At 26.4% G+C, this 64,543-nt stretch overlaps 6 protein-coding genes, 1 non-coding gene and 1 pseudogene across 7 annotated transcripts; 5 read left to right on the forward strand and 3 right to left on the reverse strand.

Moving 5' to 3' along the window:
- Window positions 1-1,828: 1,828 nt before the first annotated feature.
- On the reverse strand, window positions 1,829-1,912 carry TRNAL-CAA. The gene has a single exon. It is a non-coding gene; the product is annotated as a tRNA-Leu (tRNA).
- Window positions 1,913-9,578: 7,666 nt separating this feature from the next.
- Window positions 9,579-10,742, forward strand: LOC124924158 (mannan endo-1,4-beta-mannosidase 7-like). Its single transcript, XM_047464234.1, has 4 exons — window positions 9,579-9,914; window positions 10,018-10,212; window positions 10,402-10,524; window positions 10,602-10,742. Exons 1-4 carry the CDS (start codon window positions 9,579-9,581, stop codon window positions 10,740-10,742), a joined length of 795 nt encoding a protein of 264 aa, XP_047320190.1.
- Window positions 10,743-20,946: 10,204 nt separating this feature from the next.
- On the forward strand, window positions 20,947-22,837 carry LOC124924159 (mannan endo-1,4-beta-mannosidase 7-like). Its single transcript, XM_047464235.1, has 5 exons — window positions 20,947-21,222; window positions 21,306-21,500; window positions 21,621-21,743; window positions 22,141-22,343; window positions 22,445-22,837. The coding sequence occupies exons 1-5, from the start codon at window positions 20,947-20,949 to the stop codon at window positions 22,812-22,814; spliced, it is 1,167 nt and encodes a 388-aa protein (XP_047320191.1). The 3' UTR covers window positions 22,815-22,837.
- Window positions 22,838-35,468: 12,631 nt separating this feature from the next.
- On the forward strand, window positions 35,469-37,571 carry LOC124924160 (mannan endo-1,4-beta-mannosidase 7-like). Its single transcript, XM_047464236.1, has 5 exons — window positions 35,469-35,805; window positions 35,878-36,072; window positions 36,264-36,386; window positions 36,896-37,098; window positions 37,199-37,571. The coding sequence occupies exons 1-5, from the start codon at window positions 35,470-35,472 to the stop codon at window positions 37,569-37,571; spliced, it is 1,230 nt and encodes a 409-aa protein (XP_047320192.1). The 5' UTR covers window position 35,469.
- Window positions 37,572-38,536: 965 nt separating this feature from the next.
- On the forward strand, window positions 38,537-39,715 carry LOC124924162 (protein FAR1-RELATED SEQUENCE 5-like). Its single transcript, XM_047464237.1, has one exon. The coding sequence runs from the start codon at window positions 38,537-38,539 to the stop codon at window positions 39,713-39,715; it is 1,179 nt and encodes a 392-aa protein (XP_047320193.1).
- Window positions 39,716-47,678: 7,963 nt separating this feature from the next.
- LOC124924163 (cysteine proteinase inhibitor 1-like) lies at window positions 47,679-48,047 on the reverse strand. Its single transcript, XM_047464238.1, has one exon. It carries the CDS (start codon window positions 48,045-48,047, stop codon window positions 47,679-47,681), a length of 369 nt encoding a protein of 122 aa, XP_047320194.1.
- An 11,714-nt stretch (window positions 48,048-59,761) lies between these two features.
- On the forward strand, window positions 59,762-62,552 carry LOC124924164 (mannan endo-1,4-beta-mannosidase 7-like). The gene is made up of 5 exons (XM_047464239.1): window positions 59,762-60,094; window positions 60,183-60,377; window positions 60,458-60,580; window positions 61,885-62,087; window positions 62,174-62,552. Exons 1-5 carry the CDS (start codon window positions 59,762-59,764, stop codon window positions 62,550-62,552), a joined length of 1,233 nt encoding a protein of 410 aa, XP_047320195.1.
- Window positions 62,553-64,184: 1,632 nt separating this feature from the next.
- Window positions 64,185-64,543, reverse strand: part of LOC124924165 — a 1,682-nt pseudogene continuing 1,323 nt past the window's right edge.

Here is a 64,543-nt window from a genome sequence, read left to right on the forward strand (position 1 = left end):
CGTGGTTCGTGAGAGTAGATATATATATATATATATGTCATGTGCATCAGTCATTCTTGCAAGGTGGGGGATCGAATTGGACTGCTGCCAGAGCGATTTAGAGACTGTGTCGAAAGGAAAGCTTCTCTAGGGTCTGATTCATTGTTTTGCTTGATGGGTTTATATCTCACTTAAAATTGATTAGTGTTTTGTTTCACTAGAACTTAAATTATAAAAAAGTTAAAAATCATAATTGTCAAGAATGGGGTTTAAACCCACGTCCACGTTGGTGGACTAGAACTTGAGGTTGACGTCTTATACCACTTGACCATCCTAACATGTTTGGTGTTGTATAGTCAATTGTTTTTCTAGTACGGGATCCCAAATAATAGTCGACTTTCATTCTCCTTTAAAACCTCCACGGTGATAGAAACATCCATTGTTGTTGTCAATATTTTGCTACTTGACTTAAGCTTTATTAGTGTTTGTTCTGTTTTTGTGTACTTTTGTTTGACAATAATTTAGGGTTTAATCAAGTTTTATAGTCGATTATTTTTCTAACAAGGGATCCCCACAATAGACGTTTTCTACTTCCAATAAATAAAAACGCAAGCCACAATGGTAACAATGGTAGAACCATCCATGTACATTTATGCTTTTATTTATAACGTTGTTTTATTATTGTATATGTTTTTGTCAATTACGTAGATCAATTCATTGTTTTGCTTGGTTTGTGCTTTTCTCACTTAAATTTTTATTAGTGTTTGTTTTGTTTTTTCGTATATTATTTTTTACTTGAACTTAAATTAAAAAAATGTTAAAAGTTAAAAATTATAATTGTCATAAGTGGGGTTTCAATCAACTCTCACGATTAGTGGACCAGAACTTGAGTTTGGCACTTTAGACCACTCGGCCATCCTGACATATTTGGTGTTGAATAGTCGATTGTTTTTCTAGTACGGGATTCCAAACAATAGTCATCTTTCATTCTCATTCAAAACCTCCACGGTGATTGAACCATATATTGTTGTCGTCATTGTTTTGCTATTTGACTTAAGTTTATTAGTGTTTGTTCTGTTTTTGTATACTTTTGTTTGACAATAGTTTAGGTTTTAATCAACTTTTATAATCGATTATTTTTTAACATGGGATCCTCACAATAGACGTTTTCCACTTCCAATCAATATTATTGTTGTATATGTTTTTGTCAGTAGATCAATTCATTGTTTTACTTGGTGTGTATCTCTCACTTAAATTTTTGTTATTAGTGTTTATTTTGTATTTTCGTGTATTTTGTTTGAGTAGAACTTAAATTAAAAATGTTAAAAGATAAAAATATAATTGTCAGAAGTGGGGATTAAACCCACACCCACGTTAGTGGACCAGAACTTGAGTCTAACGCCTTAGACCACTCGACCATCCTAACATGTTTGGTGCTGAATAGTCGATTGTTTTCTAGTACGGAATCCCAAACAATAGTCGTCTTTCATTCTCATTCAAAACCTTCACGTGATAGAACCATATATTGTTGTCGTCATTGTTTTGCTATTTGACTCAAGTTTTTTTAGTCTTTGTTCTGTTTTTGTGTACTTTTGTTTGACAATAATTTAGGTTTTAATCAAGTTTTATAGTCGATTATTTTTTAATAGGGGATCTCCACAATAGACGTTTTCCACCTCCAATCAATATTATTGTATATGTTTTTGTCAATGACGCTAGATCAATTCATTGTTTTACTTGGTGTGTATCTCTCACTTAAATTTTTGTTATTAGTGTTTGTTTTGTATTTCTGTGTATTTTGTTTGAGTAGAACTTAAATTAAAAAATGTTAAAAGTTTAAAATTATAATTGTCAAAAGTGGGGTTTGAACCCACGCCCACGTTAGTGGACCAGAACTTGAGTCTGGCGCCTTAGACCACTCGGCCATCCTGACATGTTAGTTGTTGAATAGTCGAATGTTTTCTAGTACGGGATCCCAAACAATAGTCGTCTTTCATTCTCATTCAAAACCTTCACGGTGATAGAACCATATATTGTTGTCGTCATTGTTTTTCTATTTGACTCAAGTTTTTTTTTAGTGTTTGTTCTGTTTTTGTGTACTTTTGTTTGACAATAATTTAGGTTTTAATCAAGTTTTATAATTGATTATTTTTCTAACAAAGGATCCCCACAATAGACGTTTTCTACTTCCGCTAAATAAAAACGCAAATCACAATGGTAGAACCATCCATGTACATTTATGCTCTTATTTATAACATTGTTTTATTATTGTGTATGTTTTTGTGTAGATCAATTCATTGTTTTGCTTGGGTTGTGTTTCTCTCACTTAATTTTTTTATTAGTGTTTGTTTTGTTTTTCGTGTATTCATTCAATACGACTAACTCCTTCAAGGAGCACATTTCTTCAGGGGGATCGGAGATCAGAGATTAATGTTGTCTGATAAATCGAAAGCATTCAAGGAGACAAGCTGTCCATAGCAAAAAATTTAACGTCGTTCAAGATTTCGGAGAAATCGAATAAATTTGACATTTGTTTTGGTCAAGTTTTATACATAAAGTTTGTATACATTGATAGAATCTCATGACTTAATGAATAAATTTGATATCTTCATTCTTGTGCATAAAATTTACGTTTTCCCCATTTTTGTTTTCTTATAACTTAACTTCAATGAATAATGTTTAACATTCAATTATGAGGCCACTTAAATGATTATATGTGAAAACTATTAGGGTTAGATTTGAATATGATACCACTTAAGTTTTTAATAAGGATGAAAAAAATTCAAGAAATTGGAGTTGAACCCGCTATATTCTGGTTAATTTTTATATTATTTTTTAATCAAATACTAAAATCTCATAATTCGGTTGGAACGTGATCCATTGAGGCATCCTCACGATATATATGCAAAGATTATGTTATGAAATATTTCCAATGTTGATTGGTTTATGTCGGATATACACCGGGACGGATCTTGTAGGGGCTTGAGTGGACTGAAGCTCATCCCATAATTTTTTTTTAAGTTAAAAACGTAACATTATCCCTAATTTTTAAAAAAAATTCAATAGAATTTACTATTTTGTTTATTTAATTATTAAAAAATAGTAAAACTTAAATTTATGTAACCGTTGTATCCAAAATTTTCTCGTTTTTTATTTTAGCCCACCCTAAATTTTTTTGAAGCCCACCTCATCGCCAAATCCTGGGTCCGTCCTTAGATATACAGTATACTTAGCGGTTTGTTGGGACGTCTAAATCGAGTTGACGACTATGGCCGATTTGGATAAACAATGGGCCTTCAATTTCGTTGTGTTTTTATGGATAATTTGGTTCGTTGAGCTTTTATGGATAATTCGTTGAAGACATAGTACCTTTTTATAGTGTTGTTTTCTTGACTTAGACGAGATTAATTAAGGTTCTTCAATAGATTATGATTACTTTTTGAGTACCTTAGAGTTATTTTATAGAGTTGTTTTACATTTATAACTGTGTATAAAATAATTAATTCAATATCAAATTACTTAATTAACTAATTAATTAATATATTAAAATATTTTGTATGAAATAACTGCCAATAAAAAGTACTTAATTAATTATGAAATTATTTAATTAATATATTTACTTTTTTTATTACAAATTTAAATATATTTCAGTGATTTAATTTAAATAATTCATAAAAATTAATTTATAACCTTCAAAAAAATTATAAAAACTAAGTGAAAAAACCAGACTTGTTTTATTTTTATTGAAATAGATAAGTGTTAAACTTAATCATTAATAATAATAAAAGTTTAAAATACTTAACAAAATATGCAAATAACTAATGAAATTCATAACAAATAATAATTTAAAATTAAATTTAATAATAATAATATATTAAATTTTAAAGGTTACATATTATGACTAAACGTTTATCCTAGTTGTACACCAAAACTGATTTATAGAAATAAGGACTATCAATGTATAATTAATCAACATATTATTATATTATTTAAATAACTTACTTTAATATTAAGTTAAAATAATATTTATTATTTCAAATTTAAGCATTTTTATTTTATTTTTAATAATATGTAAAATTTAAAAATTATCATATTAAGTTGATTGAATAAATAATAGTATTATAATAACTAAAAAAATGTTAGTAATATATAAATCATATCAAATGACTTATTTACATTTATAAAATTTGTGTATGAATTGATTACTAGTTATTTATATTCATATTTATACATATCGTTATATATATATAAAATAATTAGTTAAAAATTAAAGTCTTATTAGCCTATAGTTAAAGAGTTGTACTTGTTTTTTTTTTTTATTTTTTAAGTTTTAATATATACGTATAACATTTTTAATTTTATTTTTAACAGTTTTAAGTTTATGTGCGGGTCAAACCATAATTCGACCCATATATATAGTGGCGGACTCAAATTTTTTTTTTGGGGGGCCAAATACATATTATCGTAGAATTTTTTTGGCGATCAAATAAATTCATTTTCTAATTAAAATTTTACTTGGTAATTACATAAAAATACTAACAAACACAATTACAAAATACTAATAAACACAATTACTAAATTATTTTTGTCCATGAGTCGGTACAAAAGAAGACAAATTTATTCTACGAGATTCCATTTGTTGAAAATATTGCAATATTGGCTCATTTTCAATTGTTGAGAAAATATATTTCTCAACATATACAACTAAACTATCATTCATCCATTCATCTCCCATTCAATTACGCAAATCAGTCTCCATTGCAGAAAAAACTCTTTCAACGGATGTAGTTGCAACTGGTAAAACTAAAGCCAACTCTATTAATCGATAAACCAATGGAAAAACTATATGTTTTTTCTGTTGCAACCAATTTCTGAACAAAAATTCCCAAGTATTCAATTGAAGAAAATTGAGAATCATCCCGCAAATTAAATAAGTAAGCCTGAAGTTGTTGTTCCAAAAATAAATAATCACTGCCTGTGAAATCTTCGGAATAAAGTTTGGCAAAACAAATTAGTTTACGAATATCAAATTTGGAGAATGAATTTCTAGGATGAAGACATGATATGCAACCAAGTAATTCTGTATTAACTTCTGAAAAACGATTATTCATTTCTTGCATAATCAAGTCAACAACCTAGCATTAAATAATAAATAATAACTATTAATAGATAATAGATAATAAATAATAAATAATAACTATTAATAGATAATAAATAATATTTATTATACCTGCAAAAGATTTCCATACGATAATGATGAAGATTAGTAATGAGTTCCCCTTTTTCTCTTCGCATACTATTGCTATCAATTATCATATGCTCATTCATATCAAGTATTGAGATCGAGTGTAATTGACAAAAACTGTTAACTTGGTCCAAAATATCATGCCATCCATCTTCTCTAAATTTTTGTAATTGATTTTCCGAACTCGCAATCAATGACATGGCTTGAACTATATTTTAATCTCCTCTTTGTAGGCAAAGTGATAACTCACTTGTAATTCCCAATAATTTTTTCATCAAATGCAACACAAAAACAAATTTATAAAAAACTAACTATATAAAAAAAAAATGAAAATCTAATTTAATAGATTTCAGCATAGTTTTATGAGAATATAAAAAAAAATAAAAGATATAAATAAGAACAAAAATACAAAAACGTGATAAACATATATTATCAAGTGAAAAGACACTCGAGATTACGATTATAGAATATTAATGCCTATAAAAATAATATATCAAATTATTTATTTAAATACCGAACAAAAACAAATTTAACTATTTTAATTTGTTTATTAGTATTAATTTATATTTTCTTATAAATTTTTGAAATAGTTCTTTGTAGACAAAGTGATAACTCACTTGTAATTCCCAATATTTTTTTCATCAAATGCAACACAAAAACAAATTCATAAAAAACTAACTATATAAAAAAAGAGAAATGATATTCTCAACGAAATTCCCACGAAAGCTAAGCCACGAATCCTATGTGGCCTGCCACGTGGGTAGAAGAGAGAGTAAAAAAATAATTAAATTGAAAATTTCCATTTCCCTCCAAAACCAAAACTCTATTCTTTCTCTCTCTTTTGTTTCATTCGCTCTCTTTCTCTTTTGTTTCATTTTTCTTAAACCCACCGGCGATTCTCTTCTTTTATTTTCATCGACTTCTTTTCCGATCAATCGAAATGGTAAGACTTTTTTCGTTTATGAAACGTTTCATTTTTCTCCAAAACCAAAACCCTCACGACATCTCTCTCTTTATCTTTCGTTTTATTTTTCCAAAACCCAACACACTATCGCTCTTACTGAAACGTTTCATCGACTTCTTCTCTTTCGATCGATCGAAATGGTAAGTCTTTTTTCTTTCCTTCGTTTATCTTCCGTTCGAAATGATTGTCATATCAATATTTATGTTTAACGTTTATGCTTTAGCTGCTGAATCAATTTAGATTAGGGTTGTAAAAGATTTGGATATCAATATTCTATTTTAGCTACTGAATCGATTTGGATTAGGGTTGTAAAAAAGAGTCCCGGAACTACTATTTTTGGTCCCCGAAACCAGCATTTCTGGTCCCGAAACTACTATTTTTAATCCTGAAACCAGCATTTCGGGGTGATTTCTAGTTCCAAATTTTATGGGGTGATTTCGGGCCCCGAAATGGTTTCTATAAGAACTTTTATGACTGTTTCATTTCTTTGTAGTTAACTGTCATTTCCCCGGCGTAAACAGTGAAGAACAACAATGATCTATTGGAAAGTTCTGAAAAATATATTACATTTGAGTTGTGTTGTTGATTTATTGTAAAGAACAAGCGCATATATATATATATATATATATAATTTTTGCTCAAAGAATTTCAGTAAACTTAATTGTCTATTCATTGCTTTTTTTTTCTACACAAAATCTATAATACAAATGAATTAATAATGAATCATATGGATAAAAATGTCGTTGCTCGTTATAGAGATCATAAGAAGTCCATTAATGGAGAGTAAAGAAAAAAACAATCTTTATGAAAAAGAATGTGATATGAAGAAGCGTCAACGCGTACTCCCCTGAAAACACGTTAATTTAGCTTCAATACACATTAATTGAAAACTCATCAGTTTTTTTTATAAAGACTTGTTTGCTGTAGGATTATTTAGAATTGTTTAAAAAAAATATATTTGTTTGATTTATGCTATGTAGAAACACATTTTTTAATATTTTTTAATCTGAAACATTATAATGAATACTAGAAAATCAAAAATAATTGAAACAATGTTGTTATACTAGAACATTTAAAATACAATCTATTTACAATGTTACAATTTATCCTTTATAGCATATTTAAAATACAATCTATTATACATTTCGAGAGATCTCAAATAATCTCATTTCTTCATTAACTTAATCAATAAGAAGATCTAGATTTTCATACATGACCTACAAATCAAATTAACATTACAATAAGATTATTGGTTTTAAAAAGAAATAAAATAGCCATAAAAGATCGTATAGAAACCATTTCGAGGTCTGAAATAACTATTTTGGGGTCCGAAATAACCATTTTGGGCTCAAAATCACCACAAAATGGTAATTTCAGAACAAAAAATGACCCTAAAATGCCGGTTTTGGGACCAGAAATGCCTGTTTCGGGACCAGAAATGGCTATTTCAGGACCAGAAATGCTAGTTTCGGGACAAGAAATGCTGATTTCAGGACTAGAAAAGCTAATTTCGGGACTAAAAATGCATGTTTCTGGACCATAAATGCATGTTTCGGGACCATAAATGCCTATTTCGGGACCAAAAATGCCTGTTTCGGGACCAGAAATGCCTGTTTCGGGACCAGAAATGCCTGTTTCGGAACTAGAAAAGCTGGTTTCATGACCAAAATGACTATTTTTTACAACACAATTGAAATTGTTTCTGCAACTAAACCCAAAATACAGTTAAACCATAATCGCTAAATTCTAAACCATAAACCAATCATCTAAACCCTAATCATCTTAACCCTAATCCCATGCACTAAACCATCAATGCTAAATAGATTCAATTATAAAAAGATGAATACATGGTGTTTTACCTTGGAGTTGATGTTGTTTTGCCAGATGATGAACCTGCACCTGCACCAGCCTGAAGACAAGAAGAAGTATGAAACATAAGATAAACGGAAGATAACGAACAATAGATAAACAGAAGAAGACTTACCATTTTGATCGATCGAAAGTGAAGTCGATAAAAATTAAAGAAGAGAATCGCTGGTGGGTTTAGGGGAAATGAAACGAAAGAGAAAAAGAGAGAAAGAGAGTTTTGGTTTTGGGGGAAATGAAACGTTTCAATTTATTTTATTTTTTGTCTCTCTCCTACCCACGTGGCAAAGCCACGTAGGATTCGTGGTTTTGCTTTCGCTAATATTTCGTTGAGTTTATCATTCCTCATAAAAAAATATGAAAATTTAATTTAAGATTTCAGCCTAGTTTTATGAGAATATAAAAAAACAAAAGATATAAATAAGAACAAAATACAAAAACGTGATAAACATATATTATCAAGTGAATAAACACTCGAGATTACGATTATAGAATATATGCTTATAAAAATAATATATCAAATTCTTTATTTAAATACCGAACAAAACCAATTTAACTATTTTAATTTGTTTATTAATATTAATTAATATTTTCTTATAAATTTTTGAAATAGTTTAAAATTAAGAAATATAAAACACTATTATTATTTTAATTTTTATATTTTATCCTTAATTTGTATTATTAATTATATTGTAATGTATAATTATTATATAAATATAATTTTAAAATAAATAATATTATTATATGATTTACATTATTTTATATATAATTTTTTATACTTTATTTATATATTAATTAAAATTTATGTATTATTATAAATATTTGTATATTACAAAATATTGTTAATATAAAATAAAATATTAATAATAATTATTTTAATAAAATTATATTTAAAATAATATAATTATGAATTAATTTATAGATAAATTATATTTTAAAATATAATAAATAAATTAAAGGTGAGACCAAGGTTTGATCACCTTTTCAGTTTAGACCTACCAGGTTTGTTTGTAAATAAATAAAGTAGATTGCAAAAAAGAAAATATGAGTTTCTAAACATAAGATTTTTATATGAGAAGAGAGTGGGTTGCCCGGGATTCGAACGTTTAGTTACAAAACCAACTGGACTAAGAGTTATTTGTCAAATATATATATATATAAAAACAAATAATTTTAAGGTTGGGGAGACCCGACCCCCTTGTAGGTCCGCCACTATATATATAAAAATTAACCAAAATTTTCGATCCGATAATTTAAACATTTTAAAATTAAACATCATTTATATATATATATATATATATATATATATATATATATATATATATATATATATTTAGTAATCTGATGAAGTGAAATTTAAATTGATTAAAAAAATTAATTTCAATCATATCCTAAATTAATAACTAATCAAATACTTTGACAATTAATACAGCCTCATCTCTTAATTTAATCTAACAAAAATCTAGTATTTAGAGTCACATTCCTTCTTCCCCTTTTAAACCTGTCACTTGAGAAAGAAATATGATGAATTGGAACCCATTATTACTACTGTTTTCCATAATTCTGATAATAAATCAAAAGAATCAGATTAGGGCAGAAATTAAAGAGACTAATTCTAATCAATTCATTAGAACAAAAGGAGTACAATTTAATGGAAAACCATTTTATGCAAATGGGTTCAATGCCTATTGGTTAATGTACACCGGCACCGACCCATCTGAAAGATATAAAGTCACCGCCGCCTATGCCGACGCCGGAAAACATGGCCTCTCCATTGTCAGAACTTGGGCTTTCAACGACGGCGCCGGTTACAGAACCCTTCAGAAATCTCCCGGTATTTATGATGAATCCGTTTTTCAGGTAATCATAACTATTATAATGGAGAACTAGCCGCTCTCAATCAAAGCGCTCCGAGTGGAATCGAACACATTTATAATAATTGATAATGATTCTTTTTTGTAAGGGGTTGGATTTTGCTGTATCTGAAGCTAGAAAGTATGGGATGAAGGTTATACTGTGTTTTGGTAACAATTTTAAAGATTTTGGAGGAAAAAAACAATATGTTGAATGGGGCAGGAGTAAAGGGCAGAAGATTGAATCTGAAGAAGGTTTCTATACCAATGTTGTTGTAAAGGAGATGTATAAGAATCATGTCAAGGTGAATTAATCATTATTCTTTTCTTAATATTCGATTCTCACTAAGAAGTTGTGTTACTCACCTCGGTATTAAGCCCGAGTCACACAAAATAATGAAGTTACAGGATAAATTCACAATAATCTTGACCAAGAGATTAAAGACACGATGAGTTTCAATTTGTATTAAATAAGTTGTATTGTTTTTGTGCAGAAAGTGATGAATAGAAAAAATACGATCACTGGAGTTATTTACAAAAATGATCTTACCATAATGGCGTGGGAACTTATTAATGAACCTAGATTTTATTCTGATAAAACTGGAGCTACTATTCAGGTTAATCACTTTTTAAGAAACTATATTTTTAGTTTGTAAAATTTTTGAACAACCAAATTAATAAATATTTTATACAGTCATGGATTAAAGAAATGGCTGCATATGTGAAATCCATGGACAACAACCATATGGTAGCTGCTGGAATGGAAGGTTTCTATGGATCCTCACATGCTGGAAGGCAACAAAATAACCCTAATTACTTATGTCTTCATATTTAAGAATCGAACATGAAGGATACAATTTTATTTTTTCAATGAATAGTTTAGAAATCGAGTCCATAGTGACTTTTTCATTGCATTATGTTTATTTCTTCTATTATAAGATCCAAAAGTTTGTTTTAAAATACCTTACTCTATTTTGATTTTTATTCTTCGTCGTTACTCATAAAATACCTATATTAAAATAATTGATTTTTTTTATAACAGATAATAAATAACAATTTAACAAAAATGTTATGAGTTATATAATTATTTTTATATAACATAATTCTAAATTCTAATTTCTAAAATCTAATAACTATCATATTAATTACTAAATTTATTAGCCTAATAAGTTAACATAATTGTTTTGTTTTTTTTTTTTACAAAAGTGAGGTAACATACTCAATTTGTAAATGACAACAATGAGAAATTAGTCATGTTATGACATTATTTATATTTAACATAAATACATAATTCCTAAATCCTAATTTCCAAACTCAAAATTTAACATAAATATAAACTAACATTATTTACCAAGTTTACTACTCTAACATGCTAACATAATTGATTTTGTAAAACTAAACATAGTTTCTTTATTATTTTAAGAATTAGATATTATCTACAATTGAGATAATTATCAAATACAAATATTTCACATTAAGTATTTTAAAAATAAATTCCCAATTTTCTTATATTGATGCTAAGTAGTTACAAAACTACCATATTATTATACTAACATTAATTATTAACAATAACATATTAACTACTATTTTACTAACATAGTAATATTTAACCTAAATACTTAATTTTCAAAAAATCAAAATCATATAACTATAATAAAAGATTAAAGTATATTTTAAATTAGAAAATTCTTTAATAAAATTGAAAACTAATTCAGAAATTAAAAATAAAATTAATAAAATTAAAATATACTCTATTCAATTTATAAGTAAATATAAGGAATTTATAGAATTTATAAGATGTCTATTAAATTAGGAAATTATGAAAAATAATATAAAAGAAAAAGATTTATGCTGATGCGTGCAAATATATAAATTAGATAGTATTAAAATTATAGAGAGAGAAAAGATAAATGTAAAAGAAAAAGAAAAGATAAAAAAAAAACTCGTTACAGGCTAAGGAAATGTATAAAACAGTTACAGTCTAATTTTTTTTAGAATCATTGGCTGCCCAGGGGACGGGTCTGCCCTAGCCCATCGGCTTGCTGAGCTTATCCCTAGGCCGGCCCTGGTGTGTAGTGTGGATTAACATGTAGTGTGATCTTTAAATTGTCTAATACCAACTGATCCTTCTTTATTCTTTATAGAGATCAATCTAAATAACTTTATAATCTTAATTTTTTAAAAACTAAATCTTTAATTTCTTTAAAAACTGATTCTTTAATGTGCACATAAATTCCAAATTATATCTATACAAGCATCACAATACAAACTCTCACTAAAACTATATATCATCTAAATATGTAATATCCATATGAACAATATGTTCATGAAAGACCTCGGATAGCAAATATTTAGAGAACTGATCCGTAATTTTAGAGTTTGTCCAAATATGCTCAACAGATAAGTAACATTCTGAATCTTTATTTTTCAAATAGTTTGACTTAGTCGAACTCATATTACTCTTAAATTAAAAGAACTGTCAATTATTGTCACGTAATATCTTTAGTGGTCTTTCTATATCATTCATAATTTGCAATCCCGTGATAAAACTTTGCAGTCAGATTTTTTAATTGGATGCCACAAAACACCTATTAAATTATGCCATCATGTCGAAATAATTTTAGTGCATGCTTAACACTCTTACAAGAATTAATTCTTTAAACTAATAATTAAACTAAAAGTATGTGGCACGAATTTCCGACTGTTTTGGTATCCAACAAAATTCGAATCAAAATACCAAATGATCTCTATCCGATTCGATTTCACTATATGAGTAAGTAATGTTTTGTTATTAAAATATCACATTAGTTGTTTGGTTGCTTTCTTAATGATCCAAACCAGGATTTTTCAAGTATTTGTCCAACATCATAAATGTACTTAATTTCTTGATTCATATAATCTAGAACATACATTAGACTCTTGTTTAAGGAGTTTTATGTATATATTTATTTTCAAGGCTAATCTTGAAGTACTTATGAGACTAAATTTGTCTCTAGATCTTTCAAAATATCCAATAATTAACATCTAGAAATTCTTTAGTCTAGTTTATTTTCTTTAGACTTATAAGGCCTGACCTTAACTGGACAACCCTAAAAGAATTCACTAGTTGTTTTAGTTGAATCTTTATTCCATATATAAGTTGTAATTCTTAACTCTTCCTTCAAATGAATCAATTACATGAAGATATTCCATAAATGTTTGTTACCAAATAAAAGTATCTAAAGTAGTTCTTTATTTCTTCATCTTTAATATGAATTGTCAATGCCCACACCGATGTTTCTTTCACCATCAATTGACTTTTAACAACTAACTCAACCGTACATCAACACATTTACTTTAGATAGTAATAATGAAGTTTACCATCAAATGTGTATGAATACTAAAGTTAAATTACTTTTAGAACAAACAAACAAAAACTAAAAAAAAAACTATAATATGTATTCTTTTATGCACCACTTTTTTAGTAATTTCTTTTAGGTGCAACATCTGCAATTCTTACAATTTCGTTTCTTTATTATCTTTTAAGTTATTTTCTAATTTAAAATTATTTATGTTAATTTTGTTTCAATCTTTTATTTTCTTACACACAATATGATGTGAGTTCATATAGAGACTAAGTTTCATTTTAAGAAACTGCAATTCACATCAATTAACTTAAGTGTAAATAATAAAATCCAAATTAAATGCATGAGAAACTTTAATGCATTTAATTTTGAAACAAAATAAAACATATGGTGTATTTCTTATGAAATCTTTATTCTAATAATAACCTTAGCAATTTTAACCCTTTTAGATATAATTCTTAAAAAAAAATAACAAATTCTAGATACGCCTTAAAAAAAAACTTCATCATATAAAATGAACTTAAGATGTTGATAAGAAAAAAATCTGTATAAGCAGAAGTGTTAACTTAATTAGATAACAAAACAAATGAACAACCAACCATACTCACAAAATTTTAATAATCACATAAATTCAAAATAATGGTACATCTCATCATAAGGTACCAAACGCAACATTAATATTTAGTCTTTGGACATTAAATATCAACTTACAAATGGTACTCTTTTGTAGTAATCAAATATTAATAATAAGTCCTGTCAAACAATTGGTTATCTTTGGATAGTCCAATTATTCACATGGCACACTAAATAATTGTTACATATTTATTACCACATGTGCATAATGTTATTCTGACCAATTATTTATCTTCCTTTGGGCCGATTAAATAACCGCATGAATTACATACACACTACCTTCTTAATTTATAAAACATATTAACCTACACAAGAGAGCCTACTTTGATAGGATGTTGTTTCAATTAATTGATTTAATAAATTAATAACTTATGTACATACTTTAAGTGTGTAACTCAACCAATTATTAAACTTTCTTTTGTTCGATTAATAAGCGCATAGTTACAAACACAACCGTCTTAATCTTATAAAACAAATATGTTTTAAAAATTAATAATTTGTATTTAAATTTGTAATCCGACCAATTATTAATCTTCCTTTGGGCCGATTAACAACCACATATTTATAAATTTAAGTGGGCCTAAAAGTGTACCAAATTTTGAATATGTTATTAATACTAAAAATTCGAATATTGTTTTATGTATCAAAATCGCATAAATTCCATATGCGTGTAACACAAAACAAATAATTGTGATTTTACTCATCAACCAAATACTTTCGAAATATACCGAATATGTAATATAACATGATTGATTATTCATACAAATATAATAATAAAAATATAATGAAATAATCAATTACATATAGATAATAATTACGCTAAAATTCTAAATTTATCAATTATTAGGTTAATTAATTTTCTTAATTCTTAATAAATAACTTAATACTTGTAAATAAGTTATTGATAATTTTTATTTATTAAACTAATATTAATAATAAAATAATAATATTACTTTATTTTCTTTCTCTCTTTATTCTTGACTTTTTTTTCTTAATTTCCGAATATATTCATATAAACCTTAGTACATTAATTAAGTCATAAATAAATATTTGTATTTATCTATTTTTTTTTAAATTAATTCATTAAATATATTCTAATATTTAATTTTTAATATGCTAATCAATACTTATAAAATATTATAAATAAGTTAAGTAAATATAAAAATATATTTTTCTTTACTTAATTCTCAAATCATAACCTATATATATATATATATATATATATATTAAAATTCTAGAATTTCATACTATATTTTACTTTATTCTTAATTGTATATAAATGTATTAATACATTAACAATTATTTCCGGAATAAATATCACTTCAATCTTTAACTAATTAAAATAATAATATTATTATTATAATTCCTTAAATTCCTTAAATTAATTATAATAATTAACTATTATTCTAAATAAAATTGAATTCCTTAATTCCTTACATAATTATATAATTAGAATAATAATAAATTATTATTCTAAAATTCAAATTTCCTTAATTAATTTAATCCATATCCATGTTAATGTTATTGAGTAATATAAAAAAAAAGTATACATTTATATCACCTATAATTAATTAGGTAAGTATATCCTTAGTATTTGACTCTTCTATGCACATAATTATATATATATATATATATATATATATATAACTAAAATCTTTGAATTGTAAAATATATACATTAATTATATATATATATAATGTGTTCATGTATATCTTTAACTTGCTTCTAAACTCGCTTTAACAAATATTCTTTAACAAATTCTTTTCAATATTTGATATCTTTCTTTATAACATATGCATCGATTCTTTATTTTAACTTCTTTATCTTTCTAATTAATTAGATATTCATTTATTATATATAATTAGAGAATGTGAACCATTCTTTAATCATAATTCTTTAAACAAAATATGTTCATTAAAATGAATATCTAAAATTATTTAGATACTTGATGTCTTTTCTTTATTTTAATTTAATCCAAAAATTTAGATCAATATATACATCAAATAATCAAATATTGTTATTACTATTTATTAATTCATTCTATCATTAACTGTTCTAGCTAAATTAGATCAAGAATATATATATATATATATATATAAATATATATATATATATATATATAAATAAATAAATATATATATATATATAAATATATATATATATATATATATATATAAATGTCTGCTCATATTCTAAAAAAATTCTTATAAACTTAAATCTCAATAGATCGACATAGAGAAGCTTTGATACCACTTGTTAGAATCTTTAATCTAAATCTTTATTCTTTAGTTCTATATTCTTTAGTACTCTATGTCGATAAATTGAGATAAACTGTAATTGCGGAAACGTACTTGAATCTGGATTGAAGAACGGTTCATTAAGTCATTCTTCATTATTCTCTTCTTCTTGATCTTTTATTGATCTCCGATCTTCTTGTTCTGGATCTGAATCGGAATGTGGATCTTCTTGTTCTGGATCTGGACCTGGATCAGAATGACTGATTTGGGTGGGGTTTAAGTCTTTCAACCCTATATTGATAGCCCTCATGAGTATTCTTGAGAGATGAACATAAACATTTTTGTTGATGAGAGAAACAAAATAGGTAGGTTATCTATATGGGTTGGGGACCTAGCCCTAATATACTCATTTATTATTCGGTCTATCAACGAAATAATAAATGGTATTTTTGCTTCTACACAAATATGTCCCCATATTTATTATAGATGTCTAAATAAGCCCATAACTTTTATACTTTAATAGATCACTTTAATTGAGTTTTAATATTTATTATGATAACAACTAATATACAATTATTAAATAATATATGTACCCAAATATTGGAAATAATTCCAACACTTCAAACTTAAGGATTCTTGATTTTCTTTTCCAATAATTCCATTTTCAAATAACTCACTTTTCAAATAATCCGATTTTCTCATTTTAGAAGACCAGTCTACTCTTTTCCACTTCTTCTTGACACGTGCTTGATCCCTCTTTGCCCTAGATTGACTCGTCGGTTGGCTGGTTGACTCGGGTTGACCCGTTCTCTTGTTTTCCCTCTTTTCGAGTAATTTCTGCACAAATTTGCAAATAGTAATATTACACTCAAAATTCAAGATTTTTCAAAATGTACAACATGAACGTGTCACGAGTTGGAAAAACAGAGTCGTTATAAAATTCGACATTTGGATCGTTATCTTTTAAGCTTTTTTGGGTCGGTTTTCCACGAGGTGTTTCTATTTTTATTTTCCCGGTTCAATAAAGAAATATGAGTATTATTTCGGGTCGGGTTTTTTTATTAAGTATCTAGGGTGTAAAAATGTGGTGTCTACAATATATATATATATATATATATATATATATATATATATATATATATATATATATATATATATATATATATATATATATATATATATATATATATATATATATATAATGATGCTTAATTTTCAAAATGTTCGGATCGAGAGTTGTGGTTTATTTGAATATATATATATGAGAGTAAATGAATACTTTGATCGGATTATGGCTTGACCCGCCTATAAACTTAAAACGGTTAAAAATAAAATAAAAAACTTTATTCGAATTTTTTTTTCCACGATTTTTATATCATTAATCGTGCAAACGCCCGGGCTACATACTGGTTAAAATAAAATAAAATGATACTTGTATTATAATTCTAAAGTAATATTTCATAATTAGTAATATTATATGTCTAACTAGCTTAGAGTGCTTAGTAATTAGAGAAGATCCATACTTAATCTTCCACGTGTGTCACACATATAAGGCATCAACTTTTCAATGTCAAATTAGCCTATCATGTTTTTATTTCGAAATGAATTTAAAATTAAAGTTATAAACAGTAAATTTTTTTAGAGCAAATCCTCAAATTTTCAAAATCTCTAATCATTAGTTGATGGTTAAAGAGTATGAATTATACCAAAATTAATCCAATTCTACGATGGTAGAAGATGCTCTTATTTATATGGTTGTTTTTATTATTGTTTTACTTGTTGTATATCTTTGACTAAAGTTTTTTATTTTGTTTGAGTAGAACTTAAATTAAAAAATGTTAAAAGTTAAAAATAATAATTGTTAGAAATTTGTTTAGTGTGATTAAAACTTAAATTAAAAAGAAATATTAAATTGTCAAAAGTGGGGTTTGAACCCAAACCACATTAGTGGACTAGACCTTAAGTCTAACACATTAGACCACTCGGCCATCCTAACATTTATATATTATATAGCTTGGCATCATAGCGATAGAATCATTCATTGATGTGTCATTGTTTAGGTATTTGACTTGAGCTTTATTAGTATTTGTTTTATTTTCTAGTCTATCATTTCAATCAAAACTCAAACTAAGATAGTAGAACCATCCATGTACATTTATGCTCTTGTTTGTTTATAATGTTGATTTTTTAACCATTCCATTGTTTTACTTTGGGTGTATCTTTGGATTAAAATTTGTTTGTTTTGTTTTTTTTAATATTTCATTTCAATCAAAACTCAAACTACGATAGTAGAACCATCCAGGTACATTACTCTAGCTTGTTTATATTGCGGCTTAAAAATTTGTTAGTGTTTTTAATTTTTATTTAATTTTTTATATTTTTAGTATTTTGTTTGATTGGAACTTACTTAAAAAAACAAAAGTTAAAAATTGTTTTATTTTTTTAAAAGTGTGTTTGAATCCACGCCCACGCCCACACCCACGCCCACACCCACACCCACACCCACACCCACACCCACACCCACACCCACACCCACACCCACACCCACACCCACACCCACACCCACACCCACACCCACACCCACACCCACACCCACACCCATATATTTTGTTGATATTTAGTCTTGCTATGCTATATCTATTTTCTACTCTCATTATAAATATATTTATATATATTTATATTATTTATATTTATATTTATATCAATAATATTATTAAAAATATTCTTTCATCTGATTTATTTCTCAATGTATATATAATTTAAATTTATATTATTATTTTTAATTTTTAATAAATATGAGAGAATAAATTATTTGCACAAAAAATATATATTTTTTACTTTATATATATATATATATTAAATATAAAAAATTAATATCTTCTTTTAACATTAAAAATATAAATAACAAACTTAATATATGTAATAATAATTTTATATGTAACATACATATATATATATATATAATTTAAACAAATATTAATATATTAATAATTTAAAAATATTATTTATAATAATTAAAAAAAAAGTAAAGAGAGATAAATTATCAAATAATTTTATCATAATAAAAAATGAATTAAAATAAATAATGATGACATATATGTACTATATAAAATTGAAGGAGGAAAAATATCATATTCTCAAAGCATTATATACGATGTTTACTCATTTTATGCAAATTTTTAGTTCCTATCATTACTCATATATAATATTTTTTATATTTAATTATTTATATATATATATAATAACATTTTAAAAATATATAAAAATAATAATTATATATATATATATAAGTTTATATAATAATTTTAATTAATTTTGTACTCATATATATATATATATATATAATTTTTTATATTTTTATAAATTACTTCCATGTAACCAATTTAGATGAAATATAATATATATAAAATAGTTTCTCATTATTATTTATTATATTATTATATAATAATAATATATTATTATTATATAATAATAATATTACAAAATATATATAAAAAAATTCATATATATATTCTATTCTTAATTGTTTATATATATATATATATATATATATATATATATATATTATATTATGAATTTTTTCAATTATATATTTATAATAATAATTTGAAAATTTTATGTTTTTATATATAATGTATTGAATTTATAAATGTTCTCTCCTTCTCATTACTAATATATCTATAAATTCATTTATTTATAATAAAGAATGATGTATTCAATTCTCCCCTATCATATTTCCATTCAACTCAAATAAGACATCATTAATTACTTACTAAAATATTTTTTTATTTATATTTTTTTTATATAATATATACATATTTATATATAATCTCTATATATTAATTTTTAAATTTATATTAAATATATTTTATCTGTCATTAATTATATATATTTACTTTATATATATAATAATAATAATTTTATATATACAAAATAACACCATAGAATCAACCCTTTATGCATATGTTTATTATATTTCTTTTTGACTTGTTTCTATCTATACATACAAATATTATATATATATATATATATATATATATATATATATAATAATAATAATAATAATTTTTAATATTGTTTTTATTAATCACCTTACATGCATGTTTAATTTTTAATTACTTCTTTTTAAAATTTTAACAATCTATTTAATATTTTTTAATAAATAAAATAATAATCTGAATCTTGGATTACTACAATGTTTTAAAATTAAAATTTATTAAAAAGATTCACTCAATCCAATAATACTAAATTAAAGAGTAATCCTATTTAATAATAATAATTTGACAGTTACTTAGTTTCATAATTCCTTAAACCTCTCACTTGAGAGAAAGAGAAAGAGAAAGAGAAAGAGAAAGAGAAAGAGAAAGAGAAAGAGAAAGAGAAAGAGAAAGAGAAAGAGAAAGAGAAAAAGAAAAGGAAAGATGAGAAATTGTAAGGCATTATTATTATTAGTGTTTTCCATAATTCTGATAATAAATCAGATTAGGGAAGAAATTAGCAAGATTGGATCTGAATTACTTCTTTTTTCTATTTTTAAAATTTTAACAATTTATTTAATATTTTTTAATAAATAAAATAATAATCTGAATCTTGTATTACTACAATATTTTAAAAATAAAATTTATTAAAAAGATTCACTCAATCCAATAATACTAAATCAAAAAGTAATCCTATTTAATAATAATACTTTGACAGTTAATTAGTATCATAATTCCTTAAACCCTCAATTGAGAGAAAGAGAACAAGAAAAAGAAAGATGAGAAATTGTAAGGCCTTATTATTATTACTAGTGTTTTCCATAATTCTGATAATAAATAATCAGATTATGGCAGAAATCAGCAAGGTTGGATCTGATCAATTCATTAGGACAAGAGGAGTACAATTTATACAAAATGGAAAACCATTTTATGCAAATGGGTTCAATGCCTATTGGTTAATGTACATCGGCACCGATCCATCAGAAAGATACAAAGTCACCGCCGCCTTTTCCGACGCCGAAAAACATGGTCTCTCCATTGTCAGAACTATGGCTTTCAACGACGGCAACGGTTACAGAGCCCTTCAAACCTCTCCCGGTATTTACAATGAAGCAGTTTTTCAGGTAATTAATCTTTTTTTTTCTTTCACTTTTTCAAAAAAGTTAAATATAATTGATTAATGGATTTTTTTTGGTTTGTTTGTTAGGGGTTGGATTTTGTTTTATCTGAAGCTAGAAAGTATGGGATGAAGGTTTTACTATGTTTGACTAACAATTTTAAAAATTATGGAGGGAAAATACAATATGTTGAATGGGGCAGGAGTAAAGGGCAGGTGATTCCAAATGAAGAGGGTTTCTATACTAATGCTGTTGTCAAGGAGATGTACAAGAATCATGTCATGGTGACTTAATAATTTTTTTAATTCCTTTACTAATAGTTGTTTGTGTTACTCGCCGCCACGGTATTAAACGCAGGTCACAAAAATAAATTTAACGTTATAAGTTGTATTGTTTTTGTGCAGAGAGTGCTGAATAGACAAAATACATTCACAGGAGTTATTTATAAAAATGACCCTACCATATTGGGATGGGAACTTATGAACGAGCCTAGATGTTATTCCGATAAATCTGGAGCTACCATTCAGGTAATATATATTTTTTTTTAAATTATACATTCCGTGAGTAAAAAATTGGAATCGATTTGAATGGTTTGATGATTGGATTAACATGTACACATCTAACATATATGGTTATATATGGTTATATTAGGGTTTGTTGGCTGTGGTTATTTACATCATTAGATTTATTTTTTGGTATAGTTTTTTGAAAAATAAATCAATTGAGTAAAAAGTATAAATATATTATATTTTTAGTTTAGATTAGAATAGATTGATGAAATGTAAAATTAGATTAATGCATTCTCTTCAAACAGGAGATTTCTAACATGTCCTTAATTTAGTAATTTAGATGTATAATATTTAAAAAAAAGTAATTGGTAATGTTTTTAATTGACAATTAAATAATATTATATATTTTGTACAGTCATGGATTAAAGAAATGGCTGCATATGTGAAATCCATAGACAACAACCATATGGTAGCTGTTGGCATGGAAGGTTTCTATGGACCCTCACATGCTGGAAGGCAACAAAATAACCCTAATTTTCAAGTTGGAACTGATTTCATCGAGAATAATCTGATTCGCGACATTGATTTCGCTACAATTCACACGTATCCTGATAAATGGTAAGCCAACAAGTTTCGAGACTCACTAATCTTAAAAATTATATTTCACTAATAAGTTATGACTAATCTTTTTCTAATTTATAATTTGTTGATGAAATTAGGGTTGAAGGCTCAAAAGAAGTCGCATTCCTCAATGATTGGATCAACAATCATGTTCAAGATGCACAAAACATAATAAAAAAACCGCTCATGTTTACGGAATTTCAGAAAAATAGTTGGGACCACGGTTTCAACATGGTTCAAAGAGACAATATGTTCAAAACAATTTACTCGGCAGTTTATTTGTCTGCGGTTAAAGGAGGAGCTGTATCTGGTGCTCTATTCTGGCATTTAATTACAACCGGATTAGACTCTTTTCGAGATGGGAATGCAATAATTTTAACTGACAAAACTTCAACAAATATTTTAATAGCCGAGGAGTCTGCTAAACTAAAGAAGATTACAAATATGTATGCCTCCATTGATTCTTAAAGAATGGTCCAAAGAAAAGATATTGAGAAATAATTTAAACATAATAATCTTAATGATATATCGCTTAATATATCTGAAAAAATAATCAACAATTTTATATTTTCTAGCAATAAAGAAAAAGATAGAAGGTTAAATTTATCAGGTTCTTGTGATTATTATTTTTTTAATTTAAAAAGTTAGTATGTTTTTAACAAAAAAAAAAAAAAAAAAAACATAAATAACCTTGAGAAATCGAATTCATGCAGGTTATTCATTCAATCCAATAATAAAATATGACAATTTTATTTTTAGATTTACACAAACTTAATGTTTAAATCTAGTATAGATATATATAAACTCACAAGTTGGACAGAGATGGTAATAAATTTCAGTGCATGAAATTAATCATAAGAAATTAAAATAAATAATACTTGAAGTATATTTCTAAAATAATATTTCATAAATAGTAAATATTATATTTCTAAGAAGCTTAAAAATTGAATGATTAGTAATTAGAGAATACCCGTACTAAATTAATCCAAACACTTAACAATTTAGATTTTATTTTTGAAATGTTCGGTTTTCGCTTCTCTTAGAATCTCAAGAACGCTGAATATCTATAATTTAGTTGGCTTCTTAAGTGATACTAAAAAAGAATTTATTTTGAAATAATTTTATAATTGATTCAATTTTTACTTTAAGATACCAATAATTGGCTTCTAAATGTTTTTTTTTCAAAATCTCTAATTATTAGTTGATGGTTAAAATCATCACTTTGGCATGTATTTACTTTAAAAAATAAAAGGTCAATTCAGTGTGAAAGATTTTTAAAATAAAGATAATTATTTTGGCATGAAAATGACATTTATTAAAAACAAAAATAAATTGGTTCAAATTGTAATTATGCTTGTATCTTTTTTAAAGTTATTTACTTTCATTATCAAATTTGGTTGAAAAACATATCAAAATTTAAATATTTAGGACTAATAAATATTCATGCTTTTAAACTATTTAGGACTAATAAGTATTTTACAAATATTATTTATATATAGACATAATTTAAATAAATTAAGAAAATGTTTTGAATACTTAAAAATATTTGACCTTTTAAATTTTTTAAAATATTTTAACTTTCAAATTTTAAACAATTTCATTCTTATTTTGAATATTTAATTTCAACTTTGTAAAGGGTAAAATATTTTAAATGCTCAAAATATTTTCTTAATTTCATTTTCAAATTTTATTTTTTTAACTTTAAAAAATACATAATTGGGTGGGTTTCAAGTAAGTTGCACCATAGCTATTTGGAGCCCTACACATATTAAACTTTATTTTTTAAGTTATTTTTCTTTAGTATATATATATACTTATTTATTTGTAAATGATTGAATTATTATAAATAATATATTTAAAAAATATATATTTTTAACCTAGGTTGACTTAGGCCTATTAGATTTATTAATTATATATGTTTTAAATGGGCTGCGCCTTAGTTGGCTTACCCTGTGACCAGCCATGTATACATAAGGGAGATCGGTTTGAATGCTACCTACAATCTATTTAAAAACTGAAACAATTTAAACATAGAAAAATATGATTATGAATAATTAATAATTATTTTTTATAATTTAATATTATTATGTCATTTTTTTACATACATTTTACTGATAATAAATTGGAAACAAAATTGAATGTTATTTTAAAACTGTAACATTTAAAAAGAAAACTAAATCAATATTAAATTAGAGGAAAAATGAGAATTCACTAGATATGAAACTGAAATAACAAACAACCAAAATGTAAAGTGTTTTGTTCAAGAGATATATCTCATGTTTGATTTGTTGATCTTATTTTATTTTGCAAGAGACAAAAAATATAAATATTAAAAATAAATAAATAAAAGAGAAAAAGAGGTTGGGACGAAATAAATTATATGCTGGTTTAATTGTAAACATATTTCACAAAGTTTTCAATCTTTCCATTTTATATTTTTATTTTGTTACATTTGGTCATTTGGGTCATTTGGTATTGTTTTTAAAGTTTATCAGGTTTAAATGAAAAATAAGTAATAAGTATACAATTAATTAAGTTTAAAATATTTATATTTATATATATATATATAATATAGTTTTAAATTATTCCTTATATATTTAGTTTTATTTGAAATTACTCTTTTAACATTTAGTTTTGTTTGAAATTATTATTTTTATATTTACTTTTGTTTGAAATTATTTTTTATACATTTATTTTTGTTTGAATTCATATCATAAAATATTTTTTATTTTTTTAAAGTGTACTGCGTGTAAATTTTTACTTTGAAAGACTTTTTCAAATTTATTCTTAAACGAAGATATATATGATTTGTTCCCTTTTCAAATAACAATATTATAGACTAAGGTGATAATGAAATTGCTAAATCTTGTTTTATATACCTCCATAAGATATTTTAAAAAAAACTTTTGTTAGCTCCGAAAATTTTTGAAGAAAGACATTTTTTCAACTAACTGCAATTTTGAATTGAATTATCTAACTAATTTAACAATTTTAATCACTTGGGTTTTAAACAAAATAAATGTACAAAAACAAAATTTAAACAAAATTATATGTATAAAAACAATTTCAAACAAAATAAAGAGATATATTTAAAACTTAATTAAATTTATAAGGAACATTTTCTCAATCATCCAAAACAATATTAAAGAATTGATTATTTAGATAAGAATGTCATTTAGAGTCGGTTGGATTAAAATAACTTATATATTAAATTTACATATTATTAAAGTAAAATAAGAATATTTTAATTAAATTACTAGACAATGTAGGAGAATGACATAATAAGGTTTTTTTTTTATTATTTTAGAAAATCTATGTATGAGAGTAAATGATATCAAAACATATTTAAGAATTTGTTAGATTTTTTTTATGTTAGATTTTTATTTTTATTATGTTGGAAGAATTTATTAGATATTAATGAGTTATTTCATGTAAAATATATATTTTTTATTACAATAACTAATATTTTAATATAAAAATACTTAGTCAATTAATTAATTAAAATATTTTAATCTTTTCTTAAAAATTTAAATATATTTCAGTGTTTTAATTTAAATAATTTCAAAATTATTAATTTTCAATAAAATATATATATATATATATAATGATGCTTAATTTTCAAAGTATTCGGATTGTCTGATCGAGAAATATGGTTAATTTGGATATATATGTGAGAGTAAATGTATATTTGAGTCGGATTGTGGATTGAACCGCCCATAAACTTCAAACGGTTAAAAATAAAATAAAAATGTTATATGTCTGTTTCGAACTTGTAACTTAACCAAACAAGTACAATCCTCTAGACTAATAAAGCTTTTTATTTTAAATTCAACACACCAAATTTGATAAACGTGATAGATTCAACTTTTCAACTAACTAATATATATATATATATATATATATATATATATATATATATATATATATATATATATATATATATATATATATATATATATATATAATGATGCTTAATTTTTAAAGTGTCTGGATTGTCGGGGGTCGTGAGCTGTGGTTAATTTGGATATATATGAGAGTAAATGAATATTTGGGTCGAATTGTGGGTTGACACGCCCAAAAACTTAAAATGGTTAAAAATAAAATTAAAAATGTTCTAGGTATGTTTCGAAATTGCAACCTAACAAAATAAGTACAATCTTTTAACCAATTAGGCTAATGGATATTTGAGTCGGATTATGGGTTTATCCGCCCATAAACTTAAAACAGTTAAAAGTAAAATTAAAAATATTATAGGTAATGTATGTTTTGAACTTGCAATTTAATAGAACAAGTAGAATCTTTTAACCAACTAGGTTAATAAAACTTTATATTTTTAATTTAACACCAAATTTGATGAACGCGGGACGTTTTAAAAATATAAGTTCAACTTTTTAACTAAATAATGATGCTTAATTTACAAAGTGTCCGGATTGACGGGTCCACTAGTAAAAATAGGGCCTAAAGCGAGCATAGTTTGTGATTGGTTTAAAGACCAATCGCCATTATATAGGTAATAACGATTGGAACTTAAATCAATCGCTACTACCTATACCTAACGGCGATTGGAACCGCTATTATTTCGAAGTGGCGATTGAATTGGAGACCAATCGCGAGTCCTTTGACATATTTGTTATTGAACTTAGACGAACTATAATATTTATATAATAATTATGATTAATTGAGAACAAATATTTGTTTAGAAAAGGTTGAAATGAACAAGTAATTGGCTTAAAAGAGTTTCAATTGACATTGATTTATACTTATAAATACTACTTGGCTATAATTGACATTACAATAATACTAAGGAGGTGCTTGGTTCAAATAAAGGAATGAGAATAGGATTGGAATTGATAGATGTGTGGAATGAGAATGGGTATGATTGATAGAAGTGTAATATTTGGTTAAAAGTTTTAATTATTCTCATTCCAATTGATAATGTTTGGATTAATAAGAAAAAAGTTATAAATATAATTTTGTTATTAAAATTATGATTAACATTTTAATTTTTTTTATTAAATTAAAAATATAAAATATTATTATTTTTATAATATAATTGTTTAAAATATATAAAATACTTAAGTGACATAATTTAATAAAATATAAACATCTAATATTTTATAATATTAATTATATTTTTTCAAAATAAAAATAAAAATACTTATAACAACAAAAAATGTTGAATGTTTCAATTTTTTTACTAATTATAAATAAATAATTATTTATTAAATATAAATAATATAAGATAAAGTCATTCAAATATTACAATATTATATGGTAATAGTAGATAAATACATTTAAATTAAATATAATTTTGTATTTAATAATATATTATAACATGGTATAATTTTTTTAATAATAATTTTTGTAAAATTATTTCATATTTAATTTTTTAATATTTTTTTATATAAAATTGCTATTTTATTTTTAGTTTTATATTTTAATTTTAATTTTATTATTAATATATAATATTTAAAATTAATTATATAAAATTAATTATATTATTATTAGTTATTGTAATTATTATTAAAATTTTATTTTAAATGATTCCTTAATATTATTTAAATAATTGAAATTATTTATTTCATAAATAAAAATTTATTATTATGTTAATTATAAAATAATATATAATATAATTATAAAAATATATATATAATATTATAATTATAATTATAATTATAATTATGAGAGAGAAAAAATAGGAGAGTGGAGATGATGGGAGAGAAAGTGTAGTTACGGAATGAGATTCATTCCTCCCAATTTATAGAGGATTGGATGATTCTTGAGTATCCGGGAATCAAATCAATATCCTGGAATCAAAATCACCCACCAAACATCTTATTTCATTCCTTTTTCCCATTCCTGAATGCAAAAACCACTTACCATGCCCTAAATGAATTTAATATATATTGACTTGGTAAAAAATAGATTATTTCTCAAACTTATTGATTGGGAAGATAAAAGATATATATCTTTTATAATAATAGCATATAAACTCTTTAATTTGGGTTGGTTTTATCATCGATAATAGCATTTAAATCCACCAATTTGGGTTTTGGGTTAATTATTGCGGTTTGGTTTTAGGGTTGTCTTGTTTTTATTGTATTTTTTTAAAATTATTTTTATACTAAATCTACATTTAAAATTATTATTTAATAAATAAATTCTCTTAAATTTGTTATTTGAATTACTAAAATTATTATTTATAATTATAATGAGATTTTTTTCAACACAATAAATTCTCTTAAATTGTTATTAATTTTTTTTAATATTATAACAAAAATTAATTTTTATAAAAAAGTTGTATTGTAAATGTAAAAAATAAATAAATTAATTAATCCACGTAATATTTCCAATCGCGATTTAATACTGTTCGTATTAAAAAGTATTTTGAGGCTGAGAGCCTCCCCTGCTCCTGGCGCGAGATAACTGAAAATCGCTATTAGAATCCTCCCTAGCGTCGCGGTTCATCCGAAACCCTAGAGGAGGAATCGTCTCCTTCAGCGTTACGGTTCCTGTCATAACCACAGTAAGATCTGAGTGAAGCCGCCGCCGAGTTTAGATCGATCAAGTTCATCGGCAGTCCGCTCTCGTGGACAAACGCTACTCACCATCGCCGCCATTGTTTCTCTCTCTTCTCTCATCTTCTTCAACTTCCTCGTCTTGCCGCCCTTCTCCATCATCGTCTTTATGTTATAGACGAATGAGCATTGACTGTGTTTTCATTGGGAATTTCACAATACAGTGTGATAGATATGATATACTACGTACTATTATCTTGGTGGATTTCCAAGTACTAATTGCAAATTCACCTGCAAGGGAGCATGTCAATTTTTTACTATATGATTCATATTATTGTTATTTATTTCATAATAGTTCAACCGAATTCAATGTTACTTAGGAAGATAACAAATCAGTATAGCTAGCTAATTTCTAATAATTTGTTAATGCAATATTGTTACGATCGGGATCGCTCTTGGAGGACCGGGGGTTGCCGGCGTAAGGGGGAACGCTTACAACAACACAACGCACTCTGATTGGTGATAGTCCGGTTAAAGACTAAAACCGTTTTTTTAACACCACACAAGCTGTCACAGACTCTTGAACCGGGTTCAAGGGCGGAAATGTCTATTTCAGCTTGAAGCAACACACAAGATTTGGATGATGTTTATAAGGGATCGGTTAGAGAGGATGGATAGACCGGTTTGGTTAAGGAATCAGATTATGTTTCAGTTTGGTTTGAGGGAAATGACAGTTCAGTTTAGAAAATATAAGCAAGAAATAAAGAAAATGACACGAGACAAGATTTTTTATGGATGTTCGGAGCAAACTCTCCTACGTCACCCTTTCTTCTCAGATGATGAGAAGGATTTCCACTAATTTGAATGTTACAACACTCACACAATGCCGAACGAGCCTTAATCGCTACTCGCCGGTTACACCACTTCACTCTGATGTAATACAAAAACTTAATACAACAATAATGTTTTCAAGAATTGAAACTGCTATTTGGGATCGCGCATGAGATTTCCTTTTACTATTGGATGTTCAATTCTCTCTCTTGTATGTTACGGAACTGTATTTAATGAAGACCTTCGTCTTCCTTTTATAGTGAGAAATATCCTAACGGTTATCTTTTTCTCTCTCCGTAGGATTGGTCATTCTGAGGCCACGCCGGTTCAGAGATGTTGCGTGCATGTTTCACTTTTCTAACACTTGGCAACCATGCGTGCACCGGTCATGCTTTGATGACGTGAGCGGCTTGCAGTTTTGGACATATGGCAAGCATGCACGTTCCGGCTGCCTGATTCAAATCTTGCTTCGGATCTTGGATAATCAGATCATCATTGTTTTTATGCCATGTTTCTGATCTGGATCTTATCTTCTTGCATATTTCCGAGAAATATCTATCTCGTCATATTACGTCATCTTATATTTCAAAGTTTCCGGTTGATCTTTTCGTAGTATGAGCCGGCTGGGATATTTGAGAGTTTTATTTCTAGCCGGTCTGGTTGGGATATTGAAGTCGGTTCCTCTTGATCATGGCTTGATCATTTGGAGCCGGATTACTTTGGTATGTTCTCCAGCCGGTTTATGCGGCTTGATCTGTACCTGCATATGAAAGTTGAGATTAATTAAGTTCTCTGGCCGGTTAAAATTAACCTACTTAATTTTTCTAACAATTTATTCCTTTTTGATTATTTAGAATAAATATTCAAAAATTGTAGTGTGTAACCGGTTTAAAATTAATCTACTTAATTTTTCTAACAAATATTTTGGTTTGCTTTGTTCTAGTTACGAGTGCAGTCTCCTCTTTAGCTAGCTAATTGTTTGCATTTCTGATTTCTATCTGTCATACAACTTGTGTATTCATACTTCTATATACATATCAGATTTGGCTTCATATATGTAAATAAAAAATTGTTTTCAGGTATTATTTATAGGGTTTTAGGTGTTATTTTTTTCCCTTAATTTTGAACAACATATTTCTTTCTTTCTTAAATGAATCATTTGTAACCAGGCCTCTTTATTGTAAACAAGCTTAATGTGCCTCTTGAAATATTATCATCACTTTATTGATTTGAATAAAGGCTAATATATGTTCAAATTTCTTACTGTGGTATTATGCCACTTATTTTAAACTGTAGAAGCTTGAATAATTGCCTCAAACACATGAGTAATTAACATCTTTGATTTTTGCTATAACCATCGGTTCCTAACTTGTGTTTTAATTTCATTTCTTTTTGGTTGAGTGCTAGATTAAGGAGTTGTTGAAGACGTGTTTTCCTTGCGCCACCTGAGTTCTTGTTTTTTTATTTGTGACCGGAGTTTCCTTGAATCCAGGTATTTAAACTTAAATTTTTAGGTCATAGTTGAAATTGCTAATAAAAGATTATATTCATGATTTAATATTGAATATAAGTTTGGATATATATTGATTATATTGCTACTTTTCTTTATTATTCTTCGTTATTGTTTATGTAATGTTAGATATTTCTTTCAGGTATAAATGACACCTCCAAAGAGTTTTCAGCCTGGATTTTCACAATCACAACTCAATGCCCTTAGAAAGAAAAAAAAAGGATTTCGGGTGAGACGACCATTCACTAATGATGATGTGCAAAATTTAGATGAACCCACACAATTGACGGATGAAGGCACACATATAGAGTCTTCAAGCTCCCAAAGAAGACGAGGTATCAAAAAAAACTTTGAATTGGACAAATTGACGGTTAATGGAGAAAAGGTGCAAATCATATTTAGCCCAATTGAAAGAAAGTCGTGCCGCAAATATAGGGGCATGTGGAGTCGTCATTTGGGGGCTATTGTTCGAGAGAACAATATTATTCCACATTGCATGGTCAATTGGCGCCACCTCACCCCCACCACCTTAGATACTTTATGGCAATCTGTTATCGTGAGTTAATCGTTTTTTATACATTTTTGTTTGTAATTAATCATTTTTTCTTATAAAATATTTTATTTCAGGATAAATTTGATTCAGATGATATTGAGAGTTATCGAGACGAAACTTTGAGACACATTAAGTCGAGGTGAGAGGATTGGAGGTGCGACATAAATCTCACTAAAATAAGGTAGCACGATGGAGATGTGGAAGCCATCAGGGCGGATAAGCCTGATGAAATGACACAACAAGATTGGGAATGGCTTCTTGAGAACCATTATTTTACCGACAAATTCTAGGTTCTTCTTTCATATTTTGTACTAAATATAACATTTTGAATCTAACATCATATATTAATTGCAGAAACGAAGTGCTACCAGCATCGTAAACAAAAAAATCAAGATATGTACATCATTCTGGTAGCAAGTCTTTTACACAGATACAACGAGAAATGGTAAGACTTATTTTTTATCATTGTTTTTAAATGAATTAAAATTTAACTTACATTCTTAGGAATTGCAAGATTGATCAATTCTAAACTATGAAGATTTGTTTTTGGCGACAAGGACCAAAAAAGATAAAACTGTTGATCCTCATATTCTAGAGAAAGTGGTAAGTATATATTAATATGTTACTTTACATTTTTATCTATTATTGATATTAACATATTTTTTGTTGTAAGATGAATTACGACAGTTGCGAGCTGAACGTCCAGACATTTCTGATGTCGATTTGGCTAAAGGAGTTTTTGGTCCTCAAGAAAAAGGAAAGATTAGGAATGGGATCAATTTTAGCTTCTAGAGTTAAAGGCCTGCAATATCCAAAAAAGAACTACGTCGAGATAATGTGACAATGCAAAGAAAAATCGTTAATATTGAAGAGGGGATGCGGACGGAGAGGGCTGAAATGGAAGAGAGGTTGAGGATAGAGAGTCGAGGAGAGGGCTCAAATGAAAGATGAAATGGAAGAAAGGTTGAGGATAGAGAGAGCCGAGATGATGCGTTTTATGTCCTAGTTTATACTTGGCGGTGCATTGATAGATCCTACATTATTTGCCCAGTTTACTAATCTAGGCGGTCAATCATCGGGTCAAGGGTCATTAACCGCAATTCCACCCGTGCAGCCCCAACAAAACGATGATGATTCTGGGGAAGACGCGAATTAAGTAAGAACTTTAATTATATAATTTTGGTTAGGTTTCTAATGTTTGTGTGTGATATTATGATTTTAAATGTTGGTGTTTGTGTTAAAATTTTTTTGTTATGAACTTGGTATATTTTGGTTGTGTGGTTGTTTAATAACATTGGGTTATGATGATGATATTGAGTTAAATTTTCGGTTTTATAGGTATTATTGTAATATTATTATTGAATAATAATATTATTATTTATATTGAAAGTAGCGATTTGATTAAACACCCATCGCTAGAGGATAAAAGGTAATGGCGATTGGATTAAACACCGATCTCTAGAGGATAAAAGGTAATGGCGATTGTATTAAACACCAATCGCTAAAGGATAAAAGGTAATGGCGATTGGATTAAACACCAATCGCTAGAGGATAAAAGGTAATGGCGATTGGATTAAACACCAATCTCTAGAGGATAAAAGGTAATGGCGATTGGATTAAACACCAATCGCTAGAGGATAAAAGGTAATGGCGATTGGATTAAACACCAATTGCTAGAGGATAAAAGGTAATGACGATTGGATTTAACACCAATCGCTAGAGGATAATTGCGATTGGTATTTTACCAATCACCGTAGCCAATTAAGGCAACCGCGATAAAACCTCTGCCGATTGATGACGATTGGTTTATGTCTGGCGATTGGTATGGAGATTAATAGCGATTGGTTTACCAATCGCTATAAAGTCTTTTTTTACTAGTGGTCGAGAGAGCTGTGGTTAATTTGAATATTTATGTGAGAGTAAATTAAAACTGCTATCACATTTTCACCATAAATTTTTTTCTCAATTTTATATCATTATTCGTGCAAATGCACGAATTAAATGATAATTTAATTTATAATTTTAAATAATAATAATAATAACATATTATAAAATTAGGCCATAACCCAATTAATGGCTTGTTTGATTTTTATCGAAATAAATAATTATTAAACTTACCAATTAATCATTTAAGCGTACTCCATGTTTAGCAAAATATAAATATACTTAATCAAATTCATAACAAATTATAATTTAAATTTCAAATATAAATATCTATTAAATTCCAAATTTTAGTATAACTAATTTATACAAATTAACGATAAAGGTTGATTACTCAAATATGATTATATTATTTAAATAATAAATTTAAATATTTAATTAAAATAATGATTCTTTTTTTTAAATTTAAGCATTTTATTTTATTTTTAACTTAAGATAGAATGATTACAATTTGAGATGATCATCTAACAAATAATAATATATTGTCCAATCAAAAATCATGTTAATTAAACTAATGTGTCTATCCTGAAAATTATAACAAATAGATTGATAGTGTATAAATTAATATAACAATAATAAAATAAATAAATAACATCTTTAAGTAAGATAATAAAAATAATTAAACATAAATTCACTATTACATGAGGTTAATCATAATCATTTATACCTAGAAGAAATTTAACATGAGAATTTGACTAATAATATAAATAATGTTGGAGTAAATAATAATGTTATAATTTGTAGTTTTATATTAACTTAAAATATTAAAGTTTATAAATTTGATTTTTAATTATTCATAATATTTTAACTAGTTAAATATTAACTTTTTATTATTATATAAAATAAATTATTTTAAATATGAGAAGAAGTATGAAAGTGATAATTAAAAATGTTAAACTTTTTATTATTATTAGAATTTGTTAGACTTGTTATATTTGTTAAATAATTTAATTAGTCAGATTCATTTAAAATACTTTATTTCTTTAGTTATTATTTATCTTTTCACATATGATTTTTTTTACTTTATAATATTTAATTAATTACTTTACAAACATGTCTAATACTTTTAAAATCTTAAGATTTTACGAATTTACATAAAGTTAATGAGTCTGATTTTAAGTAAACTCTTAAATATATAAACTCTTACGATTTTAAATTTATGATAATAAGATTTTACGATTTTACGATTATATAAATAATTTCGATTTTATAATTTTATACGATTTTACCGTTTTAAAAAACAAATTTATATTTAAAAATAAAATTATTATTTATTTAAATAAATAAATTAATATAATTAATTTTGTAAGTATAGTTATTTATAGTGTTATTTATTATTATTTTTTAATTAATTTTATATATTAATATATAATATTTTTAAAGTGATTAGTATAAATATAATTATTATTTTTATAAGTTTACAAATGACTAACGATTTTATGTAAACCCTCAGATTTGAGGACATTGAAGATGTCTTATTATTTAATAAATAATTCAGATTCCTAAAATATTACTTCAATCAATATTAATATATATATATATATATATATATATATAAAATATTTACTATATTTAAATTTATTACAAAAATCCATCAATATTATATAATTCATCTTTATGTAGTCAAATTAATTATAAATTAATCTTAATTAAATTTTCATAACAGTCCATGAATTAAAAAGGTCTTGTAACCGATTCTCCTTCTTCCCCATTTAAACTTGTAACTTGAAAGAGATAGATAGATATATATCTATATAGAGAGAGAAAAAGATGAGGAAATGTAATGCATTGTTACTACTGTTTTCCATAATTCTGATAATAAATCAGATTAGGGCAGAAACTGACAAGAATAAATCTAATAAATTCATTAGAGCAAAAGGAGTACAATTTATACTAAATGGAAAACCATTTTATGCAAATGGGTTCAATGCCTATTGGTTAATGTACATCGGCACCGACCCATCTGAAAGATACAAAGTCACCACCGCCTTTTCCGACGCCGGAAAACATGGTCTCTCCATTGCCAGAACTATGGCTTTCAACGACGGCGCCGGAAACAGAACCCTTCAGAGCTCTCCTGGTATTTACAATGAACCTGTTTTTCAGGTAATCTATCTACTTTTTCAAAAATTAAATAAATTTTAATATTTGATTAATGGGTTTTTGTTTGTTTGGTAGGGGTTGGATTTTGCTGTATCTGAAGCTAAAGAATATGGGTTGAAGGTTATAATGTGTTTGGTTAATAATTTTGATTCTTTTGGAGGGAAAAAACAATATGTTGAATGGGGCAGGAGTAAAGGGGAGAAGATTGAATCTGATGATGGTTTCTATACTAATGTTGTTGTCAAGGAGATGTATAAGAATCATGTCAAGGTAATATTTCCTTAACTTTTAAAATGGTGTAAATGAAGACAACATTACCTTATGAAAGATGTAATATTCAATTCTTACTATGAACTTGTGTTATGGGTCACAAAAGAAAATTATTGGAAAAGATACAAAATTAACTATGCTCGATTTTGATTAAAATAACCCTCTTCGTTGTATTGTTTTTTGTGGTGCAGACGGTGGTGAATAGACTAAACACGATCACGGGAGTTATTTATAAAGATGATCCCACCATAATGTCGTGGGAACTTATTAACGAGCCACGATGTCCCTCTGATCCATCTGGAGCTACCATTCAGGTAATCATTTTTTTGAAACTATACATATAAGGTCATAAGTGTAATAAGAACAATTTAATGTGATTTTGTAAAAACTTTGAACCACATTTAATTATGGTTAGGTTTGATGTTTGGGTTAACTTGCCCACCCCTAACCTACTTTTTTAGATTAGGGTTTGTTAGATCTTGTTTGGTTATAGTTATTTATATCAAAAGATTTATTTTGTCAATAACTTTTTTTTATATGGTTTGTTGAAAAATAAGTGAATTGAGTAAAATATCTAAATATACTAGTATTTTAGTTGAAATTAAAATCATGAGATTTAAAATTAGATATTGGGTTATAATAACTCCAACTTTTCAAGGCCTTAAGTCAATGCATTCTCTTAAAAAAGGAGATTTCTAACATGTCCTTTAGAATTAGTTAAATAAGTATTAATTTCTAAGGCAGAAGTATAATATTTCTATAAAAAAAAAAAAAAGTAATTGGTAATGTTTTAATTGACAATTAATATATTTTATATATACAGTCATGGATTAAAGAAATGGCGGCATATGTGAAATCCTTAGACAAAAATCATATGGTAGATATTGGCATGGAAGGCTTCTATGGACCCTCACATGCTGAAAGGCAACAAAATAACCCTAATTTTCTAGTTGGAACCGATTTCATCGACAATAATCAGATTGTCGACATTGATTTCTCTACGGTTCATACATACCCCGATGGCTGGTAAGCCTAAAAGTTTTAAGACTCGCTAATCCTAAAAATATATTTCACTAATAAGTAATGACTAATCTTTTTCTAATTTATTATTTGTTCATGAAATTAGGTATAAGGACGTTGGCGAAGAAAAAGAAGTCGCGGTTCTAAATGATTGGATCAACAGTCATCTCCAAGATGCAGAAAACATAATAAAAAAACCTCTCCTATTTGCGGAATTTGGAAAAAACAACAAGGACATGGGTTACAACATAGGTCAAAGAGACAGAATGTTCGAAACAATTTACTCGACGATTTATTCGTCTGCGGGCAAAGGAGGAGCTGCGTCGGGCGCTATATTCTGGCATTTATTGACAACCGGGATGGACTATTTACGAGATGGGTATGAAATAATCCTAAGTGAGACAACTTCAACAAATATCTTAATAGCTGAGGAGTCTAATAAACTAAATAACATTACACATATGCATACCCTCCATTGATTAATAAACAATTGTCCAAAGAAAAATAAATTCAATCAAAGCATTATTTAAGTTGATTTTGATAATAATAGAGAAATTATACAGACAACTACTGGGAGAGCGATTCTCCCAGCGACTGTCTACGTGGCCTGCCACGTAGGCCCAATAAAAAAAAATCTAAAAGCCCAGGAGCCCGCCCTTTCATCTTCCATTTGTCATTTTCATCATCTCAAACATTTTAGAGTTTCTCTCTCTCTAAAGTTCATCTGCAATTCTAGCGATTTTCGTCCGTTCTCCGTCGAATACGATTTTCGACCTCTCTCCATTCTCATCTTCGGTTGTCCGCTCTCTAGCGCCTTTATCGTCTGCAATTTCCGTCCGATTTCTGACCTCCGTCCGTTCTCCATCGACTACGATTTCTGACCTCCCTCCATTCGGTTGTCCGCTCCCTATCTCCCGCTTCCAGTTTGTAACCCCTGAATGTAGAGAGGTTTGTCCAAGTATCATTATTAATTGTTCAAGAAAATATTGTAATGTCGTTATTTTCTCTGTTTTTAATAAGAGAAATGAACTGTATTTAGTTTTGTTCATAAACTATATATAACTGAAATGTCATGTTCTTTTAACTACAATGTCATTTTTTTCAACTATAATGTTATGTTTTTAACACTACAATGTCATGTCATGTTTTGCACTAAAATAAAATGTCTATTAAACTGCAGTTCATTTTAAAAAATTTGAATGTCATGTTTATTATTTCAAAACATGACATTCAAGCTTAATACAACATTAAAATTGACATTTTTTATTTTTAATATTTTTTCATTTTTTGTATTTTGAATTTCGGTTACATTACACTTTCAACTGTAATGTCATGTTTTTTCAAATGCAATGTCATGTTCTTTCAACCGCATTGTTATGTTATTAACACTGCAATGTCATGTCATGTTTTTAATACTGAAATTTCTCTCTTATTCTTCAGCTTCATGGGTGAACCATCATCATCCCCTCCCAATGTTCAAATCCCCATTGTTGGCATGACTTTTGATTCTGAAAATGAACTTCGTGAGTATTATAATGCTTACGCACAATCAAAGGGTTTTGGAATTTGTAAGTTAGGAGCAAGAAATGGGCAAGATGGAAAGCAAAAGTGGTTCTCAATTGCATGTGCTAAAAATGGTGTATTTACTTCAAAAGGGAAAAATATTTTACAACTTAGACCTTCCATCAAGACGAATTGTAAGGCTAAGATTAACGTTGCTGTTAGGAATGAGTGTGAATTTGAGATTACTAGTGTCTACCTTGAGCACAACCATATATTGAGCCCAGGAAAGTCTAGACATATTAGATCTCACAAAGTTCTAGATTCAATTGCGAAGAGAAGATTGGAAGTAAACGACGTAGCTGGAATACCTTTGTCAAAAACATTTCAATCTATTGTGGTTGAAGCTGGAGGATATGAGAATTTGAACTTTGTTGAGAGAAGTTGTAGAAATTTTATTTCGAAAGCTAGAAGGTTGAGGTTAGGAAATGGTGATGTCGAAGCTCTTTGTCAATATTTCAACCGAATGCAAAGTAGATGTTTAAATTTTTATTATCTTTATGATCTAGACGAGGAATCCCGGATAAAGAATGTATTTTGGGCTGATGGTAGATGTAGGGCTGCTTATGAGTATTTTTCGGATGTCATAACTTTTGACACAACATATTTGACAAACTGCTATGACATGCCTTTTGCTCCCTTTGTCGGAGTTAATCATCATGAACAATCTATTTTGCTCGGATGTGGCTTACTATCTAGTGAGGATTCTGAGTCATTTATTTGGCTTTTCAAAGCCTGGTTGTCATGTATGCACGGACGTGCTCCAAAGGCAATAATCACTGACCAATGTCGATCAATGGCCATTGCTATTGAAAAAGTATTTCCAAACACCAATCATCGTTTTTGTCTTTGGCATATCATGAAGAAACTCCCTACAAAGTTGGATGCCACACTTCCAATTATGGGCCTCACCCATGTAATTCTCCATATGAAGCATCAGATACACTCCACAATCATCATAGTTGCTGTTATCTTGCCACGGCATAGTGACCAACTTCATCTTGTAGGTGGAGAGTGCAGCAACAATGGGAGACTTCATCACAGACTTCAAAAAACCCATTAGCTTTTTCAGTATTGTCGGAAGCTTCTCTTACTTGTCCTCAAATTTAATACCATCAGGGACTGTCCTATTGTCGATGATTTCAATTTCCTGTTTGATTTTGTTGTATACCGCCACATAGAAATGTGAACTTATACATAACGGAACAAAAATATGCAGTTCATTACATTGTAATTAATATAACATGACATTTAAGTTCACGTAACATGACATTGCAGTTAAAAATAACATGAGAACTTACTAGGTCTGCTTCATCGAGTGCTTGTACTATTATGCCGAATGACTTCACTTCCAGGTTCAGTGAATCATTATATAACTGTCTCCACATTCATACACTCCACAATGTACAGTTGAGAAGAATATCCTTCTTCTTTTGATATTGTTAGTTAAGGCTTCGTATTGTGCAACGGTATTCATTTCCATTGCCCAAACGTCGATGATATTTGTGTCAAGCCAGTGGCCATTCTTCATCGACTGCAAAACACTACGTGGTAGGCTTATATAATTGCTTGAGTATAGGATCTCATCCACCGGTTTAACAACATTTTTTGCCACAGTCTTAACAAAATCTTTCGCCGCCGGCTTAAGAACATCTTTCGCCACCTTCTTAACAACATCATTCGCCACTGGAGTTCTCAACTTCAAAGGTTTCCTCCTTAGACGGGGAGTTCTCTTCTTCAACGGTATAGCTTGTATTATTTCCATGGGGATTGATAACGTAGTGGATGGGGGTTCAGGCTCATGTTCAGCCTCAAGCTCAGGGTCAGGCTCATGCTCAGGCTTGTCACTTCCACCATCATTGTGAGCGCTTGGATTTTGTATGTATGCATTCAATATTTGAAGTATTGAATGTATGGATTGAACATTTGAAGAATTGCATGTTGAGATCTTTGTTAAGTTCTCAATTGTATCATGCACATTCTTCCAAGCATCAACACTTGAATCCTCCACATTCTCCGAATCAGCTTCATTCTCCACATCATGCACATTCTCCACTGTAGGTAACTGAATCCTATCAACAACCCTCCCTTGGCCGAATCCCCCATGTTCCTCTTCTTTTTGTACTCTTTCAGATACCATCCTGTCATCCCAACATGACAAGATAGGGAACTGTCTCTTGAATTTACTTCTTGTACTATAATCTAATACACTGTCCAGGTAGCACAACTGAAACAAAGACACGACAATGCAGTTAATATGTTATGACATTGTAGAAACGTGACATTATAGTTCATGAAACGTGTCATTCCAGAAATGATAGAAGGAGTCCAAAATGAAAGTTAGAAATAAATTACCATTAGAAAACTTAGTGGTCCATGGAAATATGATTCTTCGTTTAACTGCCATTTCTCGACACTCTCGAGTAATCCATTCAGCGCGAATTTACACCAATTCATTTGTTTTATCTTGTTAACATCCATTAAAGATTTTAAATTTTTGAACCTGCAATTTTCAAAATATAAGCAAAATTAATAACAATGCAATACATAATATTATTCATTCTTAAGTATAAGATTGTTGTTTACCTGCACTGTGGATTTTGTGTTGTCCATAAGAAGCTCGAGACGACATAGATGACAAAGTCACGCTTGAAATTGTCATCTGCATTGGTGTTTGATAAAATTTTGTCGTAAATTTAGAGAGTGTTAGGAGCTCCTTTATTTTCATTTTCACCCCACCTCCTCCTCCAATCCTGCAGCATAAATATGTATTGGGCTCCATCCGATTTCTTCCCAGTAGATTCAGTCACTTCAATATCACCTCTTGGAAGGTCCAGAATGCATTGGACATCTTATTCATCAATTTTTAATAGCTCCCCATTGTTGAGGAGAACATCACTTCTTCTAACATTGAAATTCTTCACCAAGTAACGGGATAATTTGAAGTTGCATCTAGATATTCCCAAAGAGAGTAAGGAGCCGAATCCAATTTCTCTTACGGCTTTTTTCTGAACATCTGAGAGTTCTCAAACGAGATTGAACAGACCATTAGGCGAGGTTCTGGTGTTAAAAATGACCATTTTCCTTGTTTTTAGCTTCATAGAAGAAGCGGGAGGTGGATGTGGAGAAATTGCTTTCCTTTTTTTTATTCATGGAAGATGCGGGAGGTGGAGGTGGTGAAACTGCTTTCCTTTTTTTTATTCACACTACAAAAAAATATGACAAATGAATTTAATTACAAGACAATACAATTAAAATAAAATAACAGGGAAATGAAGTTAAAATAACATGACATTGTTATTCACTAACATGACAAAGTAGTTCAAGTAACATGACAAAGTAGTTCAAGTAACATGACATTTCAGTCATGAAACATGACATTGCAGAAATGAAACATGACAATGCAGTTAAAAAAAATAACAGGACAGTTCAGTTAAATGATATTGTTATTCACCTAACAAGACATTGCAGTTCATAAAACATGACAATGCAATTAAGAAAATAACAGGACAGTGCATTTAAGATAACATGGCATTGTTGTTCACCTAACATGACAAAATAGTTCAAGTAACATTACATTGCAATTCGTGAAACATGACATTGCAGATCATGTAGCATGACATTGCAGTTCATTACGGTTCATTGCAGTTCATAAGCATGACATTGCATAAATGAAACATAATGCATTTAACAGAGTTAATAGGACAACACAGTTAACAGAAATAACAAGACAAAATAATACATATAACATTACATTGCAATTCATAAAACATGACATTGCAGCTCATGTAGCATGACATTGGAGTTCATTACAGTTCATTACAGAATGCATTTAACAGATTTAATAGGACAATACAGTTAACAGAAATAACATGACAAAATAATTCATATAACATTACATTGCAATTCATGAAACATGACATTGCAGCTCATGTAGCATGACATTGGAGTTTATTATAGTTCATTACAGTTCATAAACATGAAATTGCATAAATAAAACATAATGTAGTTAACAAAATCAACTAGACAATGCAGTTAACTGTTGTTCGTTTGTTACCTTCGTTCTTCTTCCTCATTCTGTTTATTATTCTTCTTCACTTCGTTCTTCTTCTTCACTGTTTTCATCTTAATCATTGTATTCGTCTTTTTTGCTTCGTTCTTCTTAGAAGCATCATATATAACCACTTGTTTATTTGATTCCTAAACATTACAAAAATGTCGCAAGTTAGATTATATAACCGAATGTACTAAAGTAAAAAATGATGAAGAAGTTACCATTTTGTGTTGAACGAAGAACGCGAGCAGACGATGGATTTTCTCTGATGATTAATGTTAGGGTTTTCTCTAAAGAACGCGAGCAGACGATGGAAATTGCTAGGATTCAAAAGCAGATGGATTTGAGAAAGAGAGAGAAATATGTGAATGTCTTGGAAGATGTTGAAGATGGTTGAGTTAATCAATTGCGTTTGTAAATCGCTAGAATTGCAGATGAACTTAAGAGAGAGAGAAACCCTAAAATGTTTGAGAAGATGAAAATGGCAAATGGAAGATGAAAGGGCGGGCTTCTGGGCTTTTGGGTTTTTAGATTTTTTTATTGGGCCTACGTGGCCTGCCACGTAGACAGTCGCTGGGAGAATCGCTCTCCCAGTAGCTGTCTGTATCATTTCTCATAATATATATAATAACTTAAAGATTTTTCTTGAATTGAAATACATGTGGTAAGTTTTGACTTAATTTGATATAATAATTTTCAAGATTATAATAAATTTAAATTTTATTTAAGGACTATTTTCTGCATATTCATTTAAGTTATTTTGAAATTATGGTGTTTTATTATTAGCATAACAAATATTTTTTCAATAAATAAAAAAATATAAAATGTGAAAATTAGTTTGTTTTCATTTGTCTCCTAACAATTTTCTTTTCAAATTTTATGATTTTTTTTAAAATTAATAAAGAAAAGTTATTGAGATTTTTAAAATACTTCAAACCTGAGATTTATTTCATATTGAATTGATTCCGTGTTTCTTTCGTATCGACCCATGACTTCTTGTCACAAATCTTGTGTAATTGCGATTCCTTCAAAATTGGCTTGTATCACCTTCGAAATCTTGTTAACGATCCATGAATTATTCAATGCGTAGCACCATATTTGTTCTTTGGTTTCGCATCAGAGCCATTCAGAAAACCTATTTTTGCTTGTAGCGAGAAATAATTGGCTCTGAATATGATTATTGTGACGAGGACCGTATTTGGATTGTCGCGTTCTGAATATTCTTAATTGATGAACACTAGTGTTTGTTGCCGATTTCGATTTAGGTTATTGCAATTAATTAATTAGACATAATGTTAAATGAGTCACTAAATTAATAAACAATGGTCACTTCCCCTAGCAACCCTTGAATTAGGATAAGTTCTTTAGGAAACCAAAATTGAACTAAAAATTCTGCTAATTACAAATACCCCCAACCAAATTAAGTGTACAAATTCCTTAAACAAGTTTTTTTTCTATGCATTGTTTATTATATGTTTCAAAATTGTGTTTTAAATGTAATTAAAAAAAATTCTTTAGTTTTTTTTTTGCGTAAAGCTTCTCTCCATTTCAAGTTCATGATATAATTTTAAATGTCTGGTCGATATAATCTCTTCAACTGACAATAGAAGCACATGTCGGCAATAAACTCCCTTAATAATAAAGGTTTTACCATCGAGACCAAATTCTCAAAACCTTCCAAACATTTGAATTTATGTTGCATGCACCAAATTAAAACTTTCAATGATGCCTTTCTCGAAAGAAAAGACAAATTTGTGTGAAAGAAAAATTGAACCACTAATTTTCAAACATCCAAAATGCAACAAAAAAAAAATGAAAATAATTTCTCACACCATCTACATTAGCTCGGGTCTGGACATCTAATAAGAGTGCATGCCCGAAAAGTTCTGGTCTTACAAATTAGATCATCTCACTCGACATAACCAACATTGTAACTTCAATTATTCTCGAAGAGATATTCATTTTCACCTCTCAAATATAGCCTACATTGTTTTAACATAGAGACATTAAATCATCCAATTAACAAAATACATATTTACATAAATAATAATAATAATAACCACATATATAACATTTTTCTGTTTAAATTTACAGAAGTAACCACAACACATTCATTTACCAACATGGAATCACAATGTCAGTACTAAGTCCAAGCATTGAAATTGAATGTTAAAATTCATGAAATTGAAATCATCACCCATAATATTATAGATTATGTTACTTTAACAAAGTCATACTATAAAGATTTTATGGTGATCTTTTTGTTTCAAGAGTGCAACAATTTGTGTTGTATCATCAAGATCGGTAATCAGTCAAAATTACAGTCATGCATAATCATGTAAAGACCAAAGATTTGACCACTAGATCAAACCTTATTGGGCGTAATATATCAATCAACAACACACAAATCCAATAGTCATAATATCAGAATAAGAGATATATACACACACTTAAATCCCACATATCTAAATAGAAAAAGATGAACTTAAATCCAATTCATGTTGCATCGCCAAGGATGAGCTCGCTAAGATGGGTCAACAGTCTCCTCCAAATCACAATTACAGTTATGATCGTCGAAAGATCACATATTAGAACCACTAAATCCAAAATCTTGTGTATGTATATATATCTGTTGAATTATTTCTCCATCTTTCTTGTGGAGAATGTGCAATTTTGCTTACACTCAATATATTTGTTTTGTTTACACTCAATATGTTGTTTGTTGTTAGTCATTTTTATTATTATATTTAATGTCCATTAAATATCTGAATTTCTCATGTAAACACAAACTTAACATTTAAATAGTATTATCTCTCTTAAAATTCTATATGGTATCAGAGCAGGTTTTTCTATTTTGAATAAATTTATTCACAAATTTTCGTTTCCTTCTCCAATTGTGGAAATAGTCATGGGAGAAGAACTCAAATTATTACATAATCTCATATATTTTTAAATTATTTATCACAAATTCTAGGGTGTTTTTTGATCTCTTTCTTGACAGTTTCGTCATTTTAAAACTGCACTTTATTTCTTAGCCGAATCTGAATCGAGCATTGATGATCGAGCATCGTCTTCGTTTCTCGGCAGATTTTTTTGCCGATATAATCTGTCTAAAATTTATCTTTTTTTCACTTCCGTCCAGCGATACTCATGCGATAAAAACAACGCGTTGTCATCAACATACAACGATACTCCGGCGATTCAAAGTCAACTCGTTGTCATCAACATCAATCGACGCTCCAAAATTCAAAGTCAACTCGATGTCATAAACTTTCAGTGACATTCTGACGATTCAAAGCCAACTCGATGTCATCAACATTCAATGATTCAAAGCCAACTTGTTGTCATCAACATACAGAGATACTCCAGTATTCAAAGCCAACTCACTGTCATCAACGATAGGTGGTTAACATTCCCATCAAAACTCTCTTTCTAAGTCGATTTTGAGGAAATATGTGGTAAGTTGGACACTCTCAATATCTATTACCCAACTTGAGAGACAGTGTTGAATTATCTCTCAATCTTTCTTAGAATTGGTATAATTTTATTATACTCAACATATTGTTTTGTTTACACTCAACACGTTATTTTGTTTAAACTTAATATGTTGCTTGTTGTGAGTCATTTCTTTTATTACGCTCAATGTCAACACCTGAATAATATCTAAACCTCTTTCAAAAACTTACAAATCCAAAAATCCAACTGTCTGAAAATCTAAATATGAGAAAGAGACATATATACACCCACTTAAATTTCACATATCTGAACGTTGAGAGACTGAATTTTTTCAATCATGGTTGCACTCCAATTTGAGTTGCCTCACCATCAGTCTCTACAAAATCACAATTACAACATTATAGTCTTCGAAAGATTGACCACGATATCCATCTTATATAAAAAAAAACATTATAGTCTTCGAAAGATTGACCTCGATATCCAACATTATATCATTTTAATATATATATATATATATATATATATATATATATATCAACTTCTTTTTCAACAACACACAAATCCAACTGTATGAGGAAGAGATGTAAATTACAAACACCTAAACTCCACATATTGAACAAGTTCACATTAACTTTGTTTTATGTCTGCAACAATTTAAGTTGCCTTGACATTCATCCGCTGACATTCTCTTCCAAATCTTAAGGAATAGATATATACATACACACTTAAATTCCATAAATCTGAACAAAGAAATATTAAATTTTTATAATGACTACAATAATTTGAGTTGCCTGGTTAAGAATTGGTAACACAAATATCCATTTAGTCGAATATGATATAAGATGCGTCTTTCGCTGAGCATAACTTTTAAAAAACTATTAATTATTAATTTTATATATATTGATATATATTGTGATAATTTTAATTATTTATATATATTATTCTTTTTAGAAAGGTAATAAGGCACTTATAATTATGACTCTAACATTGAATATTTGTTTATAGTGAGAATTGAAACAATTAACCTAAAACTATATAAGGTTATTATATTAATTTCTTATATTTTATTCTCAATCAATTAACTATTAGCTATTAGCTATGAACAATTTAATAATGTATATACATATTATATAATCGTTATATATATCTGTATGCCCTACTGACGGATTCCTATTTTTCAAGACTTCAATATCTAATTTATATTAATTACAAAAAAAGTTAAACATTTATCAACTTTATTCTATATTTCATTTTAAACAATTGGACATTTAAATGAAATTATTTCTTACTAATTTTCTATATTTTTTTTTTATTTTAAATATTTAAATGTTCAACTAATTAACAAATTGGTAATTAAAGAAATAGTTACATGAGTATTTCTATTTTTATTATGACGAAGGATATACTCATTAATCTAACATAACAAATCTTTAATTCATAATTTATTAATTATATATTAAATTGCTCAAAATCTTGAAATTATAGCCTCTATTGCTCACAATTTAAAAAATAAATATTAAATATTTTCCTTCGTAAATGAGAGAAGTATTTCTGATTTAGGAGATAGTTTGTCCCAAACAACTGCATTGTATTGTCCGTCTACTTTTCCGTCCAAGGCAGCAAAGTGGAGGCGGTATTTGATACCGTTCACCACTTGATACGTAGCGTTAATAACGCTACCGGACTCTAGTTTCGTCCCAGCTTGTTTGTTGTGCTCAGATATCGCGAACTTGGTCATTTCAATTGCTTTTGGACTATTAAAGGCGAGATACTTCCAGTCACCCACCAATGCCTTACGATTGAAAACATTTTCTGCGGAGATAATATTAAAAAGGAATAGAGAAAACACAAATACAGAGATGATAAGTTTATGGTAAGAAGCCATTGTAATTGCTTTGGTTTGTTGTACATAGAGATAGGTGTGATCCATATTTATAGTGGTTGGATGAAAAAATAAATTTTTATTATTTTAAGATTACATTAGTTATATTAATTAGTTAATGAAAATATTAATTAAAGGAAAAGTAAAATAATATTTAAATATATAATTCTTATTCAATGTATTTCTTATTAATGAAAAATATTAATTAAAGGAAAAAGTAAAATAATATATATTTTATTATTATAATATAGAGTGAATTTTAAATTTAGAAAACTATCAAGCAGGTCTCATATTTAATTTAAGGTTCAAAGGTTATGCTTTATTTAAAAATATTCTCTTAGTTACTTTTTTTTAAATGGTTGATATTATATTTTATTTTATTATATTATAATAAAGAGTGGATTTTAAATTTAGAAAACTATCAAGCAGGCCCCATATTTAATTTAAGGTTCAAAGGTTATATTTAAAATATTCTTTTAGTTTTTATCAAATATCATATATGGTTGATATTATATAATTTATTTTTAAGAAAAACAAGTTCATTGTTAATTATAATTTTTTTGGACGCATTTATTCATACCAATCTTAAATTAAAAACAAATATCTGGAAAAGGGGACAGAGAAATTAACTTAGGGGTGTTCAACCGGCCGGTTAACTGGTTAACCACTTAAACGGTTCCGGTTAATACCGGTTTTGGCTTTTATTTTACAAACTGATTAACCGGTCGTTAATGGTGTCGGTTTTACCGGTTCTAATTCTACCGGTTTTGGTCGGTCCTGACCGGTTAACCGGGTTTAACTAGGAACCGATAATTCAATTTTTTTTAAATTAAGTAATAAATTTATAAAATATTTTTTTTAAAATTATTGTTTGTACTTTCTTCATCCTTTTGTTGTCTCTATTATAATATATTATATTATTATTATTATTATAATATAAATATATTATATTATAATAATATATTTTATTGATATATTTAGGAATATGTTATAATATATAATTTTATTGTAATTATATAATATATTTTATAGCTATTCTGTTAGGTTTTATATGTTCTTTTGAGAAAATTCAAATCGGTAAATTAAAATTTATAACTTTGATTTTAGGTGTTTCCGTATTGGACGTGTTGGTGAGAAAGTTAAAACATAAAGTGAAGATTGAACTTTAAAAACATCACATTTTAATTTGCTTAACTATTTTGATTTTGTTAATTTATAATTCTTAAAAACAATTTTACATATTTTAATAAAATTATTTCAATTTATTTTTTATTTATTTTTGTAAAATTTTATATAGATTATAATGTTTTTTAAAAATTATTCTATAAAAATTATTTATAAAATAACTAATACAATTTATAAAATATAAAAATATATAATTAAATTATTATCGGTTTAACGGTTAAACCATTAGAAAAATTAGGAAACCGAAAACCGAACCGTTTAACCAGTAAAAAACCGATTAACCGGAACCGCTAGAACCGGTTAACCAATAAACCGTTAAAATGAAACCGGTTAACTATCGGTTCGGTTGAATTACCGGTTTTCCGATTTTTTTGCACAGCCCTAACTTAATTAGAATATAACTCTTAAATAAAGATATATTTAAAAATTAATTATTTTTCTCAAATGCTTATAAAATTTTTCTTTCTTCTTTCTCTCATATATATATATATATATATATATTTATGTATATATATATATATATATTTATGTATATATATATATTTATGTATATATTTATATTTATGTATTTTCTCTCTTCTTTTTTATTTTTTAATTTTTAATTTCTTTTTTTACTTTTTATATAATTTTATTTAACTGTCAAATACTTTATATATATATATATATATATATATATTAAATTAATTCTTTATACAAAATTATTATTATAATAATAATAATAAAACATAAATTGAAACATTTATATTTCTTAGTCTTTCTCTTTTAGACACAACCTTGTCGCATTATAATATTCACTTTATTTTTATTTATTATTTAAAATAATATATATAATATTATTTTTTAAATGATTAGTTATAATTTTTTTAAATAACACATGGTAAATAAAATATTAAAACAAAAATAAAAATATATGTATTAAAAAATTTACCACCTTAGATATAACTATGTGTAACTCAAAAAAAATCTTTTTCGAAAAAAACTCGAGATTCAAAAAATTTTAATCTCCGTTTGTGTGTTAAAAATCTTTTATAATAAAATATTATCTTAAAAGATTTATAAAAGTGTATCATGACTTTTGAAATTAATTACAATAATAAATAATTTTTAATTAAATTTCAAATATTTTAATTTTAAGAAATATATATTTGAATTAATTAAAAATAATTAATTTAAAATATTATTTATTTGATAAAGAGTCGCCAATTAATTTTCAATTAAAAAACAATAAAATTATACATATACAAACGTATTTTTTACAAGAGCCTCTTTTTGGTTCGTAGTTTGATGATACTCGGAAAAAGGCTTTCCCGATATTTCATCTATACCCGTTAAAAAGGTCTCTACTTTATAAAATATTGGTTTTTGAAAATTTGTTGTATAACGTTTTATTTTAACCAATAATTTTCAGATACTAGGCATGCACAAGTTTTTTCTAGTATTTAAAAACTGTGAAAACAATATTTAAATGCTTGTGCATGTAGTTGTTGACGATGATTGATGAGCAATATACCTGGATAATATCAGTTGAAGGCACTAAGATTTAAAAATAAATCCCAAACAAACTCTTATTAAAATAATTTTTGTGGTTTTCCCGAAAAAAAAAATTTGTGCAAATATTCTTACAAATATTTTCAACCTATTTTCTATTTTTTAGATTTTTAGAAAATGGATTAGGGTTTCAAAATTAAAAAATAATTTTGAAATATTAAAAATGGAACCAAACAGGCCTTAAGACCAATATTCTCGGTCCTAGTGCGATTTCATCGATCCTCGTGCAAGACCCCTTGGTCGAAGTGCGAGAACTATCGGTCGGAATGTTGAAGATCCTCGGTCGGATGCAGAAGTCGTCAATCCTAGGTGTAGGTAGCTCTCGGTCGGGTATAAGAGCTATGTTAGGGTGTTGAAGACCCTCGGTCGAACACGGAAGTCGTCGGTCCTAAGTGTAGACAACTCTCAGTCGGATGCGGGAGTCCTTGATCAGGTGCAGGAATCCTTGGTCCTAGGTTAGCCTTAAGCTAACATTCTTTAGTCCTTTGTAAGAAGAACACACGGTCTTGGATTAGCCTCAGACTAACTTTCTCCAGTCTTAAGTGTTAAGGATGCTCGATCATAGGTTAGCCTTAGGATAACTTTTACTAGTCCTAGGTGCAAAGAACTCCCAATCCTTGGCTAGAACTAGGCTATATTTCTCGATTCTCATGAAGATCAAATTGTAGTTTGATGTTTTCATTTAAGGCTTGGATCATCTGATCCAAGGGCATGGGAAGCTTATATGGTTCCCATGATCATTTATAATATCATTCCAATGTGTCATTCAATTAGGGGTGTTCCATTTAACCCAAACAATTTTGGTACAAAAATATGGGTTTTTGGTTTTTAAGTTTTAATGAAGCATAAGGGGTTTGTCAACACCTTCCTTATGCTTGAAGCTTCTTCAATGGAAAAAAAATTCAGGCTTGATTGAGGGCTTGAGAGTGGATCTCCTCACTTCGGTTTGCCTAGAGGATATTATTTATAGCCTCCCAAGGTTGATTCATCGATCTAGTGGGTCAGATTAAATCAAAAGACCATTAATGGTCTTAAGGCTGTTCTTCGGTCTGTTGCCAATATTGGCCGTGATGATGCTCCTACGCGTAGGGGAAATGATCACCAGAGTAGGGTGATCATTTCACCTTTTGAACAAAGTCAAAATGTGGAGAAATGATAAAGTTCTAAAGATGGAAGTTTCGGGCGAAAACAAACTAGGCAAAACGAGGAAGAAACCAAACTAGGCAAAACGACGTCGTTTCGGGCGAAAAATCAACACCTGACGCTCCGTTCGCGATATCTTGGCTTTCGAGCGTTCCGTTGCGTCTTGGGCTGACGATGTTGAAGCACCCATTTGCTGATTCAGTGTTGCGTGAAAGCGCTCTTCTTAAGTTGCAGCGGGCTACACAAATGACTTCTAGGCGTTGGATGAAAATTCAGCGCTTATCTGATAGCTGTGAAGTCTGCTGCACTGATTCCTCTTGGTTTCGGCTGTAGTAGATTCTGACTCTTTTTCAGCCTTAGAACGTGTTTGAAATTGATTTTTCCAATCCATTTTTGCTCCATTTTCAACCTACAAAATATTATTAATATATGTGACATTTTTTTTGCCTTTTTTTCATACTTTTAGGGTTTAATAATATATTTATTTGGGATAAAATGAATACAATATTAATCCTAAATTATTTATTTTAATTTCTTTGATTTTCTTAAAATTAATATGGGATAAATGAATACAATATTTATCCCAAATTATTTTATTTATTTATCTTGGTCATTGTCTTTAATTAAATAAGATTTAATTATCATAATAATTAACCTAATTAATAATAATGTGGCCTTGCTTTTAATTATTTTGAGTTTTTTTATCAAAATAATTATTTTAAAATTTATAACATAGTTAGGTAAAATTTTAATGTTTATCCCACTATAGACAATGTTTGAATTTTTTTTTTAATAAGGAATTATTTCTATTTCAATTTAAATAGAAGATAAACATAGGTATTAGTTAGTAAGTAATCTAAGATAACATATACAAAATGAAAATAAATAATTAATAATCTAGATATCAAATTATATAAAAATTTACAAAAATAAAACTCTCTATGGAAAAAATCAAATAACGATGCAATTTGTTGAGGGTTTTTTCAAGACAAACTCATGACAAACTTATTATTTGAGTCATGAACGATGAGTGTTAAAGTAGAACGTGTCAAACGAGCTAATTAGACTGTAAAAATATTTACAAATTATTATGAACGTCAATTAAAATTATCTTTAGTTCTAGAGAAACTAGAATGTTATTGTGTTTGGATTGATTATAATAAATTATTATTATTTAGTTTCGGAATTAATATTAATATATATTTTATCTTACTTTTTTTTACTATATTATATTTAATTAAAATTTTAAAATATTATTATTATTTAAGTCATAATTTTTTAAAATATAAAAAGCATTTAAGTATATTATAATACTAGTTACATCTATATTTAACTTTAAATAAATAGTGATATCTTTGAACTTGTTCACTATGAAACTTTAATCTAATTAAACATAGACATGGTTAGGATTGGGAAATAAACTAACCTAGATAAAGAAAATAAATTGGTGATAATTTTGAGAAGATAAAAAATAGTTTTAGTAAAATTAATTAAAATGTATTGATATATAATAATAAAATAATAAATAATAATTTAAAATAAAAAGTAATTTAATATTTTAAATAATAAATTGAATAATATAATTAATAAAAAGAGAGTGAAATTATGATATTTGAATATGTTAGATTATTTAAAAAATTAAACCGAAAAAAGCCATACACTATCCATAGTAACAGATTCATTTTTCTCAAAAGAAAGAATACATGTAGAATAACATTCACTAGCCAACACCCTAATTAATATTATAGATTTTAAGTTATATTCATGTTCTATCCACCATTCAAATATTTTTTCTTAAAATTGTTACTTTTTTATTTACATTTTCAAATTACTCGTTCCTCTAAATCCTTAATTAACCTTATAATTATCCATTTTCCACACTAAATTCACTAATTACTTTATTTTATAAATATAAATATATATAATTAAAATTAATAATACATATATTAAATAAAATATATTAAGTCAATATTAAAATAACATATATATTTTATTTTTATTTAATATTATAAATATAATATATATAATTAAAATTAAACATTATAAATTAAATAATTCAAATAAATATTATAAACTAAAATAATATACATTACCCACACCTTTAATATTATATATTAAAACAAAATATATTATATTATATAAATATTTAAATAACACATATATTTTATTTTTATAAAATTTTATAAATATAATATATATAATTGAAACTAAACATACTAAATTAAATAATTAAAATAAATATTATAAACTAAAATAAAATACATACATAAACCTTAAATAAAATAAAATAAATCACATAAATCTTTGAAGTATTTATAAAAATATCAATTTAAAAAATCTTAAAATAAAATAAATTACATAACTTTAAAATATTTCCTCTTTTATATAAAATATACGTCTTATTTTAACATTTATGTAATATAATATATTTTATTTTAATATATAATATTAAAATTTTATGTAATGTATTTTTATTTAATATTTATTTGAATTATTTAATTTAGAATGTTAATTTTAATTATATATATTATATTTATAAAATTAAGTAGAAATAAAATCTAGGTATTATTTTATTATTTATATAATGTATTTTATTTTAGTGTATAATATTCATTTAAATTATTTAATTTATAGTGTTTAATTTTAATTATATATATTTATATTTTTAGAATAAAGTAATTAGTGAATTAAGGGTTAAAGTCTTACCGATGTGTAATTAAAAAAATAATTAATGATTTAGAGAGAAACATATATGGTTTGGAAATTTAAATAAAAAGGTGGGTACTTTGAAAAAAATGATTTGAAAGTTGGGGTAGAACAAGAATTTTCAACATCGCGATTGGGCCAACTGTCCGCGTTCGTACATTAAAAGACATGTGTTATGCATGGGTCTGGCGCTGGTCATCGTGCATAAACGTTCGTATTCGACTCGGGTAAGTCGTGTTAGACTCTTAATCGTGTCGTGTTGTGTCGTGTCTCAATTTTATTCGTGTCGTATCGTGTCTTGATCCACTCAAAATATTATGATTCACGAACTCTTTCGTGTCGTGTTATTCGTATCGTGTTAACTCGTGTTAAATTCGTGTTTCGTGTTATTTGGACTATATTTTGTCATCGTGTCAACACAATCGTATATTGACACACTCATTAAATTATTTGTTTATATATATATATATATATATATATATATATTAAATTATATTGTTAGTAAAAAATATAAAATATGATTATTAATTTATTTTAACTTAAAAAATTTAAATTAATTTAATATGTTAAATGTGTTAAATTTATTTAAATGGTTATTTAATTGGTAAATATGTAAATATAAATTTTAACATATAGTTATATAAATAATAATTTGAATGTCAATTATTTAAAATATGTTTTCAAAACATACAAACAATTATTTAAATAAAATTAGTTAAATTTGTTGTTATAAAGTTATTAATTTATTTAAAAATATATATATTAAGTTAGTTAAATATGATAAATGTGAAATTTTATAATTTTTAAAATATTGGATAAGAATTTATACTTAATTATTTGATTAAGTATATCATATTTATTATTATATATAATTAAAAGTAATTTTGTATGATAAAATAAAATTTTTAAATTGATTTAATATTTTTCTAATTTGATATACAAATCAATTATTATTTCAAGCACGACATACTTTTTTATGAAAAAATTATTAGAGTGGATATATTATTAATTTTTTATTTAATATAATTAAAAATAATTTGAGATTTTTTAAGTTAAAATATATTTTTATAACTATTCACAATTGTATTTTTTGAATAAAAATTAATTTTATAAATTAAAATTTTATTTAATTAATAAAATTAATTTAATCTTTTTATTTTATAAAAAAAATTAGGTAAAATTTTTATTAACTTAGAAAAATTTTGGAGTGATTTAAATATTTTTATTTTTTTTTTAAGAAGAGATGTGGTAATTTGATAATGTTAATGTAAATGTAGGTAGTTTTTTAATAAGAAAATGGAAAAGATGGGTATAAATTATAGATATATATTATTATATTATTAAAATTTAAATTATTATCATATATTTATTATTTAATGTATTAACAACAAATGAAATTATTAATAATTAAAAAAATAATAAATAATTAATAAAAGTAATATAAAAGAGAATGGTTAATAGATCGCTCACATTTTTATTCATATAATTTTTTATTTTTTATTTTAATTTTAATTTATATTATTTAAGTTAATATTTTTAATATTGTATTTTAGTATGTTTAATTTTAATTATAAATATTACATTTATTAAATTAAATAATTTATTAATTGAATAAAAATGTAATAGATTTAGAGAATGGTAATGTAAGTAGTTTTGGTCATGTGACTAATTGTGTTTATGTCGTTCCGTGTATGTATTCGTGCTCGTGTCTATACTCGTGTTGTGTTTGTGTCGGCTCGTAACCGTGTTACGATCGTATAAATTCATAATCATCTCGTGTTTGTATCGTGTCAACCTAAGACCTGAGTGAAATAATATTGTATCGTGTCGTTCCGTATAAATATTGTGTTGGATCGTGTCGGTTTGTATTTATTCAACCCATTGCCCAACTCTCTAGCCTAAGCTCTGCACTCGGCACTTGGGATGGTTTCCCAAAATAACCTTGTTTGACGTTCACTTTCCCAAACTAACCTAGTTTGTTCATTCATTCCTAAACTATATTAAATATTAATATTAAATATATTTTATTTTTTACTTTATTTATTTTGTATGTCAGATTTTATTTAAATAAACTGACATTTAATTATTTTGGAACTAATATAATATTAGTTTCAAATTAATTATTTATTTTAGGTGAAAAAAATGTCTAAGCCAATCAATTTCAATAGTATATATTTTTTGAAAATAAAACTTAACACGGAAATAAATTAAAAAATAAGATTATAAAAACTATATATTTTGGGTTGTAAATATATATATATATAAATATATATATATATATATATATATATATATATATATATATATATATATATATATATATATATATATATATATATATATATATATATATATATATATATATATATATATATATATATATATATATATGGACGGACCCAGGATTTTGAACTGGGGTGGGCTTGAAAAAAATTTAGGGTGGACTTAAAATAATAACGATTTTTTTTTGAAAAAAACAAGTATATATAAGTAAAATTTTACCATTTTTTTAATAATTAGATAAAAAAACAATGAATTATATTGATTTTTTTTAAGATATTAAGGGTAATGTCATATTTCTACCATAAAAAAAAATAAAAAATTAAAAAATTAAAAAAAAAAAATTCTCGGGATGGACTTGAGACACCCGAACCCCTACATAGATTCGTCCCTATATATATATATTAATATATATTACTTTTCTAGTTAAATAAACCCAAACACCAGTCAGCTTTTCAATGCAAAATTTATCTAAATATTTGTTCTCAATTTTTCAAAATATTTAGTTATGAGATTGATAAATTATACAAAAATAAAAAATATAAGATCAATTTCTCTCTTATTACTTCATGCTGTTGATATGATCAGTACTTACGCTTATATTTATTTAAAAAAATAAAAGATCAATTGAATGTGAATATTAAATTAAAGATATTATATGACAAGAGACCTCATATGACAATGACATTAATTTGTTACAAAAACATTATTGGTTCAAATTGTAGTTATGCACTGTAGCCTTTGTTAAAGTTATTTACTGTATTAAAAAAGACCAATAAATACTCATACTTTGTTGTTATTTTTTTTTTTACTTTATGTTATATACGAATTTAATTTAAGTTTACCTATAAATGATTTTTATTTAAGAAATAAAATATTTTCAAATTAATTTAAATAAGGGTAACAACATTGATGATTAGTCTAAATGTTATAATTTAACATAGAATTATGTTAACTTAATTCAAACTTAAAATAAATAAATTATTTAATTGTAGCTTAACAAATATAATATTTATTTACTAATATAAACTGAAATAGTTTAAATACATAAAATTATGATAATTATCCTTAGATAAATAAAGATTAATAATTTAATATGAAATAAATTCACTTTATTATGTCATTATTTTAAATCATACTACTTACATTATAGTGATAATAAAAATGAAAATATAACTGAATGTTATTTACTTTGGTATTTTGAAAATATAATATATAAAAAGAAAGTAAAATCAATATTTCAAGATTGAGAAAATGGAGAATTCACTTAAACTGATATCCAAAAAAGAAAAAGAAAAAAGCATAATGAAAAAGTAAATGCTCTAAATTTTTTGAACTGATAATTAATGACATGAACACATTTATTCTAAAAAAAACTTGGTTTTGATGATTATATGAATAAAAAAAGAGTGGGTTATATTTATAGTTACTTTTTTGGATTTTTTTTTCTTATAATTTCAATAAAAAAAAATTATGAAATAAGAATTTATTTTGGAATATGTTAGTATGACTCAGAATAGATATAGACCCACTCTACCTTAAAACTATTTTTGAGTGATAATCAAAATTTTAATATTTAATATGTTGGGCATTATTTTTTTCACTTCACCTTGACCAAGTTAATTTCTAATCACAAATTAAAAATTATATATTAAAAGTATTTTTAAGTTATTTATATGATTTTTTTTTCTTAAATTGATTTACATATTATAACTTTTTACTTTATTCGAAGAATATTTTGTATATCATAATCTAGATTACAGTTATTTTAAATTTTATAATATAGAAACTACTTTTTGCATATTTATTTAAATTATTTTGAAATTAAGGTGTTTTGTTAATAGCACAATATATATATACTATTTTAATTTAAGAATTAAGAACTAATCTCAAAGTCATAACTTCCTATTTTAATTTAAATCCGTAAACTTTAATAAATCATCAATATAATAAGTTATGATAATTAGTTACGTTTCATTTGTCTCATTTCAATTTTTCTTTTAAATTTTTGTTTTTTATAAGAAAATTATTTGATATTTTGTAATATATATTATTAAAATATTATATTTTTAAATGTAATAAAAGTAAAGAAAATATATTTTAATTAATAAATTAAATAATTAGTTTTTTCATTCCTTTTTAAATTAACATAAGATCGTGTTATTCTTTTTTATTAATAATAATAATAAATTTAAAAACCTAAGAATAACCTACAAAATCCCAGATTAATTCTTGTGTAACAATGTATTGGTTTACTTCTAAACATCTTTTTCATCTGCTTTTCATTGTTTTCTATTTTATCTTTATGTTTGTTACATTGGGTTTGTTCATTTTAAGTAATTTGGTATTATTTTTAGTTTTTAAAATAGATTATTTAGATAAAAATACATTTAAAGCTTGTTTCGGTTATATTTTCTAAAATTTGTTATAGAAATATTTAGTTACTTTAGAAATATTTAAGTTTAATTATTAAAATGTTTTTTATTTATAATTTATTAAAAAAATTATTAATAAATTTATTGATTTCATTCCTAATCAAATAATACAACTTTTTTAAAATAATATAAATATAATAATAATAATAAATAATTTTAAAATTTGTCAAATAAATTATTTTTATTATTGTGTTTAATCACAAAAATAAAGCTTAACATAAAAAAAACAACAACTCCATTTGTAGAACAAAATCAGACAAAATAATAATAATAAATAAATAAATAATATTTTAATTAATGAAAGAATCATAATTAACTTTCTTTACCAACCCTAATTAATTAGAAATGTCTTTCAAAAACAAAACTCCAAACAGATTTAATTCATTTTCCTTCTTCTTCCCCATTTAGAGAGAGAGAAAGATGAGAAATCTGAACGTCGCATTATTTCTTCTATGTTCTGCAATTCTAATTACAAATCAAGAACATCAAATTAAGGCAGAATCTGATCAATTCATTAGAACAAAAGGAGTACAATTTATACTAAACGGAAACCCATTTTACGCAAATGGGTTCAATGCCTATTGGTTAATGTACACCGCCGCCGAACCATCTGAAAGAAACAAAGTCACCTCCGCTTTTTCCGACGCCGGAAAACATGGTCTCTCCATTGTCAGAACTTGGGCTTTCAACGACGGCAACGGTTACAGAGCCCTTCAAACCTCTCCCGGTGTTTACAATGAACAAGTTTTTCAGGTAATCAATTAAATCCAATTTTGATGATAAATAAGTAAAAATTAATAATTGATTAATGGGTTTTTGTTTATTTGAAAAAATATTTAAGGGTTTGGATTTTGCTGTATCTGAAGCTGGAAAATATGGTATGAAAGTTATACTATGTTTGGTTAATAATTATAAAGATTTTGGAGGAAGAAATCAGTATGTTGAATGGGGGAGAAGTAAAGGGGAAAAGATTGATTCTGAAGATGGATTTTATAGTAATGGTGTTGTTAAGGAGATGTTTAAGAATCATATTAAGGTTAATGTTTTTTATAATTTTTTATTAATATTTTTTCAATTTATTATTTTTATTGTGATTTAATGAGTTTTGAATGGTAGATGGTTGTGAATAGACGAAATACTATCACGGGAATTGTTTATAAAGATGATCCCAATATAATGGCTTGGGAACTTATTAATGAGCCACGATGTCCGTCCGATCAATCTGGATCTACTATTCAGGTAATGAAATGTTTCTTTTGACAATAGCTTGTTTGATATGTTTTTTTTTTAGGATTTTATTGAAAGATAAAACTTATTTTTGATCAAAATAAGTTATTTGAAATTTGTTTATTTGATAAATTATTAAAATCTTAAAAGTAAAGTTAGGATATTTTTATTGAAATTTTTTTATAGAAAAATGAAGGGATTTGATAATTAAGATAAAGAGAATTTAAAAAAAAAAAAAAAATCCAAGATTAAATTTTAAGGGCTGGTTTGGTATTGGGTTTCTTAAGATTTTTTTTATGAGGTTTAAAAAAAATTGTTTGATAAAAAAGGATTATTTTAAATTTGTGTATGATAAATTATTAAAATATTTTTTTATAATTTAAAATTTAAATTTAGTAAAAGTAAAGTTATGATATTTTGATATTTTAATTAATAAAATAAAAGTGATTTAATAATTAGAATTTTAGTAATATGTTATATTTATTTAAATATAAAATGCTCAATAAAAAAACTAAAATAACCTGTATCAAACTAGCTCTTACGTACAGATCATTTAAAAAATAAAAAAATAAAATGTCCTTAAAGTTACCTTTATAATTTTATCTTTCCAATAAAAAATATCAAATCCAGATAAAAAAGAAAGAGAGAATTAAATTGTGTGATTACAATAACATTGATTATAATTTGCTTGTTATTCTAATTTAGCTATATATTTTTAGTTGAAAATTATAAATTTATTTTAAATATTTGTTGAAATAATAGGAATTTGTAATTATTAAAGTAGTTAAAAATTTAAATCAAAGGAGTGTTACTTAATATATATATATATATATATATATATATATATATATATATATATATATATATATATATATATATATATATATATTAAATAGTCTATTTAATAAAAAAAATCGTTTGGACACTTTCCTACCTAGTATATTTGGTTAAATTTTCATTAAAAAGGGCAAAAGTTGAACTTGTTAGAAAAAAAAAATTTAAGGTTCAGATCACAACAATTCTCAACCTAAAAGAAAAAGGGGTAATTGTAAAAAGGTAAGTGCTATCACATATTATGTGTGCTTATTATTAAAATAACTGTTTTGTATAGTTGGTTGAAAAAATAGGTTATTATAAATTTATTTTTTAAGTTTAAAAATAACATATATATATATATATATATATATATATATATATATATATATATATATATATATATATATATATATATATATATATATATATATATATATATATATATATATAGTTAAGATTGGTATTGTTTTTAATTAGCAATTAATATATTTTATATACAGTCATGGATTAAAGAAATGGCTGCATATGTGAAATCCTTAGACAACAACCATATGGTAGATATTGGCATGGAAGGCTTCTATGGACCCTCACGATCTGAAAGGCAACAAAATAACCCTAATTTTCTAGTTGGAACCGATTTCATCGCCAATAATCAGATTCAAGATATTGATTTCGCTACGACTCACACATATCCCGATGCCTGGTAAGCCAACAAGTTTGAAGACTCATTAATCGTACAACTTCGGTCATTCAACTAATTATTTTTTTTTATTTTTTTAATGAAATTAGGTTTAAAGATTCGAGCAATGAAATACAAAACACATTCCTCAATAATTGGGTTAACAATCACCTTCAAGATGCCGAAAACATATTAAAAAAACCTCTCATGTTTGCGGAATTTGGGCAATCGAATAAATTATCGAGTTACAACATAGGTCAAAGAGACAAAATGTTTGAAACAATTTACTCCACGGTTTACATGTCTTCTATTAAAGGAGGAGCTGCGGCTGGCGGGTTATTCTGGCATTTATTGACAACCGGAATGGACAATCTTCGAGACGGGTATGAGATAATCCTTAGTGAAAACTCGACTACAAATAGTATAATAGCTTATCAGTCTAAAAAACTGAAGAAGGTTAGACATTTGTATGCCTGCAGTGAATGTTAAACAAAATGGTCCAAAGAAAGGATATTGAAATAAATTTATAACTTCTTGACCTAAGCATAATCATATTTATAAATATAATAATATAATGAATAAATGTGTGTTTAACATCTCTTCTTCAATCTTTAAAAGAATTCTTTGACAAATAAAAAATATTTATTATGTTTCTAGGTAGATTTACTTGATTCTATTTATCCGAGTATGGTTACTTAGTTATCGGAAATTTTAACATCGATATAGGATCACAACAAATATTGTCAAAACAACGATAAAAATAACATTTCAAGTCGTAGCCAGTTAATGTCTAAATTTCGCATGAATATACTGATTTCAATATCTCTCACAAGTTGGAGGACGGTAGGCCATGGAATTGATCATCAGAAATTTAATAAATTTAATAACCATATATTAGTATATACTTGTAAAGTAATATTTCATAATAGATAATATTTATAAAAGGATGAAAAAAAAAAGAATATAAGACTAAGCCCATTTAAACTTAAAGAAATGATTGAATAAAAAAATTTGGGAAACAGAATTTGAAAAGAAATGACATGACATAATCTATTCGTTAAAAAAATAATAAAAATTTTTTCTCTTCACTCTTTATCATTTTTTCAAGTGATGACACGTGAATCTCTCCCAAATTCCCTATTATATCACTCTCTTAAATTTAATATAATAAAATAAATCATTTATATTTTTGGGTGTTATATACTTTTTAATTAAAATTGACTTACAAAACATTTTGATGAACATTTTTTATTTAAGTATTTAAAATGGTTGACTCTTACTACGAAATCCTTGACAATAATGTTTTTAAATTTAAGTAATATTTTCCGACATATAAAATAAATAACAAGAAAACTACACATGAAGAAGACATTGGACGAACTAGAAAGAGGATTGATAAACTCAACAAAAATTTGAGCGAAAGCAAGTTTGCCTGCCACGTTGCCCCCACGTCCCGAAAAGCTCATTTCGGGTCCCAAAACGTTCATTTCAGGACCTATTTTTTTGTCCCGAAATGACCGTTTCGGGACATGTTTAATTTCTCTCTCCTACCCACCTGTATTTCAGGACATTTTAAAAATTTTCTTTCTCCTATCCACATGGCATGCCACGTCGATTCACGGAGTTGCTTTCTTTACAATTTTTATTGAATTTATCATTTTTCAACTAGAAAAGAGGAAATAAACTCAATGAAAAATTCAACGAAAACAAATCCACGAATCCGACGTGGCCTGCCACGTTGCCTCCACGTTTTGAAACGGTCATTTTGGGACCTGAAATTTCCGTTTCAGGACCCAAAATGACCTTTCGTGACATTTTTTATTTTCTCTCTACTACCCACGTGCGTTTTGGGACCCGAATTGAGCGTTTTGAGACATTTTTAATTTTCTCTTTTCTACTCACATGTATTTCAAGACATTTTAAAAAAAATTCTCTCCTACTCACATGGAATGCCACGTCGATATTATCATTTTTTTTTCGTTGAGTTTATCATTTTTTTTTCAAGGCAATATTTACCAACATCACATAGATATCTCAATTTTTTCGTACTTTTGGCCATACAGACTAATTCGAGCCACAAAAACTCTAAGAAGGCTTATAGAGAATACATTTGTGTGTTATTCATTTTGAGAAACTCATACTTAATGGGCATCCACTTTTAAACCTTGAAAATAGTGTCCAATTTTCGATACTCAAATCCGAATCCATCACCTCCCATCCGTCGCGGGTATAATCATAAAAATAAATATTTACAATGGAAGTCCTGATTATAAAGTTTACATGTTTTCTTGTCCCTTCAAACTATAATCTAGTTTTAGAGTGTTTCCACTTTGCAATTCTCAAGTCTCAACCATCAAAACATACTCATTGGACAATTTTAACAATACAAACTTTAACATTTAAATAAATAAAAAAAGGTTAAATCTTTTATATGGGTGAATGGAATGAAATACTAACTTGTAGGTTGTAATCAAACGGAG

This window comes from Impatiens glandulifera, chromosome 2 (assembly GCF_907164915.1).
Source record: "Impatiens glandulifera chromosome 2, dImpGla2.1, whole genome shotgun sequence".
In the NCBI taxonomy this organism is placed as follows: domain Eukaryota; kingdom Viridiplantae; phylum Streptophyta; class Magnoliopsida; order Ericales; family Balsaminaceae; genus Impatiens; species Impatiens glandulifera.

What these genes read in the sequence shown, in the direction of transcription:
- LOC124924158 (XM_047464234.1), top strand. Translation starts at nt 9,579, where the DNA reads ATGAATTGGAACCCATTATTACTACTGTTTTCCATAATTCTGATAATA. An exon ending in TGTATAAGAATCATGTCAAG is followed by an intron (nt 10,213 to 10,401) that starts GTGAATTAATCA and finishes GTTTTTGTGCAG; the next exon opens with AAAGTGATGAATAGAAAAAA. An exon ending in AAACTGGAGCTACTATTCAG is followed by an intron (nt 10,525 to 10,601) that starts GTTAATCACTTT and finishes TATTTTATACAG; the next exon opens with TCATGGATTAAAGAAATGGC.
- LOC124924162 (XM_047464237.1), top strand. Translation starts at nt 38,537, where the DNA reads ATGGGTGAACCATCATCATCCCCTCCCAATGTTCAAATCCCCATTGTT.
- LOC124924163 (XM_047464238.1), bottom strand. Translation starts at nt 48,047, where the DNA reads ATGGCTTCTTACCATAAACTTATCATCTCTGTATTTGTGTTTTCTCTA.
- LOC124924159 (XM_047464235.1), top strand. Translation starts at nt 20,947, where the DNA reads ATGGCAGAAATCAGCAAGGTTGGATCTGATCAATTCATTAGGACAAGA. An exon ending in TGTACAAGAATCATGTCATG is followed by an intron (nt 21,501 to 21,620) that starts GTGACTTAATAA and finishes GTTTTTGTGCAG; the next exon opens with AGAGTGCTGAATAGACAAAA. An exon ending in AATCTGGAGCTACCATTCAG is followed by an intron (nt 21,744 to 22,140) that starts GTAATATATATT and finishes TATTTTGTACAG; the next exon opens with TCATGGATTAAAGAAATGGC.
- LOC124924160 (XM_047464236.1), top strand. Translation starts at nt 35,470, where the DNA reads ATGAGGAAATGTAATGCATTGTTACTACTGTTTTCCATAATTCTGATA. An exon ending in TGTATAAGAATCATGTCAAG is followed by an intron (nt 36,073 to 36,263) that starts GTAATATTTCCT and finishes TTTGTGGTGCAG; the next exon opens with ACGGTGGTGAATAGACTAAA. An exon ending in CATACATACCCCGATGGCTG is followed by an intron (nt 37,099 to 37,198) that starts GTAAGCCTAAAA and finishes TCATGAAATTAG; the next exon opens with GTATAAGGACGTTGGCGAAG.
- LOC124924164 (XM_047464239.1), top strand. Translation starts at nt 59,762, where the DNA reads ATGAGAAATCTGAACGTCGCATTATTTCTTCTATGTTCTGCAATTCTA. An exon ending in ACAATGAACAAGTTTTTCAG is followed by an intron (nt 60,095 to 60,182) that starts GTAATCAATTAA and finishes AAAATATTTAAG; the next exon opens with GGTTTGGATTTTGCTGTATC. An exon ending in TGTTTAAGAATCATATTAAG is followed by an intron (nt 60,378 to 60,457) that starts GTTAATGTTTTT and finishes TTTGAATGGTAG; the next exon opens with ATGGTTGTGAATAGACGAAA.